The following is a 72,089-nucleotide window of genomic DNA, read 5'->3' as shown; positions in this document are numbered from 1 at the left end:
AAAAATGCATAGTGACAGAAGATCAGTGGTCACCTAAAAATGGGATAGGGTGATGTAGAGAGGGAGGCTAGAGTGGTAGATGGAAACATTACAAAGGTATACAAATTAGCTTTTTTTTTTTTTAATTTTCTTTTTTTTGAACGTTTATTTATTTTTGGGACAGAGAGAGACAGAGCATGAACGGGGGAGGGGCAGAGAGAGAGGGGGACACAGAATCTGAAACAGGCTCCAGGCTCTGAGCCATCAGCCCAGAGCCTGACGCAGGGCTCGAACTCACGGACCGCGAGATCGTGACCTGGCTGAAGTCGGATGCTTAACCGACTGCGCCACCCAGGCGCCCCACAAATTAGCTTTTTGAGGTGATGGATATCTTCCTTATCTTGACTGCAGAATTGGATTCACAAATGCATATAGATATAAAAACTTATTATATATATATATATATATATATATACAGTGTATTGTATGTCAACCACACCTCAGTGAAATATTTGGCATATATATATACATTCATAATTTTTTGATACATTTTAATCAGGTGAAAAACTCCCATGTACCTTCTTACAGTATTAACAGATTTACACTGTCTTATCAAAATGATCATTAGCAATGTAATTTATCCAAATATTAAAGAAATTTGATGTCTATTTCCTTAAGTACAGAAATAAAATATTATGTATTAGGAATAATTATAATGATATTTAAAAGTAACTGCTTATATTACTGAAAGAGGCTGAGTATCATAATAGGGCAAACTCTAGTGTAATAAATATTTTTTAATATATTAAAATCTAGTCACTGAAATTTTAAACTAACACATGAAAATTTTCTAATTCTTTAAAGAATTTCTTTATAAATTGGGGGAAAATCATGAGGACCAGGGAAGAATCTACATTACAATGTCAAATTGCTAAGAAGATGTAAAAACTGTACATTTCCACACCCATCTAGGAGATACATGTGATTTGCCAATTATTTATACAGCAAGAACAATTTAGGTTATACATTTCAAATGCATATTAAAGACCAATTTCCTTCTACAGCTGGACAATGTATTGCTTTTTAGCAAAAAGCCATCCCTAATATAGGCCCCATCAGCTACTACACACTATGTAGCTGCTGATGGATTGAAATTCCACCTGCTAAACCTATTCTCCCATGATGAGATCAAAGTAGCTCCTCTTCTTTTAGGCTAGTTTGTGAACCTCAAATGAGCTATTCCAAAATATGCTTTTATTCAGATATTTGAATACTCCTGTGACAGATGTTATTACATTAGAGATGTGAAGTGATGGGGTCTCTTGAGGACCGCTGCCCTTGAATCTAGAGTCGAAACTTCAGCAGCTATCAGGACACAGTGCTCAGAACCTGCATACTTCAGGCACCTGATATTAGCTCAGCCACTGGCATGAAGAGCTGCACACTGAGAGACAGAGCCAGCAATCACTACTACTTAACGGAATAACTTTGTACCCAGCACCATACCAGTCACTGGTTTAGTGACGCTGACACTGATTCAATTGGGTCACGGTGCTAACATGTTATAATGGAGTTCTCAAAAGGGCCTTTTTCTTCTCATTTCCTCATCTATCCCCTAACAACAACGTTGAAAAGGTGTAAGAAGTGGCCTGAATTCATACATTCATGATCCTGCAGTAACTACAGAGCCAGGAGCTTGCTCAAATATATCACTATTCTCAGCAATCCTGTGGGTGAAGCTTTCTCATCCCCATTTGACAGAGAGGGAAGCTGGGGCTCAGAGTCCTTACCTGTCTTCCCTCCTGTGCTCTTGCCTTTAGAGGAGAGCAGCTCCAGAACACCCTTGAAACAACCCAAACTCACTGAGGTAGGGCAGGACCCCAGCAGCTTTACCTACGACACAGCCTGTAACACATAATTGTTACAGCCCCGTTATCAAGCCCCTAAGTGGGAAACAGAGTTGGATCTGCATTGCTTTGTCTCTCCACACCCCAGGGCGGTTCAGCCCCAACTATGGTGACACACGACCTCAGCTAAGTCCCAAACACCTAAGGTCAGTTCTGATTTTCACGCTAGGGTATGTCTGTCTCTGACGACTGAAAAGTCGTCATGGTCGCCATACTGACGTCAGATTTCTATGGCATCCGCGAAGCCCCGGCAGGTTCCCCCACACCAGAAATGTGTTCCTTGAGCAATTCACCCCATGGCGTTTTGCCAAAAGCAAAACACTTTCATTGTTTAGGCTTTTGCGTGAGAAAGCCTTGCAATTAGAGGCACTAGACTGGGACCCATGCTATTGGCTGAACGCTGCCCAGGTTAATGGAACCAAGAATGTTCCTGTAATATGGAAGTTTGTTTGCTTTAAAGAGACAGTAGGGGAGTTTTATCAGAGCCCCAGGGAAGTATCCTAGGATTCTTGGAGATAAACTGGCCCCTGCAGGTGAAGGGCCAAGGCTATGGTATAAAACCAAGGCTATGGTAAGCAGTTAGTCAGCGGTCTGTGGCAGAATACTAAGGGATTATCTATAATCACGTGACTGAATGATCTAAATAGTACACACACAGTCATTTAAGACGTCTCAGAGTTATTTCAAGGAGGCAAGTCTAAAATATTACAAATTGTATATTTTCATTGTATTTTCTTATTTTTTTGTTTCTGCTATGTAATTTTTATAATGAAATAAAATACATCGCTCTTTCCCATGTTAAAAACAAAAACATAGAACCCCAAAATGGTGTTACTTGGACCGTGTTCCCAAACCTGGGCTTAATACATAATCTAATCACAGTTTCAGCCTCCCCCAGAAATGTAGGCTTAACCAGTCAATCAGGAATTTTCAGTCAGTGCTAATCAGTCTGCCACGTGGGCCCTCTCCATTCCCCCAAATAGTTGAAGCAATCAGCATAAGACCACTTGCTTTCCACCCTATAGAAAAGCCAACTTGACTGAAACAATCATTTTCTTTTGCTAATAACTTTCCTGCCCCACCTTCCTTCTATAAAACTTCCCATTTTTTACATCTCTTTGGAGGGACCCTCTATTTGTTTGACAGGATGCTGCCAGATTCATAAATCATTTAAAAAATCCAATTAGATCTTTACAATTTACTAGTTTAATTTTTGTTAATTCACTCCCTACCTGCTTCTGGATTGTTAGTCATAGCTTTCCTCCACCATCAGGTTATAGAGGAATTTCACTGCCTGTGCTTCTGTGGACAAGAAAAGGGTGGATCATACTAGGGTGTCACACATAAGAGGAACAATTGGGGAGGTGACCATCTTGTGAGAAATGTATGGAAACCATGTCACTAACTCAGGAGAATTAGATGTTGAGATCAGAGTCCTGGTCTTGGGCTTGTCTTTAAGAACTCAGTTTCTCCTCTTTACCCTGTGGCTCCTCCAGGCTCCTACAACTGGGAAACAAGGTCTTCAATGAAGCAAAAACTCCAAGTCACCTCAGATGGACCCCTCAGAGGACTAAATAGGAGGGATAAACTTCCTAGGATAAGAAAAACACAAAATCATTTCTGAAATCTACCACACAAACTGGCGATGGACTAAAGAGAAAGTAAAACCTCTGGTTTTCACCCACGGGAGATCCAAGACTGAAACCACACAAGTGTTACCTTGTCCTTTTTTCTATCTGGGAGTGAGGTCTCCTCAGGAGAGGGTAGTAGCCTCTGAGTGCTCTTCAAGACAATGGAGGTCTGGGTTACAAGTGGCTTCACATTCTCAAGGAACAATGTCCCCTCTGGACTGAATTATTTCCTGTTAAAATGCTGGGTTTCCAGGACTCATGGTCAGGCGTGATCAAAAATTGCTTAAAATGGAGTCTGGTTTAGGACAACCTCATTACTCCATGGAGTGGCCACTAACATCCATCTTCCCACCTGTGGACATTTCCAGTTACCCAGTCTAGAGATCAGGACAGGGAAGATATGGATGCAGATAAGGAATTGAAGTGACATTTTCTGGCACAGAGTGGACATTTAATTCACATTTAATAAACATGAGATGTAGATGTAGGCATCAATAGGATATAAATAAATTATCTATATGTTCTTCCAGTCTTTTTATTCACATGTGAATTTTTCAAAGAGCATTTGATCACAACGGTTATTGTTTCATAATCTGGTTTGAAGAAAACTTTTTATTTCTTTATCTAAAATTTTCATCTTTTCAGTAAGAAAAAATAAACTGTAGAAAATGAAAAAGATACTTCTAAATAGATGTGTGTGACCTGTTTTTCTTATATTCTAGGCATGTGGTGGATACAGAGGAATTGTTCCAGTTAAGTGAAAATCCATAAATCTGGCTGATCCCTTGAAGTCAAGCTCCCAAACTCTGTCTTTCCTCTTCCTTGTGGAGCCCCCTGGTCTTAGACTGTCATAGCTGTAATCCTACATCTCACCATTTGGTGACATCACACATTTGTCTCCATTTTTGCTGTTATTTCCTCATGAAAAATAGTATATTATGCAGAGAGTAAAAAGCATCATGAAATGTTTTACATGATATCAATTTTACCTGGAAAATTCATATGTATATTAAATAAGATACATTTTCTTTTGACCTCAAACTACATAGAGTTTATTGATTTGTCTCTTTCGTCATCACTGACAGCTAATGTGCAGTGTGGACTGTACATAGAGTCCTTACCAGAGAACAGGGTGTTCATCTTCCATTACACCAACATTTTCCAGGCTGACTAGATCTTCTCCCACCCCCTGTCTGTCATCCCTTATCCATGACACAGCTACCCACACCCCTCTCTGATGCCATATCCTCTCAGTTACCTTCCTCCTGTTATGACCTGCACTGTCCTTTCCAGTCAGGCCATGGACTGCCAAAGTGTGCCACTGACAACTGGTGTTTTATCATCTATAAGCGATGTAGTATGTTTTCCCAATCTTCTTTTACACATAACAGTTTTTCAGACAGAATTAGAGTCATTTTGTATAGATTCAAAGCCCAGGTTTTTGGACATCATTGTTATTTTTTTACTCCTTGTAGACACTTCTTAGTATAGAAGTTTGATGACAGTGGTACGTTGGTGTCATCTAGTGATAAAGCCTAAAACTGCATCTTGAATATTCCCTGGCAGGAAAATGGGAAGGAGGAGCTGTGACCCAAATCAACCAGAGTTTCTGGAAGTCAGGAGGGTAAGGGGGGAATTCCTGGGGTACAACATATTAATAAGCTCTCTCTGGATACTTCACATAAAAGCAATCATGCAGTACGTGTTCTTTTGCGTATTAGACTTCTCTTGGCTTAACATTTTCAAGTGTCATCCATATAGTAGCATGTTATCGGTACTTCATTCCTTTCTGTTGACATATAATACACCACATTTTATTTATGCATTCATTAAATGCTGAGAATTTAAGTTGTTTCCACTTTCCACTATTATGAATAATGATGTACATTTGCATAATATTTTTATGTAGACATATGTTGTCATTTTATGTAGACATATGTTGTCATTTTATGTAGACATATGTTGTCATTTCTTCTGGATCTGTACCTAGTAGTGGTATTCCTTAGTCATATAACTCTTTGTTGAACTGTTTGAGGAACTGCCAGACTGTTTGATAACCCAAACAATCATGAGGAGTGTAGGAATAGTTTGCTATTTTTTCTCCTGATTAGATTGTGGTTATGGGTTTTGGGAAAGAAAGTCAGAGTTGAAGTGCCCTTCTCTTTACCTCATATTTGCAAGAAGGTGATACCCATGTGACATCACTGGGTGACTAGAGATATTGGCCATCATCACAAGGTTAAGGTGATGTTTGTCTAGTTTCTCTAGTGTACAGTAACTATTTTCCATTCACCTACTTTATTCTTTAGACATGAATCATTAAATGTGCCCTGCATTCAGTGGTGGAGACAGAATTAAGGTACACATCATGGAGACAGGGTATCTACATCATATATTATTTATAATTATTTAAAACAACTTTTTCCATGGAACCAATCTGTTATTAATTCACTGTTTTATCAGTATGGATTCATACATATTCTTTGTAGGGCTTTTTAATAGATACATACCAAAAGAAAGACCAAGTACTAGCAGTAAAATTGAATCAGTAATTTAAAAACTACAAACAAGAGTCCAGTACCAGACACCTTCACAGGTGAATTCTACCAAATGTTTAAAGAGCTAATAGAGGAGGTTCAGGAAGATGGCGGCGTAGGAGGACGCTGGGCTCACCCCGCGTCCTGCTGATCACTTAGATTCCACATACACCTGCCTAACTAACCCAGAAAACCACCAGAAGACTAGCAGAACGGAGTCTCTGGAGCCAAGCATAGACGAGAGGCCCACGGAAGAGGGTAGGAAGGGCGGAGAGGTGGTGCGTGCTGCACGGACTGACGGGAGGGAACCGGGGCAGAGGGGCGGCCCGCCGCCAAGCAGAGCCCCGAGTCTGGCTTGCAAAAGCGGAGGGGCCGGATGGAGTGTGTTCCAACAGCAAGCGCGACTTAGCATCTGGGAGGTCATAAGTTAACAGCTCTGCTCGGAAAGCGGGAAGGCTGGAGGACAAAGGGAGGGAGAGTTGCTGAGCCCCAGGAAGACAGAGCTCAGTTTGTTGGGGAACAAAGGCGCTCACCAGTGCCATCTCCCTCGCCCATCCCCCAGCCAAAATCCCAAAGGGAACCAGTTCCTGCCAGGGAACTTGTTTGCTCCTCGCAAACACCCAACACTGTGCTTCTGCGGAGCCAACCCTCAGGCAACAGGTCTGAGTCCCTCCCGCTGCCACAGGGCCCCTCCTGAAGTGGATCACCTAAGGAGAAGTGAGCTAAGCCTGCCCCTCCTGCCCCCGTGCACCTTGCGTACCCACCCCAGCTAATACGCCAGATCCCCAGCACCACAAGCCTGGCAGTGTGCAGGTAGCCCAGATGGGCCACGCCACCCCACAGTGAATCCTGCCCCTCGGAGAGGGGAAGAGAAGGCACACACCAGTCTGACTGTGGCCCCATTGGTGGGCTGGGGGCAGACGTCAGGTCTGACTGTGGCTCTACCCACCAACTCCAGTTATACACCACAGCACAGGGGAAGTGCCCTGCAGGTCCACACCACTTCAGGGACTATCCAAAATGACCAAACGGAAGAATTCCCCTCAAAAGAATCTCCAGGAAATAACAAGAGCTAATGAACTGATCAAAAAAGATTTAAATAACATAACATAAAGTGAATTTAGAATAATAGTCATAAAATTAATCACTGGGCTTGAAAACAGTATAGAGGACAGCAGAGAATCTCTTGCTACAGCGATCAAGGGACTAAGGAACAGTCAGGAGGAGCTGAAAAATGCTTTAATCGAAATGCAAAACAAAATGGAAATGACGACGGCTCGGATTGAAGAGGCAGAGGAGAGAATAGGTGAACTAGGAGATAAAGTTATGGAAAAAGAGAAAGCTGAGAAAAAGAGAGGTAAAAAAATCCAGGAGTATGAGGGGAAAATTAGAGAACTAAGTGGTACACTAAAAAGAAATAATACACGCATAATTGGTATCCCAGAGGAGGAAAAGAGAGGGAAAGGTGCTGAAGGGGTACTTGAAGAAATAATAGCTGAGAACTTCCCTGAACTGGGGAAGGAAAAAGGCAATGAAATCCAAGAGACAGAGAGAACTCCCTTCAGACGTAACTTGACTCGATCTTCTGCACGACATATCATAGTGAAACTGGCAAAATACAAGGATGAAGAGAAAATTCTGAAAGCAGCAAGTGATAAACGTGCCCTATCATATAAAGGGAGACCTATAAGACTCGTGACTGTTGTCACTTCCGAAACTTGGCAGGCCAGAAAGGAATGGCAGGAGATCTTCAATGTGATGAAGAGAAAAAATGTGCAGCCAAGAATCCTTTCTCCAGCAAGTCTGTCATTTAGAATAGAAGGAGAGATAAAGGTCTTCCCAAACAAACAAAAACTGAAGGAATTTGTCACCACTAAACCAGCCCTACAAGAGATCCTAAGGGGGACCCTGTGAGACAAAGTCCCAGAGACATCGCTACAAGCATAAAACATACAGACATCACAATGACTCTAAACCCGTATCTTTCTATAATAACACAGAATGTAAATGGATTAAATGCGCCTACCAAAAGACATAGGGTATCAGAATGGATAAAAAAAACAAGACCCATCTATTTGCTGTCTACAAGAGACTCATTTTAGACCTGAGGACACCTTTAGATTGAGAGTGAGGGGATGGAGAACTATTTATCATGCTACTGGAAGCCAAAAGAAAACTGGAGTAGTAAATCAGAGAAACTAGATTTTAAATTAAAGGCTGTAACAAGATATGAAGAAGGGTATTATATAATAATTACAGGGTCTATCCACCAGGAAGAGCTAACAATTAAAATGACTATGCACCGAATACAGGAGCCCCCAAATATATAAAACAATTACTCATAAACATAAGCAACATTACTGATAAGAATGTGGTAATTGCAGAGGACTTTAACACACCACTTACAGAAATGGATAGATCATCTATACACATGGTCAATAAAGAAACAAGGGCCCTGAATGATACATTGGATCAGATGGACTTGACAGATATATTTAGAACTCTGCATCCCAAAGCAACAGAATATACTTTCTTCTCGAGTCTACATGGAACATTCTCCAAGATAGATCATGTACTGGGTCACAAAACAGCCCTTCATAAGTATACAAGAATTGAAATTATACCATGCATACTTTCAGACCACAATGCTTTGAAGCTTGACATCAACCACAGGAAAAAGTCTGGAAAACCTCCAAAAGTATGGAGGTTAAAGAACACCCTACTAACGAATGAGTGGGTCAACCAGGCAATTAGAGAAGAAATTAAAAAATATATGGAAACAAACGAAAATGAAAAGACAACAATCCAATCGCTTTGGGATGCAGCGAAGGCAGTCCTGAGAGGAAAATACATCGCAATCCAGGCCTATCTCAAGAAACAAGAAAAATCCCAAATACAACATCTAACAGCACACTTAAGGAACTAGAAGCAGAACAGCAAAGGCAGCCTAAACCCAGCAGAAGAAGAGAAATAATAAAGATCAGAGCAGAAATAAACAATATAGAATCTAAAAAAACTGTAGAGCATATCAACGAAACCAAGAGTTGGTTTTTTGAAAAAATAAACAAAATTGACAAACCTCTAGCCAGGCTTCTCAAAAAGAAAAGTGAGATGACCCAAATAGATAAAATCATGAATGAAAATGGAAGTATTACAACCAATCCCTCAGAGATACAAGCAATTATCAGGGAATACTATGAAAAATTATATACCAATAAATTGGACAACCTGGAAAAAATGGACAAATTCCTGAACACCCACACTCTTCCAAAACTCAATTAGGAGGAAATATAAAGCTTGAAGGGTCCCATAACCAGCGAAGAAATTGAATCAGTTATCAAAAATGTCCCAACAAATAAGAGTCCGGGACCAGATGGCTTCCCAGGGGAGTTCTACCAGACGTTTAAAGCAGAGATAATACCTATCCTTCTCAAGCTATTCCAAGAAATAGAAAGGGAAGGAAAACTGCCAGACTCATTCTATGAAGCCAGTCTTCCTTTGATTCCTAAACCAGACAGAGACCCAGCAAAAAAAGAGAACTACAGGCCAATATCCCTGATGAATATGGATGCAAAAATTCTCAATAAGATACTAGCAAGTCGAATTCAACAGCATATAAAAAGAATGATTCATCATGATCAAGTGGGATTCATTCCTGGGATGCAGGGCTGGTTCAACATTCGCAAATCAATCAACGTGATACATCACATTAATAAAAGAAAAGAGAAGAACCATATGATCCTGTCAATTGATGCAGAAAAGGCCTTTGACAAAATCCAGCACCCTTTCTTAATAAAAACCCTTGAGAAAGTCGGGATAGATGGAACATACTTAAACATCATCAAAGCCATTTATGAAAAGCCCACAACTAACATCATCCTCAATGGGGAAAAACTGAGAGCTTTTTCCCTGAGATCAGGAATGACAGGGATGCCCACTCTCACCGCTGTTGTTTAACATAGTGTTGGAAGTTCTAGAATCAGCAATCAGACAACAAAAGGAAATCAAAGGCATAAAAATCGGCAAAGATGAAGTCAAGCTTTTGCTTTTTGCAGATGACATGATATTATACATGGAAAATCCGATAGACTCCACCACAAGTTTGCTATAACTGATACATGAATTCAGCAAAGTTGCAGGATACAAAATCAATGTACAGAAATCAGTTGCATTCTGATACACTAACAATGAAGCAACAGAAAGACAAATAAAGAAACTGATCCCATTCACAATTGCACCAAGAAGCATAAAACACCTAGGGATAAATCTAACCAAAGATGTAAAAGACATATATGCTGAAAACTATAGAAAGCTTATGAAGGATATTGAAGAAGATATAAAGAAATGGAAAGACATTCCCTGCTCATGGATTGGAAGAATAAATATTGTCAAAATGTCAATACTACCCAAAGCTATCTACACATTCAATGCAATCCGAACCAAAATTGCACCAGCATTCTTCTCAAAACTAGAACAAGCAATCCTAAAATTCATATGGAACCATAAAAGGCCCCGAATAGCCAAAGTAATTTTGCAGAAGACCAAAGCAGGAAGCATCACAATCCCAGACTTTAGCCTCTACTACAAAGCTGTCATCATCAAAACAGCATGGTATTGGCACAAAAACAGATACAGAGACCAATGGAATAGAAGAGAAACCCCAGAACTAGACCCACAAATGTATGGCCAACTAATCTTTGACAAAATAGGAAAGAACATCCAATGGAAAAAAGACAGTCTCTTTAACAAATGGTGCTGGGAGAACTGGACAGCAACATACAGAAGGTTGAAACTAGACCACTTTCTCACACCATTCACAAAAATAAACTCAAAATGGATAAAGGACCTCAATGTGAGACAGGAAACCATCAAAACCCTAGAGGAGAAAGCAGGAAAAGACCTCTCTGACCTCAGCCGCAGCAATTTCTTAGTTGACATATCCCCAAAGGCAAGGGAATTAAAAGGAAAAATGAATTACTGGGACCTTATTAAGATAAAAAGCTTCTGCACAGCAAAGGAAACAATCAACAAAACTAAAAGGCAACCAATGGAATGGGAAAAGATATTTGCAAATGACATATCAGACAAAGGGTTAGTATCCAAAATCTATAAAGAGCTCACCAAACTCCACACCCGAAAAACAAATAACCCAGTGAAGAAATGGGCAGAAAACATGAATAGACACTTCTCTAAAGAAGACATCCGGATGGCCAACAGGCACATGAAAAGATGCTCAATGTCGCTCCTCATCAGGGAAATACAAATCAAAACCACACTCAGATATCACCTCACGCCTGTCAGAGTGGCCAAAATGAACAAATCAGGAGACTATAGATGCTGGTGAGGATGTGGAGAAACGGGAACCCTCTTGCACTGTTGGTGGGAATGCAAATTGGTGCAGCCACTCTGGAAAGCAGTGTGGAGTTTCCTCAGAAAATTAAAAATAGACCTACCCTGTGACCCAGCAATAGCACTGCTAGTAATTTACCCAAGGGATACAGGAGTACTGATGTATAGGGATACTTGTACCCCAATGTTTATAGCAGCACTCTCAACAATAGCCCAATTATGGAAAGAGCCTAAATGTCCATCAACTGATGAGTGGATAAAGAAATTGTGGTTTATATACACAATGGAGTACTACATGGCAATGAGAAAGCACAAAATATAGCCCTTTGTAGCAACGTGGATGGAACTGGAGAGTATGATGCTAAGTGAAATAAGCCATACAGAGAAAGACAGATACCATATGTTTTCACTCTTATGTGGATCCTGAGAAACTTAACAGAAACCCATGGAGGAGGGGAAGGAAAAAAAAGAAAAAAAAAGAGGTTAGAGTGGGAGAGAGCCAAAGCATAAGAGACTCTTAAAAACTGAGAACAAACTGCGGGTTGATGGGGGTGGGAGTGAGGGGAGGGTGGGTTATGGGTATTGAGGAGGGCACCTTTTGGGATGAGCACTGGGTGTTGTATGGAAACCAATTTGGCAATAAATTTCATATATTGAAAAAAAATAAAAAAATAAAGAAGAGCTAATACATATTCTTCTCAAACTATTCTAAAAAATAGAAGAGGAAATAAAGATTCCAAATTCATTCCATGAGGCCATCATTACCCTGACACTAAAAGCAGATAAAGACACTACAAAAAAGGAGAACTACAGGTCAATATCTCTGATGAACATAGATGCAAAAATCATCAACAAATTATTAGCAAACAGTATTCAATATTATATTTTAAAAGAACATTCACCACAATCAAGTGGGATTTATTCCTGGGATGCAAGAGTAATTCAGTATTTACAAATCAATCAGTGTGATACATAACATCAATAAGAGAAATGATAAAAACTATGTGATCATTTCAATAGATGCAGAAAAAGCATTTGAGAAAGTAATGCATCCATTCATGATAAAACCCTCAACAAAGTAGATCTAGAGGGAACATACCTGTGCACAAATAAAGGCCATATGTGAGAAACCCACAGCAAACATCATACTTAATGGGGAAAACTAAGAGCTTTTCCTCTAAGATCAGGAACAAGACAAGGATGTCCAGTCTCACCACTTTTTAGTTTTTTTTTTAATTTTTATTTTTTAATTTATTTTGATAAATAGAGTGGGGGAGGGGCAGAGAGAGGGGAAGAGAATCCCAAGTAGGCTCAGCACTGTCAGCACACAGCGTAATGCGGAGCTCAATCCCACAAACTGCAAGATCATGACCTGAGATGAAATCAAGAGTCAGATGCTCAATCAACTGAGCCACCCAGGGGCACCCACTCTCACCACTTTTATTCAACATAGTACTGGAATTCCTAGCCACAGAGATCAGATAATCAAAGAAATAAAAGGCATCCAAATTGGTAAGGAAGAAGTAAAATTTTCACTATTTGCAGATGACATGATACTATATATAGAAAACCCTAAAGACTCACCAAAAAACTACTAGAACTGATAAATGAATTCAGTAACGTCATAGGGTACAAAATCGATATACAGAAATCTGTTACATTTGTATATACTAATGAATTAGAAGAAAAATAAAGAAAATAATACCATTTACAATTGCACTAAAAATAATAAAATTCCTAAGATAACCTTAAGCAAGAAGGTGAGAGTCCTATGCTATGAAAAGCATAAAACACTGATGAAATAAATTCAAGATAATACAAATGGAAAGATATTCCATGATCATGGGTTTGAAAAAAAACATTGTGAAAATGTCCATACTACCAGAAGCAATGTACACAGTTAATGAAATATCTATCAAATTACCAACAGCATTTCTCATAGAACTAGAACAATCCTAAAATTTGTATGGAACCAAAAAAGACTCTTTTTTGGTCTTCAATCTTTTTCAAGATTGAAAAAGAAGAACAAAACTAGAGGTATCACAATCCCAGATTTCAAGATAAACTACAAAGCTGAAGTAATAATCAAAACAGTATGGTACTGGCAAGAAAAGAGACACATAGATCAATGGAACAGAATAGAGAGCCCAGAAATAACCCCAGGATTATATGGTCAAGTAATCTTTGATGAAGGATGCAATGGGAAAAAAAATTCTTCAACAAATGGTATTGGGAAAACTGGACAGCTACATGCGAAATAATAAAACAGGACCACTGTCTTACACCATTCAAAAAATAAACTCAAAGCGGATTAAAGACCTAAATGTGAGACCTGAAACCATAAAAATCCTAGAAGAGATCACAGGCAGCTTTCTGTGACATCAGCTGTAGCAGCATTTTTCTAGATTTGTCTCATGAGGCAAGGGAAACAAAAGCAAAATAAACTATTGGGGCTACATCAAAAAGCTTCTGCACAGCAAAGGAGACAATCAATAAAAAAGAAAAGACAACCTATTCAATGGAAGAAGATATTCACAAATGATATAACTGATAAGGTGTTAATATCATAAAGAACTTCTACAACTCAACACTACAAACAAAACAAAACAAAAGAATCTAATTTAAGTGGGCAGAGGACTTGAAAGGGCATTTTTCCAAAGAAGACATACAGATAGCCAACAGACACATGAAAAGATGTTCAGCACCACTAACCATCAGGAGAATGCAAATCAAAACCACAAACAGATATCACCTTACACCTGTCAGAATGGGTTGAATCAAAAATACAATAAATAACAAGTGTTGGCAAGGGTGTAGAGAAAAGGGAACCCTTGTGCCCTGTTGGTGAGAATGTAAATTGGTGCAGCCACGGTGGAAAATGGTATGGATATTGCTAAGAAAATTAAAAATACAAATACTTTATGATCTATTAATTCTACTAGGGGTTATTTACCCAAAGAAAATGAAATCACTAATTCGAAAAGATATATGTCATTCTATGTTTACTTCAGCATCATTTACAATAGCCAAGGCATGGAAGCAACCCAAGGGTTAATCCATAGATGACTAGATAAGGAAGATGTGATACAGATAAAAATAGAATATTATTTAGCAATAAGAAACCAATGATATCTTTTGTGACAACATGGGTGGGCCTAGGTGGTATTATGCTAAGTGAAGTAAGTCAGAGAGAGAAAAATACCATCTGATTTTACTTATAAGTGGAATCTAAAAAAAAAATAAACAAAAAGTTAAAACAAAACCATAAATACAGAGAACAAACTGTTTCCAAAGGGGGACTGGAGGAAGGGCAAAATGGGTGAAGGGGAGCAGGAGACACAGACTTTTAGTTGTGGAATGAATAAGTCACAGGGATGAAAGGTACAGCATAGGGACTACAATGAATGATAGTATAAGTGTTCTATGATGACAAATAGCTACACTGTGGTGAGCATAGCATAATGTATACATTTGGGCCATCACCATGCTGTATACCTGAAACTAATATAATACTGTGTGTCAACTTTTTTGGATAAAATAATCAATACTCAGGAATTTCATAATCATTGAAATTAACATTGTGTACTTCCATTTTTTTCTTAATGAATGTATGCACATGTATTATATATGCATTACATATACAATTCATATAACTATTCTTATACCATATGTGCAGATTAGATCCTGTGTTTTTGTTGGTTTTGGTTTTTCTTCTTTCTTAGCTTTTATCTAAAATACTAACAAGTAGATGAAGCCTCCTGATTAAGTGACAAGAATAAGATATGATTTAACTTTGCCTTTTAACAAACCCTTTACCATCTAACCAATTCTTATTCTTTATCAATGCATCTGATTGGAAATGCCATACCTGTACCTTATGAAATAATGTTATACGTGTGGGTCTGTTCATGAACTTTCTATAGAACTCCCTTTATCTGTATGTCATCCACTCTATCCACAATTTATAAAATTATAGGCTCATGGAACATTGTAATACCTGGCAATGTAGTCCTCACTCCTAAAGCTTATACTTTTTATGAGTGATATAAATACTATTATAATTAATATAGGTGATAAAAGATACCAAAGATTATAGGGAACATAGCAATTAAATTGATTGTGCCAGATCATGCAACCTGCATGCTTCCCCGTGTCAAATCCTCATCCTTCTGACCCCAAAGCCCACACCCCTTGCCACTGTTTCTATTGTGAGTATTCTGTGCTAGGCTGAAGGCCAACAAAAAAAAGGGGGGGAATCCATAAGGTTCTGTGGTCAGTTGAAGGTTCTGGCCACTGGGATATAGGTTTGATGACTACCATGTTATATATAGCTTACTCTTTATTATTCTTTGCTCTACTGAACTATTTCTTCTTCCTGAGGCTCAATAACAAATTTCTTCACCCATGTCAACCTACAAGGAAAGTAAGAGACCAGAAACTACGTGGAATGAAGGGAATGATTAAATAGGACCAAACTTCACCTCTTGCTGATACATTTGTACATGCATTCTGTTTCAAATATTCTACTTTATGGGACAGAAATATTTTCTCTTAGAATCAGGAATCTCTGTTCTAACAATCTACCCTAAGTTATCCTGTAAAAATAAAAGAAGTCATAAGCATAAAACCATTCCTAAGAGAACAAATCCTAACAGCAGACCAGAAATAAGATAGATGTCCAGCAATAAGGAACAGGTTGAATATTCTAAGGACATTTACATATTATATTACTACATACCTGCAAGAAGCAAGGAGGACTCCCTCCCTATATTACTATGGAGTTATCTCCAAGATATACTGTTCAGCTAAAAGCAAGGTACAGAAAAACGTGTAGCTGCTGTTGTCCAATACATAGGTACCAGACACACGTGGCTATTTACATTTATGTTAATTAAGTTTAGGTGAAATTAAAAATTCAGTTCTTCAGTCCCACTCAGCACATTTCAGGTGTTCCACAGCCACAGGTAGCTAGTGGCTATTGCATTGGACAATGAAGACTGACAAAACCAGAACAAAATCTTTAATCACTATGGGATGACTACAAAAGGTGTAACTTATATGTCATGGAAATTCTATAAAGGGAAGGAAGAAATAGAAGACATATTTGACACAACTGAGAATTTACCCAACTTAATGTCAGACAAAAACCACATACCCAAGAGGAGCAGAGAATACCAACCTGGATATATGTTCAAAAATTGTACGTTGGCACCTCATTTTCAAACTATGGAAAATCAAAGATAAAGTCCTTAAAGAAGCGGTGGGGGGGAGTCCCTTACCTATAGAGGATCAAAGATAAGAATCATATCTGACTTCTCAAAAAACATGGAAGCAAGAAGATAATAGAATAAAATATTTAAATATTTAAAGTGTTAAGAGAAAAAATGCACCAACCTTGAATTCTATACTTGTCAAACTATCCTTTATAAGAGACAGAGATATAAAGATATTCTCAGACAAACAACAAAAGTGAGGAAATGTGTTGACAGTCAATTTGCATTGTAATAAGCTCTTTAGGGAATGAGTGAAAGTATTTTTTCCTATTCTTTTAAAATCTAATTTATTGCCAAATTGGTTTCCATACAATACCCAGTGCTCATCCCAACAACGTTGCTGCAGATTGCCAAGTAGTATTCCATTGTATATATAAACCACATCTTTACCCATTCATCAGGATCAGATAACTGGAAAACTATGTTTTATATAATGGGCTTTCAAATGAAGGACACATTTTTTCTGATAGGCCTCATACTTTTTGCTTCACTGAAAATTATTCCTGGGCAACCCTTAACTATGTGTCTGCCAGCAACTGTCCTCTCTTCCTTCTCATATAGATATGTGACTCTCATCCAGAAATGAGGTCTTTTTTTTTTCAAATGAGTATACATACACAGTACAGCACCATTGATTTTTCAATAATTTTGATATATTTTGAATACCAGATAAAGACCTCACATTATTTAACCTTTCATGATCCTAAGGGCACTTGAGAACCTGGCAGTGTCTCAGAGTCACTGATTGTCACTAGACAGTATTAACTGACATAGAAGTTTTGCTAAGTCTGTGCTGCTCTAAGTATTCATTCTGAAAAGGGTTTATTGAATACAGTTTTGACACATTTATTCTTATGTTATTCTGTAGGTTCAAAATGAACAACACAGGGAGCTTCACTTTGCTCATCTATAGTTGCTACATTTTCAGTAATGAAAATGCATTATTTGGGTAAAGGAGTTATAAAAACACTAATAAAAATTAAAGGTAAAAGACAGGGCATTTGGATCTCAAGAAAACAAGAGTTTACCATAGTTAAAAGTAAGGTTGACTGCACATAGAATTTATGAATAATTGATAATGCTTTTTCCATAAACTAAAATTTTTCTAAGTTCTGTATATTATTAAGCCCCCATTTTTCTGATTTTCATTACTAGAGTCATAAGAAGGAGAATTTAAACTATTTTTTTAAATAGCAATTTCAGGTAAGTTACTCTGCACATAGTCCTCATATTTTTTTTTTCTAGATTCAAACATAAAGGGAATCCCAGCTCAAACAAGAACAATTTTTGATGCACACCCACCAAGTCATGCATCCTCATTTTCATTCTGGGAGGCTCCATCTCACATGAAACCTAAAATGTTAAGCACTATTCTGAACCTAGGAATTCAATGAGGCGGGTGGATTTGTTTGGGAATAACAGAAAATTCCACAATTAAATTCTAACCACACCAAAAAAAGTTGAAAGCTACTGAACTAGTTCATTTTAGTGACTGATTTTCTGAAGATAACATATAACATTTTCTATGGGACATTGTATGGCTTGAGATTATACATTGTCAATCACATCTAACAGCTAATAGAGAAATTTAGGCAAATAAATATCGTGATGATGTTTCCACTTGGCAGGGACATAGTACTCAGACATTTGATCAAACATTATTCTGGATGTTTCTGTGAGAATGTTTTTCAATGATATGTACATTAAAATAGGTAGATTTTGGGTAAAGCAATTAGTCCTCCATAAGGTTGGTTGGCCACATCTAATCAAGTGAAGACATGCATAGAACAAGGAACCATTTCCTCTTAGTGAGAGGGAATTCTTCCAGGAGACTGCCTTTGACTTCACTACAACATCAGTGCCTCAAGAAGAGCACCAAGTGGCCTCTGCCATCAGATTTTGCCAAGGCTCCCCACTCTCGTAAGTCAATTCCTTAAAATATTTGTCTATCCACATATCAACATCCTATTGGTTCTGTTCTTCTGGAGAACCCTGAATAACAGGTGTTAAGTTTCAAGTATCTTTTCTCACTTAGAATAACTTGTGCTTTCACCAAAAAGAATCCCCTGCAATATTTGGCTACTGATAGTTCAGTAAAAACTGTAATAAAAATACAGCCATTGACAATAGCAACAAAAAGTATGAACTATATACAGATAATATATGTAGCACATGTAGGTACACAGATGTGCAAGGCCTGTACTCTTAACACTGCAAAACATTGCTGTGAGAAATTCTCACACATATATATGCCATATCTTTATTCATCCATCAGTCGATGGACATTTGGGCTCTTCCCATAATTTGGCTATTGTTGATAGCGCTGCTATAAACATTGGGTTGCATGTGTCCCTTTGAAACAGCATACCTGTATCCCTTGGATAAATAAATACCTAGTAGTGCAATTGCTGGGTCACAGGGTGGTTGTTTTTTTTTTTTTTAATTTTTTGAGAAACCTCCATACTGTTTTCCAGAGTGGCTGCATCTGATCACATTCCCACCACCAGTGCAAAATGGTTCCTCTTTTTCTGCATCCTCGACAAATCTGTTGCTTCCTGAGTTGTTAATTTCAGCTATTCTGATAGGTGTGAGGTAGTATCTCATTGTAGTTTTGATTTGTATTTCCGTGATGATGAGTGATATTGAGAAGTTTTTCATGTGTCTGTTAGCCATCTGGATTTCGTCTTTGGAAAAGTGTCTATTCATGTATTCTGCCCATTTCTTAACTGGTTTGTTTGTTTTTTGGGAGTTGAGTTTGGGAGTTTTTGGGAGTTGAGTTTGGTTAAGTTATTTATAGATTTTGAATACTAACTCTTTATCTGATATGTCACTTGCAACTATCTTCTCCCATTCCATCAGTTGCACTTTAGTTCCGCTGATTGTTTCCATCGCTGTGTGGAAGCATTTTTTATATTTATTAGGTCCCAATAGTTCATTTTTGCTTTTATTTCCCTTGCCTCCAGAGACATTTCTAGGAAAAAGTTGCTGCGGCTGAGGTCAAAGAAGTTGCTGCCTGTTTTCTCCTGTAGGATTTTGATGTTTTCCTGTATTATATTTAGGTCTTTCATCCATTTTGAATTTATTTTTGTGTGTGGTGTAAGAAAGTTGTCCAGTTTCATTCTTCTGCATATTGCTGTCCAGTTCTCCCAGCACCATTGGCTAAAGAGAGTGTATTTTTCCATCGGATACTCTTTCCTGCTTTGTCAAAGATTAATTGGCCATACGTTTTTGGGTCCAATTCTGAGTTCTCTATTTTATTCCATTGGTCTATGTGTCTGTTTTTGTGCCAATATCATACTGTCTTGATGATTACAGCTTTGTAGTCCAGGTTAAAGTCTGAGATTGTGGTGTCCCAGCTTTGGTTTTCTTTTTCAACACTGTGGCTATTTAGGGTCTTTTGTGGTTCCATACAAATTTTAGAATTGTTTGTTCTAGCTTTGTGAGTAATACTGGTGTTATTTTGAGAGGGATTGCTTTGAATGTATAGATTGGATACTATAGACATTTTAACAATTTTTGTCCTTCCAATCCATGAGCACGGAATGTTTTTCCCATTCTTTGTGTCTTATTCAGTTTCTTTCCTAAGCTTTCTATAGTTTTCAGCATACAGATCTTTTACCTCTTTGGTTAGGTTTATTCCTAGGTATCTTCTGGTTTCTCGTGCAATTGTAAATGGGATCAATTTCTTTATTTCTCTTTATGTTTCTTCATTATTGGTGTATAGAATTGCAACTGATTTCTGTACATTGATTTTATATCCTGTGATTTTGCTGAATTCATGTATTGGTTCTGTTTTAGTGGAGTCTTTTGATTTTTTCCACATAGAGTATCATGCTGTCTGTGAAGAGTGAAAGTTTTATGTTTTCCTTTCCTTATGCTTTCTTTTCTTTTTGTTTTCTGATTGCTGATGCTAAGACTTCCAACACTATGTTGAACAACAGTGGTGAGAGTGGACATCCTTGTCATGTTCCTGACCTTAAGGGGAAAGCTCTCAGTTTTTCCCCATTGAGGATATTAGCTGTGTGTCTTTCATATATGGTCTTTATGATGTGTTGGTATGTTCCTTCTAACCCTACTTTTTTTAAGGGTTTTTATCAAGAAAGGATGCTGTATTTTTTCAAATGCTTTTTCTGCATCTATTGAGGGAATCATGTGGTTCTTTTCCTTTTTTTAATTAATGTGATGTATCAAATTTGTTGATTTGCAGATACTGAATCAGTCCTGTAGCCCAGGAATAAATCCCACTTGATTGTGGTGAATAATTCTTTAATGTATAGTTGGATTTGATTTGCTAGTATTTTGTTGAGAATTTTTGCATCCATGTTCATCAGGGAAATTGGTCTGTAATTCTCCTTTTTAGTGGGTATTTTGTCTGGTTTTGCAATCAAGGTAATGCTGGCATCCAAAAATGAGATTGGAAGTCTTCATTAAATTTCTGTTTTTTGAAACAGCTTCAAAAAATGGGTATTAACTCTTCCTAAGCGTTTGGTAGAATTCCCCTGGGAAGTCATCCAGCCCTGGACTCTTGTTTGTTTGGGAGCTTTTTATGATTCAAATTATTTACTGGTTATTGGTCTGTTAAAATTTTCTATTTCTTCCTGTTTCAGTTTTGGTATTTTATGTTTCTAGGAATTTATCCTTTTCTTCCATATTGCCCAATTTATTGGCATATAATTACTCATAATATTCTTTTATTATTGTTTGTATTTCTGCAGTGTTGGTTGTGATCTCTCCTCTGTCATTCGTGTTTTTATTTGGGTCCTTTTTCATTTTGATTACTCTCACTAGGAGTTTATCAATTTTGTTAATTCTTTAAAACACTCAGCTCCCAGTTTCGTTGATCTGTTGTGCTGTTGTTGTTTTTTTATATATATCTTTGATTTCTTCTCTAATCTTTATTATTTCTTTTCTTCTGCTGGTTTTTGGCTGTATTTCCTGTTCTTTTTCCACGTCCTTTAGGTGTAAGGTTATGTTGTGTATTGGAGACATTCCTTCCTTTTTTAGGAAGGTATTGATAGCTAAATACTTCACTCTTATGACTGCCTTTACTGCATTGCAAAAGTTTTGGACTGTCATGTTTTCATTTTCCTTGGTTCCCAAGTAATCTTTAATTTCCTCTTTAATTCTTAGTTAGCTCATTCATTCTTTAGTAGGATGTTCTTTAATCTCCATGTATTTGTAGTCTTTCCAATTTTTTTCTCGTGGTTGTCATCAAGTTTCATAGCATTGCTGTCTGACATATGCATTGTATGATCTCAATCTTTTTGCACCTGTTGAGTGCTGATATAATCAATACTTTATCTATTCTGGAGAATGTTCCATGTATACTGGAGAAGAATCTGTATTCTGCTGCTTTAGGATGAAATGGTCTGAATATATCTGTTAAGTCCATCTAGACCGCTGTGTCACTCAAAGCCATTGTTTCCTTGTTGATTTTCTCCTTAGATGATCTGTCTGTTGCTGTAAGTGTGGTGTTAAAGTCCTCTACTTTTATTGTATTATTATAAATGATATTCTTTATGTTTGATATTAATTTATTTATATATTTGGGTACTCTCATGTTGGGGGCATAAATATTTACAATTAGAGCTTCTTGATGGATAAACCACTTAATTATGATATAACGCCTTTCTTCATCTTTTGTTACAGTCTTTGTTTTAAAATCTCATTTGTCTGACATATATGGCTACTCCGGCTTTCTTTTAATGTCCATTTGCATGATAGGTGGTTTTCAATCCCCTTACTTATAATTTGCAGGTGTCTTTAGGTCTAAAATGAGTGTCTTATAGGCAGCATATAGATGGGTCTTATTTTCTTATCCATTCTGATACCCTATGTCTTTTGATTGGAGCATTTAGTCCATTAACATTTGAGATGAGTACTGAAAGATATAAATTTGTGCCATTGTGTTGCCACTAGAGTTGGTGTTTCTGGTCATGTTCTCTGATCCTTCTTAATCTTTGTTGTTTTAGGTCAGTTTTGTTTTGTTTTTTTCTACACTTAGAAAGTCCCCCTTAAAATTTCTACACTCAGAAAATTCCCCTTAAAATTTCTTGCAAGGCTGGTTTAATGGTCATGAACTCCTTTAGTTTTTGTTTGTATGGGGAAATCTTTATCTCTCCATCTATTCTGAATGACAGCCTTGGTGGATAAATAACTTTTCTTGCATATTTTTCAATTCAGCATGTTGAATATGTCCTGCCACTCCTTTATGGCCTGCCAAGTTTCTGTGAACAGATCTGCTGTGAACCTGATCTTTCTTCCCTTTTAGGTTGGGACTTTTTTTTCCTTGCTGCTTTCATGATTCTTTCCTTGTCTGTGTATTTTTGTTTTTAAATTTGACTATGATATGCCTTGGTAATGGCTGGGTTCTGTTGAATCTGATGGGAGTTCTCTGTGCTTCTTGGCTTCTAATGGCTGTGTCCTTCCAAAGATTAGGGAAGTTTGCAGCTATAATTTGCTCACATAAACCTTCCCCTTTTTCTTTCTTTTCATCTTCTTGGACTTCTATGATACGAATGTTATTCATCTTTAATAAGCTGCTGAGTTCTTTAATTCTTGCATCATGATATTTTGCCTTTGTTTCCCTCTTCTTTCTGCTTCATTATTTTTCATAATTTTATCCTCTATATTACTGATTCACTGCTCTCTTTCATCCGTCTTTACTGTCATGGCATCTGTTCAGGATTGCATCTCAGTTACAGCACTCTTATTTTACATAATTAAAGTGACTCTCCGGTGTCTTTTTTTTCAACCCCAAATAGTATTCTTATAATCATCGTTTTAAATTCTAGTTCAGACATCCTACTTATATCCGTGTTGGCTGTCATTTCTTTCTGTTCTTTCTTTTGGGGTGAATTCCCCCATCTTGTCATTTTTCAAGGAAAAAAATTATAGAATAAAAAAATCAAATAAAAGAAGCAAGATCCTATGTAGGTTTCACTGTGCTACTTGAGAGAAACTGGAAGATGTCTCCCTGAAATTATAGAAATTGTTACATTAATCCTCACAGCAATTTCCCAGGTGTTCAAAATTGTTTAATGCTGATGTAGGTGTGTTTTAGGGACTAGACAATCTCACTGTTCTGTTACTACTTTGCCATCTTAACTCCCAGGAACTTGGCAACATATTTGAAAAAATACCACACCTAGGACACCTGGGTGGCTCAGTCAGTTAATCGTCCAACTCTTGATTTTAAATCAGGCAATTATCTCACAGTTTGTAGGATCAGGGCCTAAAATTAGTCTCTTTGCTGACAGTGAATAACCTGCTTGGGATTCTCTCTCTCTTTCTCTCTCTGCTCCTCCTCCATTCACAATCTTTCTATAAAAATAAACTTAAGAAAATATACTACACCAAAATAGATATATACATGTTAAATAATCACATGAAAAGATGCAGACTATCATTAGTCATTAAAGAAATGTAATCCCACTACACTCCTCTGAGAATAGCTAAAATAAAAACACTGACAATACCAAATCTGGTGGGTTTGTATATAATGGAACTCTCATACACTCACTGTTGGTGGCAACATAAAATGGTGCAACCATTTTGGAAAAAGTTTGAGCACTTTCTTATAAGGTTAATTTTATAACTCTTCTGAGTATAAAGAATTCGAAAAAGAAACAATATGTCCAAGCAAAAACTTATACCTAAATGTTCATAGTAGCTTTATTTACAAGATCCCCAAATTGGAAACAACCCAAATATCTATCACCAGATGAATGGAAAAAATAAATTGTGGTATATACACATAACGGAATATTAATCAATGATAAAAAAGGAAATATTATTACATGTAACAAATGTATATATCTAGAAATAATTAGGTTGAACAAAAGAAGATGGACAAACAAGAACACATTGTAGGATTCCATTCACATAAAATTATAAGAAAACTTACCCATAGTGACAAAAGATCAGTGATTACTTAATAAGGAGGTAAGGTGACATAGACAGGTACATTAGAAAGAGGCAGATGGGGATATTATAAAGAGGTTGAAGAAGCTTTTTGAGGTGACTGATACATTCATTATCTTGATGGTAGTACTAAATTCATAGATATATATACATATATATACATATGTGTATATGTACACATGCATATATAAACTTATTAAAGCATATATACTTTAAATATTTACAGTGTATTACATGTCAACCATATGGTATAAATTATTTGACGTATATTTCTATATCCATAATTCTTTGATGGATTTAAATCAATTGTGTAAAACTTCACACAATTGTGTTCTACTATTAACAAACCCACACTACTTCCAATAAAACTGGTCCACACTACATATAACCAAAGTAGAAACATTCATTTGCAATGAAATTTATCCAAATTTTTGGAGAAAATTGATTCCCAATTCCTTCCGAAGTGCTGAAATAATATTTATTAGGAAAATAAATCAAAGATATTTAAGAGAACTGGATATTTTATGGAAACAGGTTGAATATCATTATACTAGAGCAAACTCTGGGGAAATAGGTTTTTTTAATATTAAATTTCAAAAAGGCATGGGAGGTATAGGCTTCCATTGATGGAATAAATGTCATGAGGATGAAAGAACATAGGGAATATAGTCCATGGTATTATAATAGGGTTGCATGGTGGCAGAAAGTAGCTATACTTGTGGTAAATATGGTATAACTTACAGACTTGTGGAAACCCTATGCTGTACATTTGAAACTAATGGAATGTTGTTTGTTGACTACACCTCAATTAAAAATAAATTCTTGTCAGTGACATTTCAAACTAACATTTGGTAAATTATCTCGTTCTTTAAAAAACGTATTATATAATGGAAAAAAACTGCACTGGGGAAGAATCTATGTTACAATGTCAAATTTCCAGGATGATCTAACAACTACACATGCACACTCATCTATGAGATATATGGAAATTGCTGATTATTATTTATACTGCAAGAACAATTTAGGTATATTTCTTGTAAATGAATATTAAAGACCAACTTCATTCACAATCTAGACAATTTATTGCTTTTCAGTACAAATAGGTATCTCTAAGATGGGGCATATGTTTTTCTTCATATCTATGAACTCACTTGAGCCAGGATTAATATTCCACCAGGGATGTGAAATATTGGTATCTCCTGAGGATTACTGTCATTGAATCTGGAATAGAAGCTTCAGCAGCCATCAGGACACAGATCCTCAGAACCTCCTTCAGACACATGATATGAGCTCACCTACCAGCATGAAGACCTTCACAGGCAGCGACAGATCCATGAATCACTATGCTTTCCTTACACATATCTGCCTGGAACCATGCTAAGCACTAGGTTAGTAACAATGACAGTGGATACTATTGTGTCCTGGTTATAATGACATGTTACAATGGACTTCTCACAGGGATTTTTCTCCTCCTTACCTCCTTTATCCCTTGACGACAAGGAAAAGTTGTAAATAGCCTGAATTCATACAGACATTCATGATCCCACAGTAACCACAGGTTCATGGGCTTGCTCATGTGCATCACTGAATGTTCTGAGAGATCTTGTGGGTGAAGCATTCTCATCCTATTACTGAGGGGGAAGCTGGGGCTCAGAGTCGTTACCTGTCTTACCTCCTGCAAAGCTGCCTTTAGAGAACAGCAGCTACAAGACACGCCCCTGGAGCAGGACCCATACTCACCAGGGCTGGGGGAGGGACCTCAATGGCTTTACCTATGAGACAGGTGGGGCACCAAACCGCAAATTAGGAAAGAGGTGACCTGGATCTGGATCCTTTGTCTCCTCAAACCCAGAATGGTTCAGCTCCCACCGCGGGGACGCACACCCTTAGGTGAGTTCCAAACACCTGAAAACGGGACCCTGAAATCCCCCCCAAGTCATCTGTGCCTCTGTGGATGGAACTGGAGAGTGTTATGCAAAGTGAAATAAGCCATACAGAGAAAGATACCATATGTTTTCACTCTATGTGGATCCTGAGAAACTTAACACGAACCCATGGGGGAGGGGAAGGAAAAAAAAAAAGAGAGGTTAGAGTGGGAGAGAGCCAAAACATAAGAGACTCTTAAAAACTGAGAACAGAGGGTTGATGGGGGGTGGGAGGGAGGGGAGGGTGGGTGATGGGTATTGAAGAGGGCATCTTTTGGGATGAGCACTGGGTGTTGTATGGAAACCAATTTGACAACATATTTCATATATTTAAAAAAAAAGTTGTCACAATCACCCTGTTAACCTCCGGTTTCTATGGCAACCGGGACGCTTAAGGTGGTCCTCTATCCTGGAAATGCCAGAGCATAGTCATCCACCCCCTGCCTTTCCCCTAAAAGCAAAACACCTTTGCCCTTTAGGCTACCCATGAGAAAGCATAGTTATTAGAGGTTCAAGACTCAAACCTGATAATTGATGGAATTCTGCTCTTGTTGATGGAACAATGTCCCAGTGGTCAAAAATTCTCTTTGCCTTAAAGAGACAGTATTAAAGGGATATAAACAGCATGAAGCTGCCTTGGAGCCTCCAACTAACCTAGTAGTCTAAACTTTAGCAAACATATTTAGCGCATGTGTGGTGATTAACCTTCCTTTGTGTATCTATAGATCATGCATTCTTTCCTAAAAAGAACAGAGCACTCCTTCACATCAGGAAATAGGAACCCAACCCCCTTGCACAACTTCCTGGCACTGAGGATGCACCATTGAGTCTGCACATAATCAAGAAATGTTATGGGCCACAGGTTCCTGGGTGGCTCAGTTGGATAGGCCTCTGACTCTTGACATTGGCTCAGGTCATGCATTATCTCACCATTTGTGGGTTCAAGCCCCATATTGGGCTCTGCGGTGACAACATGGAACCTGCTTGGGATTCTCTCTCTCTTTCCCCCTCTCTCTCTGCTCCACCCCCCTCTTATGCTCTCTCTCTCTCTCAAAATAAATAAACATTAAAAAAAAGAAATGTTATGGACCACTGTACTCCCCTTACTGATCAACTATTCTAAACTCCTTTAAAAATTATTGGGACAGACAAAAACTTCAGATTTGGACTTTGGACAAGAGTCTGCTTTTTCCCCAGGCAGCTAGCCTCCTGAATAAAGCTCATATCCTTTCCAATCAAAACTTGTCTCTTGAGTATTGGCTTTTCCAGTAATGGGTGGCAGAACTTGGGATTTTGTTACCAAGCACAAAGAGCCCCAGAGAGATATCTTAGGTTTCTTGGAGGTGAGCTAACCCTCCGAGGGTGAATATGTGAAATCAAGGCCATGTTAAGCAGTTAGCCATGTGTGGCAGAAAACAAAGATAATCATGTGACAAACATCTGGATATATACACAGAAAATGTCATTTAAGACGTCTCAGAATTATTTCAGGGATGCAAGCCTAAACTATAGCCCTGGGTTCCAAGTATTTTTCAATATTCACAAATCAATCAACATACTACATCACATCAATAAGAGAAAGGATAAAAACCATATGATAATTTAAATAGATGCAGAAAAAGCATTTGACAAAGTACAACATCCATTCATGATAAAAACCTTTTGCAAAATAGGTCTGGGGGAACATACCTCAACACAATAAAAGCCTTATATGAAAAGCCCACAGCCATCATCATGAGAGTTTTTCCATAAGATCAGTAACAAGACAAGGATGTCTACTCTCACCACTTTTATTCAACATACTACTGTAAGTCCTAGCCACAGCAATTAGACAACATAAAAAAATAAAGTACATCTAAATTCATAAAGAAAAAATAAAACTCTCACTATTTGCAGATTCCACATAGATAACCCTAAAGATTCCACCAAAAAACTACTAGAATTTATAAACAAATTTAGTGAAGTTGCAGGATACAAAATCAATGTACAGAAATCTGTTGTATCCTTATACACTAACAATGAACAGTAGAAATAAAAAAATTAAGAAACCAATGCCATTTACAATTGCACCAAAAATAATAAAATACATAGGAATAAGCCTAACCAAAAAGGTAAGAGACCTATACTCTGAAAACTATAAAACTCTGATAAAAGAAATTGAAGAGGACACAAACAAATGGAAAAACATTCCATGCTCATGGATTAGAAGAACAAATATTGTTAAAATGCCTATGCTACACAAAGCAATCCACACATTTAATGCAATTGTTATCAAAATGCCACCAGCATTTTTCACAGAACTAGAACAAATAATCCTAAAATCTGTATGGAACTGCAAAAGACCCCAAATAGCAAAAGCAACCTTGAAAAAGAAAACCAAAACTGGAGACATCACAATTCCAGACCTCAAGTTATATTACAAAACCATTACGTAATAAAATGGTATGCTACTAGAATAAAATAGACACATAGATCAACAGGATAAAATAGACAATCCCAGAATAAATCCATAACCATATGGTCAACCTTAAACAAAAGAGGAATGAATATACAATGGGAAAAATATGGTCTGTTCAACAAATAGTGTTGGGAAAACTGGACAACTACATGCAAAAGAATGAAAATGAGCCACTTTCTTACACCATACACAAAAATAAACTCAAATTGGATTAAAGACCTAAGTGTGAGACCTAAAACAATAAAAATCCTTGGAGAGAACACAGATAGTAATTTCCCTGGCATGGGCTCATGCCACATTTTTCTAGTTATATCCTCTGAGGCAAGGGAAATAAAAGTAAAAAATAAACAACTGGGACTACTTCAAAATAAAAAGTTACCACACAGGGAAGGAAACAACCAACAAAACTAAAAGGCAACCTACTGAATGAGAGAAGATATTTGGAAATGATATATCTGATAATGGGTTAGTGTTTAAGTATATAAAAAACTGATACAACTCAACACCCAAAAAACAATCTAATTAAAAAATAGGCAGAATACATAAACAGACATTTCTCCAAAGAAGACATCCAGGTGGCCATCAGACACATGAAAAGATGGTCAACATCACTCATCATCAGGGAAAGGCAAATCAAAACTACAATGAGACATCACCTCACACCTGTCAGAATGGCTAAAATCAGTAATACAAGAAATGACAAGTGTTGGGGAGGATGTGGAGAGAAAGGAACACTCTTGCACTGCTAGTGGGAATGCAAACTGATGCAGCCACTATGGAAAGCAGTATGGAGGTTCCTCAAAAAATTAAAAATAGAACTACCCTATGATCCAGTAATTGCACTACTATTTTTACCCAAAAAAACATAAAAGCACTAATTCAATGGGCTACATGCACCCTTAATGTTTATTGCATCATTATTTATAATACACAAACTTTGGAAAGAGCCCAAGTGTCGATCAATATATGAATGGATAAAGAAGATGTGGCATGTATATATAATACAATGGAATATTATTCAGTCAGAGAAAAATAATGAAATCTTGCCTTTTGCAATGATATGGATAGAGCTACAGAGTATAATGCTAAGCGAATTAAGTCAGTCAGAGACAGACAAATACCATATAATCTCACTTATATGTGGAATTTAAGAAACAAAACAAATAAACAAAGGAAAAAGAGAGAGAAAAACAACCCAAGAAACAGACTCTTAACTATAGACAACAAACTGATGGTGACCTGTTGGGGGATGGGTGAAATAGGTAATTGGGATTAAAGAGTAAAGTTATGATGAGAAAAATGAAAATAATATAATTTTTTATTTAAAGAAAATTGTTTAAACTTCTCTTTTTTCACTCGTATGATAGCCCCAGATATTTATTTGCAGCCCTTTATGTTTTTAATGTGACATATTTTTAAAAGTATAATTAGCATGTATATTGCTTGTTATATGACTTATCTTCCCATATCATTGACCATTTCTCTATTCATTAGTAGGAGTTCATTCCATACAAGGATATTAAGTAAGGTATTTAAAGATTAGTATAAAAGCACCAGTAGAACAAAACCACTACTATTCTAAATACTAAATAAAAAGACATGGGAAATGAAACACATTGTCTATTGTAATAGTTTATTATTTCATGAGTTTGTAAACAATGTGACAGAACTGAACACATATGATAAAACAAATTGATCAGGTCAGTAAGAGTAAATGTGCTTAACTCCCCTAGTAAAAGTGTTTCCAAATTGCCTATTATAGAAAAATCAAAAACTATACTTTTTTTCAGAAATATAACTAACATAAGGGCATTCAGCTAGGTTAAAAATTATATAATAAGGAAAGTTATACCAGGTAATTGCCAATAAGAAATGAGGGGTTATAATCTTACTATCAGAGACAGTTGAATTGAGATAAAAATAGATTTACAAAGACAAAAAAAAAGCAGTTTCTAAAGCTGAAGGCAAAAATTCACAAGGAACATGTGTGATATTAATACTTATACACCCAATCACACACCAAAAATATTCACAGAACAAAACTACAGTAAGTTCAAGGGGAAAAAAGAAGAAAATCACTAATAATAGATGATTCTAACACATTTCCCTTGATCCAAAAATGTTCAAGTAGAGACATATGTAGTTATTGTAAAGAAGACATAAAAAACAATCCCAAAAGTGATGTTATAAAGATATTCTGAATTGTAATTCTTAATAGACAAGACACTTATTTTTCAGGAGAATATGGAACATTCATGACAATTGATTCTATCAGAGGCTGTTAAAAAAATCTTGAGCCCAAATGGAAATACAGATTAAAATTGCCAAATTTTATGAAGATAATGATAATGAAAACACAACATATCAGAATCTACCTAAAGCAACAGTCAGGGGATATTTTGAAGCATTAAATATCTATACGAGGGGTGGGAAGTAGGCAAAATGGCTGAAGAGAGTCAAAAAGTACACATTTCCATTTGTAAAATAAATAATTCATAAGGATATAATGTTGAGAATAGTGACTAAAATCAATAATCCTGTGTTGCATATTGAAAGTTACTAAGAGAGTAGAGCTTAAAATTCTCATCACAAAACCAATTTCGTACCTATGTATGGTGACAGCTGTTAATTAGACATACTGTGGTGGTCATTTCACAAAATAAATATAGAATCATTATGGTGTCCACATGAAACCAACATACTATTAAATATCAATTATATCTCAATAAAGAAGAAAGAAATGGGTAGACATGGTCAAAATTTATAAACTAATTATAAGATAAATCAGTTCTGGAAATGTAACGTATAGCATGGTGACTATAGCTAACAATAGCGTATTATGTATTTGAAAGTAGCTAAGAGAGTAGATCTTAAAAGTTCCTATCACAAGGAACAAAATAGTAACTATGTGAATTACTATGCTAATATTAGCAAAACTTTTGCTCTGTATATCAAATCATTATGTTGTGCTCCTTAAACTTTTACATTGTTACATGTCAATTATATCTTAATAAAACTAGAAAAATAAATCAAAAAAACATTTATAATTAGAAATGCAAATAAAGGAATTGAACATCCCATTAAAAAAGCATGACCAAATGAAGGAATTTAACATTCCATTAAACAAGCATGATAGTCACAAACTAAACTATAGTAAGGAGATGAAAATAATAAAGGTAAAAACAGAAATTATTGGATTAAGAAACAATATCCCTGTTAAATCTCCATTTATATAAAGAGCCCAGAGAGACCCCATTAATATGCAGTACCCAAGGAATCCCCCATTTCCATTCTGACCTCCAGAAAGCTCTATCTGGAGGGTTTGGTCACAGCCTCTCCCTCTGAGTTCCCTTCCTTGTGATATTGAAGCTGCAGTTCATGCTTTTTTCAAAAGCATGTCAACATACCACCATCATCAAACTTCTCTCCTAGGAAGTGTCAACAAGGCATGAAAACATAACAATAATCTCTCTCAAACAGAGGAATCGAACCTCTACAGAATGGTGCTAATTCTGTCTGAAAAACTTATAGGTATAAAATAAGACTGTGAAATCACATACTCCAAGGCCAACAGACAAAAATCTGGTTGCAGTGGTCCACTTTGGCAGTCATTGGTGGGTTTGCAAAAGGCAGTGCAGGGCTGAACAGGGGGTAGGTTACTGGGAGAAAATGAGGCACACAGTGGGAGGGAGGTGAGAAAAGGTTTAGGTAACCTATAAAAGGGTGGGATAATGGAGGGTGAATGCACTGTTCTCTAGTAGGGACTGTCTATACAATCCACACTGCACATTAGCTGACAGTGATGAGGGAAAAGATAAGTCAATGAACATAATGTAGTTTAAGGTCAACAAATAATGGATCTGCTTTAATATACATATGAATTTTCCAAGCAGAATTGGTACAAGAGTAAGCAAAGCTTTTCTTGATATTGTTTACCCTTTGCACAATGTCCTTTTCACTAAAAAAATTAACAAAATAAAAAATGGAGATAAATGTGATATCACCTGGAGGTTAAATCCAAGATGGCAGCTCTGAGAGTTTCAGACCAGTGGGCTCCACAAGAGGGAGAGAAGATGGAGGTTGGGAGCTTGACCTCATGGGATCAGCCAGCTTTCTGGATTTTCACTTAACTGGAGAAAATCTTTTGTATCCATCACTTTTCTAAGATATTAAAAAACACATTTTCTGGGATATCTTAACCTGAGATTGGAAGTCCAGCTCCAGTCTCAAATGACAGTGAAGGTATATCTATGATCACATATTGGAGGTGGTAGAGCTGAAATGGACAGAGAAACACACACGCACACACGCACACACACACACACACACACATTAACACAACAAACACACATACACAGAGTAATCTCAGATTTAAAAAAAAAGCAAATCAGGATGGTTTTATAGAGTCAAGTGTCTTTTCTTTCTTGATTACAGGAATCAACAGGAAAATTAGTATCAACCTTTGGTATGAAAACAGCACCCTACCACTTCCTTGGGACAGTTGATCCAGATGGAATTATTCCTGGTCATCCCTTAACTATGTGTCTGCCAATAATTGCCCTCTCTTATTCATAATAACTGGGAAATTGGTCATATAATTCAACTGAGAAGCCATATACAGTACAACACAACATTTTGCCAATGGATTTGATATATTCTGAACCCCAGATCATAAACTCACATGATTTAACCTGTCTTTGATGATCCCAAAGGCACCTGAGAATCTAGCGGTGTCTCAGAGTCACTGATTATTGCTAGACAATACTAGGAGATACAGCAGGTTTGGTAAGTCTATCCTGGATCTGGGTATTCACTCTGAAAATACTTTATTTGAATAAGACTTACAACATATTTGCTCTGCATGTCATTCTGCAAACACAAAATGAACAATACAGGGAGCTTCACTTTGTTCATCCATAGTTACTACATTTTTGATAATGAAAATGCATTATTTGTATAAATGAAGTTATAAAAACACTAACAAAAAATTAAAGGTAAAATTCAGGGTGTTTGTATCCAAAGAAAACAAGAGTTTACTGTGGTGAGAAATCAGCAAAACTTCCCATAATAGTGAGGAATAGTTAACATGTATAGCTCATGTATCCTCCTTTTTATTCTGAGAGGTTCCAGCTCACATGATAGCTACAGGGTTATGCAGTACTCCAAGTTTCTGACAAAGTTGATCCCTTTGGCCTTCAAAAAGTATAAGTCTGTAATTCCTTTCTGAATATGGCTTCAAAGTGGATGTCTTGGCCATGAGCTCCTCTTCAACATTATCTAGTGCCCACTGGTGATCCATAGATTCCCATTCCATCTTGAAAGCTTTGTTGGTGTCTGTGAACATGTCTATGGTGGCTCCACACTTCTGCTCCTGCAACATTCACTAACCATTCAGTCAGTGGCATTATCCTGGCCCAGAATCAGAGCAAATACTCTGAGGCCTGAAGACATTGAGGAAGTACCAGGATGAATAACTCACCTAGGATTCATCTAATGTGAATAAATTCCTTGCTGTAGCATAGGCTTAAAGAGAGAAACAGTGGATCTTGTTTCTGATGAAGCCTGAAGTGACATGTTGATCCATTTACAAATAAGAAACATACAAAGCAGATGGGGTGTGTATGTGTGTGTGTGAGTGTGTGTGTGTGTGTGTAGAATATGGAATATTACTCAGCCATAAAAAACGAGATCTTATCATTGTGACAACATGGAGGGACCTGGGGGTATAATGGTAATTGAAATATCTCAGACAGAAAGATGAATACCAGGGGCGCCTGGTTAAGCGTCCAACTTCGGCCCAGGTCATGACCTCGCAGTCCATGAGTTTGAGCCCCACGTTGAGCTCCGTGCTGACGGCTTGGAGCCTGGAGCCTGCTTTGGGTTCTGTGTCTCCCTCTCTCTCTGCCTCTCCTGAGCTCATGCTCGCACTCTGTCTCTGTCAAAAATAAAGAAACTTAAACAAAATTAAAAAAACAAAAGAAAGATGAATACCATATGATTTCAGTCATGTTTAGAATCTTAAAAATAAACAAAACAAAGGAACAAGCAAAAATCAGACTCAATATAGAGGAGAAACGGTGATTGCCAGAGGGGAAGTGGGTGGAGAAATGGGAAAAACAGATAAAAGGGATTAAGAGGAACAAGCTTCCAGTTATAAAAAAAAAATAGATCACAGAGATGGAAAACACAGCATAGGGAATATTGTCAATAATATTGCATTAATGTCATATGGTGGCTACACTTACCCTGGTGAACATTGAGTAATGCATAGAATTGTCAAATCAATATGTTGCACATATGAATGTAATATAACATTGTATGATAATTATACTTCAATTTAAAAATAAGGGGCGCCTGGGTGGCGCAGTCGGTTAAGCGTCCGACATCAGCCAGGTCACGATCTCGCGGTCCGTGAGTTCAAGCCCCGCGTCAGGCTCTGGGCTGATGGCTCGAGCCTGGAGCCTGTTTCCGATTCTGTGTCTCCCTCTCTCTCTGCCCCTCCCCTGTTCATGCTCTGTCTCTCTCTGTCCCAAAAATAAATAAAAACGTTGAAAAAAAATTTAAAAAAAAATAAATAAATACATAAGAAAGAAAGAATCATAGAGAGGCTGTCTGTAACATTACATTTCATCATGTCTGTGAGCATTGTGGGATGAGTCAGAGAAGAAGTAAGGTACTACATTCCTTTTAGATTTTTTTTGAAAAATCAACTTCCAGTTTGTTGAAGAAATATTTTCTGACTGGTTAAGTGGGAAAAATAATCACTGTACCTGTTATTTAGTTGTACTGCCAAAAGTACGTTCAAGTTTTAAACCCAGATACCTATGAATGAGGACTTGGAAAGAGGGTCTTTGAAGATGTAATCAGGTAAAGTAAAATGAGGTCATTAGTGCAGGCCCTAATCCAATACAATTTATGGCATTATAAGGAACCGGAAATGCCATTGAAGACAAGAATATGTGGGCAGAACATGTGATGACAAAAGCAAAGTCTACAGTGACATTGCTGCAAGCAAGGAACATCAGGGATTGATGGTCACAAGCCAGGAAGAGGCACGGATTCTCCCTAGTGTACCAATGTGCAAGGCCTTACTGGCACCTTGATTTCAAACTTTTATCACCCAGAACTGTGAGAAACTCAATTTCTGTTATGTTAAGCTACTAGCTTGTATATTTTATTGCATATGGAAACTAATAGAGAACCTTAGTTTTTGTTTCTTTTTTGGATTTGTTGCTTTGCTGTGATTAACAATAAGGCTCTATCTTATGACAGGAGCAGCAGTAGCAGTAGCATTTACTGGTTACATGCACTTACTAAGAAGCTACACAGCGTCAGTTCACATCTAAACCTTAAAACTTATCAGCGCTATCAACAATAGCCAAATTATGGACAGGGCATAAATGTCCATCAGCTGATGAATGCATAAAGAAGACGTGGTTTTATATACAATGGAATTCAACTTGCTAATGAGAAAGAATGAAATGATGCCATTTGCAGCAACATAGATAGAACTGGAAGGTATTATGCTAAGTGAAATAAGTCAGTCATAGAAGGACATATATGTTTTCACTCATATGTGGAAGTTGAGAAACTTAGCAGAAGACCATGGAGGAAGGAGGGGTAAAAATAGTTACAGAGAGGGAGGGAGGCAAACCATAAGAGACCCTTAAATACAGAAAACAAACTGAGGGTTGATGAGGGGCAGGTAGGGGAGAGGGGAAAATGGGTGATGGGCATTGAGGAGGGCACTTGTTGGGATGAGCACTGGGTGTTGTGTGTGAGCAATGAATCACGGTAGTCTAACCCCGAAACCAGGAGTACAATGTACACACTGTATGTTAGCCAACTTGACGATAAATTATATTATAAAAAAAGTAAAGGGGCGCCTGGGTGGCGCAGTCGGTTAAGCGTCCGACTTCAGCCAGGTCACGATCTCGCGGTCCGTGAGTTCGAGCCCCGCGTCGGGCTCTGGGCTGATGGCTCGGAGCCTGGAGCCTGTTTCCGATTCTGTGTCTCCCTCTCTCTCTGCCCCTCCCCCATTCATGCTCTGTCTCTCTCTGTCCCAAAAATAAATAAACGTTGAAAAAAAAATTAAAAAAAAAAAAGTAAAGTGAAAAAATAACTTGCCAGCCCTGCCTGTGCTGTACCTCAGTTCCCAGATTTTGAAAGTTGGGCAAAAAAAAAAAAATAGTTGTTCCTCATAAATTGTTGTGAAGCTTAATGAGTAAGTATAGCTTTAGCACTAATGCCAGTTTTGGGCAAGGAAAAAGCAACAATAAATGTAAATCATGCTATCATTAATACCACATCAGAATGGACAATTAAAGTTTGACTGCCATTTTTATTATTGTGTGCATTTATGTTGTATGGCATGGATTGACCTTCATAATATAACATTTATGATAAAAAATGTTTACAAGGCTGTAGGTAAGATATATGTATGTTCTTTTGCAGAACTTCTAACATGGTAACACCATTTTCTCACTTTACATGCTGTAGGAAGCACTCATATAATCAGCAGATACTATGTTCAGTCACTTTTTTATCATCTGTGTTCAGTCTTAGAGTTCCCAGGCTCCACCAACCCAAAACAGTGTTTCAGTGTTTCTTGACTATGAAACATCTTCCCTTTGGGAATAGTTTTCTGGCTTTCATTCACAATGTTACTCATCTAGGCCTAAATATCCAGACCCTAATCTGGACCATCCTGGTAAGATAAGGCAGTGATTGTAGGAAGTGCCATTTTCTGTGTCTAGACTAACACCCAAAACCTTAGATCGGTTTAAAGATGCCTCCTAATTTGAACTTGAGCTGATTACTATTAAAAGTGCTGTGCATGTAAATATTTTCCTTTCCTTTTACTATTTTGGTTGCACAAGTAAGATACTTTAAATTAATATTTTAATTCACCTGTGTTGGTTGCTCTAGGTCCTGGGCTAAAGAAGTCTGTGACTAAACTTCCCCCTGAATCCTGCTGTTAAAGCATCCCCCGTCTAGAAGCTGTGGGCTGAGTCCTGGGCCATCTCAGGCACTTGCCTCCCATTCCCTCCTCTGTGGGTTCCCTGCTTGACTAACTGGGAGGTTAAACCCATGAACCTGATTATTTGAAGAGAACAGAAAGAATCATGTTGTGAAAGTACTTTTGTCTTATGACCTTCACTAAACCCTGGGGAGTGGAGACATCCTAGGACTGAGGCATGTAAGGTTTATTTGAGAGACATAATTATTCTTCCTTAGACATCTGTAGTGTCCCTGAAGCCACTCACTGGAACTGTTATGTCATAGATTCATAACTTAATGCTGTGGCTACTGTATTACCTAATTCCTTGCTTTAGGAATATTCTATATCTGACCTCATTCTTATTGGCATGGATGGGAATATTTATTTTTTTCTTGTTATTTTTTGCTTCTAAACCCAAGTGCTTTTATTACAAATAAAAATGGAAAAGATAGGGGAGGAAAAAAATCATTAGAACCCTTAATGTCTATTACTTACGGATAAGCATTTTTCATTGCAAATTTTTTTTAGAAATTTTACTATGTAAATGTAATTATATTTGATTACGGTAATGAAGAAATATCCTACTGACAGTTTTGTAAACGGCTTTTTATGGTGAGGAAAACAGGCCCCATCTTCAGATGTTTGGGACTCAGCTAAGAATGTGGGTCCCCGTGAAGGGGGCTGAACTACCCTGGGCTGTTGGGAGACTAAGGGATCCAGATTCAAGTCACTTCTTTCCTGTTGTGGGGCTCAATGACCCACCTATCTCATAAGTCAAACCATTGGCATCAGTCTGGCCACAATGAGCATGGGTCCTGCTTGAAGAGTGTCGTGGAGCTGCTTTCCTCTAAAGGCAGGGGTGCAGGAGTGAAGGCAAGTAAAAACTCTTGAGTCCCAGCCTCTCCCTCTGTAAAATGGGGGTGATAATGCTTCACAAACAGGATCACTAAGAACAGTCAGTGATACACATGAGCAAGCCCGTGGCCCTGTGGTTACTGCAGGATTGTGAATGTCTATATGAATTCAGGCCACTTCTTTTTCCTTTTCAACTTTGTTGTTAAGGTGTAGGTGAGGACAGGAAGAGAAAAAGGCCCTGGTGGTCCCATGACATGTGGCCCTGGTGGTCCCAGGTCCATTATGACATGCAGCTGTTATAATCACTACTTAATTGTATCAATGTCATTGTCACTAACCTAGTGCCTGGCACATCAGGGAAATACAGTTACACCAGGAAAACGTAGTGATAGCTGGATTTATCACCCCTTGTTCAGCTCTTCATGCTGATAGCCAAACTCATATCAGGTGCTTGATGGAGGCTGATTCTGAGGATCTGTGTCCTGATGGCTGCTGAAGCTTCTACTCCAGATTCAAGGGCAACAGTCCTTGGGAGAACCCAACCCTTCACATACCTGGTGGGATATGAATCCTAGCTCAAGTGAGTTCATAGATATGAATAAAAGTATGCTCTGGAACAGCTCCTTTGAGTTTCATTAACTAGCCTAAAAGTAGAGAAGCTACCTTGATCTCATCATGCGAAAAGAGGTTTAGCAGTTGGAATATCATTCCTCAGCAGCTACATGGTTTGTAGTAGCCCTTAAGGCTCATCTCAGAGAGGTCTGCCATTGTCTAAAAGCAATGAATGGCTTCCCCCTGCAAGAAATATTCAACAGGACTCTTTGAGTGTAAAGAAAAGACCAAAAGTGATGGTATGAAAGTAGGAATCACAAAGCAGTAAAAATAAATATTTTATAAAATAATTAGTTAAGGAAGTACCAAAATAAAAGGATGCAAAATATCACACCATATACCTAAAATGTGGGAAGGAAAGGATTAAGAGTGGGGTAAAGCTAAAATGACCATCAATTTAATATATACTTTATGTAGAAGAGGTTATATACAAACCTAATAGTGACCACAAATCAAAACCACTAGTATATATGCAAAGAATGAAAAGAAAGAAATCCAAATATATCACTAAAGAAAACCAGCAAACCCTGAAACAAAGAAAGAGAATAAAGGATCAGAGAAAGAGAAGAAACAACCACAACACAGGTGATCAAATGGCAATAAATATGTATCTATCAATAATTACTTTGAATGTAAATGGAATAAATGCTCCAATAAAAAACATAAAGTGAAAGAATGGATTAAAAAAAACAAGACTTATCTATATGCTGCCTATAGGAGACTAATTTTAGACCTAGAGACAGCTAAAGATTGAAATTTATCATGCAAATGGATGTCAAAAGAAATGCTGAATAGCAATACTTATATTAGACAAAAGAGATTTTAAAACAAAGACTATAACAAGAGACAAAGAAGGACATTGTATAATAAAAAAGAGGACAACCCAACAAGAGAATATAACAATTGTAAATATTTATGCATTGAACATGGAGCACCCAAATACATAAAACAGTTAATAATATGCATAAAGTAACTAATCCATAGTAATATAATAATAATAGGGGACTTTAACATTCCAATTACAACAATGGACAAATCATCCAAACAGAATATCAAAAAGGAAACTATGGCTTTGAATGACACACTGGACCAGATGGATTTATTTAGAACATTCCATCCTAAAACAGCAGAATACACATTCTTTTCAAGTGCACAAGGAACATTCTCCAGAATAGATTACATATTAGGCCACAAAACATGTCTCAACAATTTTAAAAAGATCCAAGTTATATAGGACATGGATCTTTTCTGCCACAATGCTATGAAACTAGAAATCAACCATATGAAAAAATCTGGAAAGAACACAAACACATGGAGGTTAAATAACATGCTACTAAACAATGAATGGGTCAAGCAGTAAATCAAAGAAGAAATCCAAAAGTACATGGAAAAGAATGAAAATACAATAGTCCAAAACATTTAGGATGCAGCAAAAGTGGTTCTAAAAAGGATAGTTTATCACAATACTTTGCCCACCTCAAAAAGCAGGAAAAATATCAAATAAACAACCTAAATTTACACCTTAAGGAGCTAGAAAGAGAACAACAAAGCCCAAAAACAGCAGAAGGAAGGGAAGGAAATAATAAAGATTAGAGCATAAATAAATTATATAGAAACAAACAAACCAAACAGAACGGATCAATGAAATCAGGAGTTGGTTCTTTGAAAAGATCAACAACATTAATAAACCTCTAGTCAGACTCATTAAGAAACAAAGAGAAAGATCTCAAATAAATAAAATTACATGCAAAAGAGGATAAATAACAACCTAGACCATGGAAATACAAACAATTAAAACAGAATATTATAAAAACCTATATGCCAACAAACTGGACAACCTAGAGGAAATGGATAAATTCCTAGAAACATATAACCGACCAAAACTAAAGCAGGAAAAAATAGAAATTTGAATAGACAAATTACAGGCAGAGAGATTGAATCAATATTCAAAAACCTTCCAACGAACAAAAGTCCAGGACCAGAAAGCTTCAGAGGCAAATTCTAGCAAACATTCAAAGAAGAGTTAATACCTATTCTTCTCAAACTATTTCAAAAAAATAGAAAAGGAAGGCAAACTTCCAATTTCATTATATGAGGCCAGCATTACACTGATACCAAAACGAGATAAAGACACCACAAAGAAAGAGAACTACAGGCCAATATCTTTGATGTACATAGATGCAAAAATCCTCAATGAAATACTAGCAAACCAAAGTCAACAATATATTTTAAAAAATCATTCACCACAATCAAGTGGGATTTATTCCTGGTATGTCAGGGTGGCTCAATATTCACAAATCAATCAACGTTATACATCACATGATTAAGAAAAAGGATGAAACCCATATGATCATTTCAATAGATGCAAAGTACAACATTTGACAAAGCATGGACAAAGTACAACATCAACTCATTATAAAAGCCCTCAACAAAGTAGGTTTAGAGGAACGTACCTCAACATAAAAAAGGCCATATATGAAAAACCCACAGCCATCATCACACTCAATGGGGAAAAACTGAGAGCTTTCCCCATAAGGTTAGGAGCAAGACAAGAATGTCCACTTTCACCATAAGAAACAAGTGTTGGAGAGGATGTGGGGAAAAAGGAACCCTCCTCCACTGTTGAGAATGCAAACTGATGCAGCTACTGCATAAAACAGTATGGAGTTTCCTCAAAAGGTTAAAAATAGGACTACTGTATGATCCAGTAATTGCATTTCTGGATATCTATCTCCAAAATACAAAACACTAATTCAAAGTGATACATGCACCCCTATGTTTATAGAGGCATTATTTACAATAGCCAAATTATTGAAGCAGTCCAAGTGTCCATTGATAGGAATGGATAAAGATGTGGTATATATACACAATGGAATATTATTCAGCCATAAAAAGAATGAAAACTTGCCATTTGCAAGGACATGGATGGAGCTAGTGAGTACAATGCTAAGTGAAATGTCAGACAGAGAAAGAAAAATACTATATGATTTCACTCATATGTGGCATTTAAGAAACAAAACAAATGAGCAGAGAGAGAGAAACCAAGAAACTTAACTATAGACAACAAACTGATGTTTACCAGAGGGGAAGTGGGAGGGAAAATGGGTGAAATAGGTGATGGGGATTAAGGAGTACACTTGTTGTGATGAGCACTGGGTGACGTTTGGAATTGTTGAATTATGATACACCTGAAACTAATATAACACTGTATGTTAATTAAATAAATTAAATAAAATTAAACTTTTAAACCAGGAATGACGTACTGATTATGTTTGAACCTTGAAAATGTCAAGCCAAGAGAAAGAAGCTGAATATTGAAAAGATAGCATATTGTATGATTCCATTTATATGAAATGCCTAGAGAATTCCATCAATATGCCCAATATACCCAAGGAATTCCACCCTTTCCATCCAGACTTCTAGAAAGCTCAGTCTGAGGTGTTTAGGTCACAGCCCCTCCCTCCCACTTTCCTTCCTTGAGATGTTCAAGCTGCAGTTCAGACTTTTATCACAAGGTGGCACCAAAGCACCATTACCATCAAATATTTCCTTGGTGTCTGCAAGTAGTAATACTAAACACAATAATCTCCCCAAACTCCAGGCTTTGAACCTACACAATATGATTCTACTTCTGTCTGAAATAAACTGGTAGGTGTAAAATAAAATTATGAAAGCATATATTTCAGGGCCTGGCTACATTGAAAAGCTTGATGGCAGTGATGTGATTTGCCCCACTGTGGCAGGTATTCCAGGGGTGGTGCAGTAAGAGGGGGTAGGTGATGAAAGAGAATGGGGCATAAGATTGGGGTCTGGGCAGCCGTCTCTTGTGTCATTGACAGAGGATGAAAGACAGAGAGCAGGAAGAAGGTATGTGCAGCCTATATAAGGGTGGGGTAATAGAGGGTGAACATGCCATTCTCTGGTAAGGACCCTCTGTACAGTCCACACTGTACCTCAGCAGAAAGTGATGAAGAAAGAAGGAAATCAATGAACACCATGTAGTCTTGGGTCAACAGCAAATGGATCTGCTAATATATTTATGAATTTTCCTTGTAAAATTGGTATCACAGTATACAAACTTTCATATTTTCATAGTCTTTGCAAAATGTACTCTTCATTAGAAGAGAGCTACAGAAATGGAAATAAGTGTGATGTTACTCAGTGTTGAGATCCAGGATGGCAACTCTGAAAGTCTCAGCAAAGGAGACTCTGCAAGGGGAGGGAGGATGGAGGTTGGGAGCTTAACTTCATGGAATCAGGCAGCTCTTTGGAATTTCACTCAACTCAAACAATCCCTCTGTATCTATCACTTTTCTGATACTAAAAAAATACCCACATTTTATGGGATATCTAATCCTGATATTGGAGGTCCAGCTCTGGTCTGAACTGACAGTAAGCTATAACTGTAAGCGTGTTTTGGAGGTGGTAGAGCTGTAGGGGACAAAGAAAGACACACAGTCAATTAAAAAAAATTAAAACGAACACAGTATTGTTTAATTTGTAGAGTCAACAGTTGTTTGTTCTTGATTACAGCATTCAACAGGGAAATTACATTCACCTCTTGGTACATAAATGGCATCTGCTACTCCCTTGGGACAGTTGATCCAAAAGGCATTATTCCTGGGAAAGCCTTAACTATATGTTTGCCAGTTTGCTCTCTCTCCCTTCTCACTTAGATATGGAAACTCTCTTACAAAAAATAAAATCATATCTTCAACCAAGTAGATATATACAGTACAGCACCACTGACTTGTCAATGGATTTGATATATTCTGAACTCCAGATGAAGATCTTGCATTGTTGAATGTTTCTTTGATGATTCCCAAAGCACTTGAAATGTGGCATGTCTCAGGGTCACTGATTTTCACTGAACATTGTTAAACAATATAGCTTTACTAAGTCTGTGCCGACTCGGGGTATTTACTCTGGAAAGAACTTATTTGAAAAAGGTTTTGACACATTTGCTCTGTATGTCATTCTGTAGGCTCAAAATGAACAACATAGGGAGCTTCAATTTGTTCATCCATAACTGCTACATTTTCAGCAATGAAATGCATCATTTGTCTAAAGAAAGAATTAAAAACACTAACAAAAAATTAAAGGTTAAATGCGTGTTTTGATCCCAAGGAAAGAAAAGAGTTTTTTGTGTTTAGAAGGCAGGCCAAAAGTACATAATAATTAGATATAATTGGCAAGGCTTTTTCCACCAATGGAGTTTTTGCTAAGTTTTGTATATTTTCCCTAGCTTTGGGTTTCCCCTTTCTCTTATTTTCACTACTGGACTCACCAGTCTTCATCCATGAGCTCATCTTTGATATCATTTAGTACCCACTAGTGATGTGTCAGTTCTGAAACTTCCTACTCTGTCTTGAAACCTGTGTTGGTGCCTGGGCATGGCCATGGTGGCTCCAGATATCTGTTCCTGCATCATTTGTGATTGGTCAGCAGCATTATCCTGACCCAGAATAAGAGTAAATGCTCTGAAACCCAAAGATACTGAGGAAGTAACAGGATGGAGAACTCACCCAGGGTGCCTCTAATGTAAGTGGTTGAATTCCTTCTTGTCACATAGTCTTAAAAGACAGTTTCTGGGGAAACAGTACCTTGCTTGCGACAAAGCCTGAAAATATCATATTGATCCATTTACCAATAAGATTCATAGTGAGTATATGTGGTATATACATAAAATGTAATATTACTCAGCCATAACAAAGGTGAGATCTTGCTATTTGTGAGAACATGAATGGACCTAAAGGGAATTATGTTAAGGGAAATAAGTCAGACAGAGAAAGATAAATACCACATGATTTCAATTATATGAATTATATGTGAAAACTAGAAGAACAAATGAACAAGCAAAGAAACAATAACAACAAAAAGTAGACTCTTAAGTACCAAGTATAAACTGGTGGTTGCCAGAGGGGGTGGGGTAGGTGAGAGGATAGGTGAAATACGTAAAAGGAATGAAGAGTTACCAACTTCCAGTTAAAAAATGAATAAGTCATGGAGAAGAAAAGAACAGCATAAAGAATATAATCAACAATGTTGTAATAATGTGGTATGGTGACTATATTCACCAGGGTGAGCATTGTGTCATGTATAGAATTGTCTAATCAATATGTTGTAAAACTGAAACTAATATAACATTCTATGTCAAATATACTTAAATAAAACAAATAAATAAAATTAATTAATAAAAGAATCATAAGAAGGACCTTTCCTACATTGTCTTTCATCATGTCTATGAGCATAATGGGATGAGTCAGAGGAGAATAGGTACTCTTAGTTTGTTTTTTTTTTTTAATCCCATCCTCTGGTTATTGAAATAATATTTTCTGCCTAGTTAGATGGGAAAAATCATTGTACCTGCTATATTATTGTATTTGCTCACAAAAGTTGCTGAGGTTCTAAAACTTATGAATAAGACCCTATTTGGAAATAGTGTCCTTGCAAATGCATCAGGTTAACGTGAGTTCATTCGGTCAGGCCCAATCCAACATGACTTATGGCATTATAAGAAGGTGAAAATGCCATTGAAGAACAAGAATGGGACACACAGGGAAAACATGCAATAACAGAGGTAGAGGTTGGAATATTATTGCCGCAAGCAATGAACATCAAGGACTAATGTTCACCACGAGAGGCCAGAAAGAGGCAAGGAGGATTGTCTCTAATGTCTCAATGTGCAAGACCCCACTGACACTGGATTTCAGACTTTCAGCTTTCAGAACTGCAAGAAAGTCAATTTCTGTTGTTTTAAGTCACCAGTCTGTATACTTTATTACAGAAGTCCATGTAAACTAATACAGTACCTTAGTTTTGTTTCTTTATTTCTGGATTTGTTGCCTTGGTGTGATTAAAATAAGGTGGTATCTTATGATATGAGCAGCAATATCATATACTGATAAGACGTATTTACTCAGGAGCCACACAGCCTGTTTTTGAATTTATGTCTTGAATCTTACCAGGCCTGCTCTTACTGTGCTTCAGTTCCTTGATATTTAAAGTCAGGCAACAATAGCTCCTCCTGATAGGTTGTAGTAAGAATTAATGAGTAAGTATAGGTTTAGCATTTACAGCAGTATTGGACAGGGGACAGCAACAATGAATATTAATCATATTAGTAATATCATTTCAGAATGGACCATTAAAGTTTCAACTGCCATTTTTATTATGTGCATTCACATTGTATGGCATTCATTGACTTTCATAATATAATATTTATCATAAAAATCAGTTTACAAAACTGTAGGTAGAATATTATCTCATTTATTTTCTTAAGTATAGTTATATTTGCATAGTAAAATCTCTGAAAAATATATATATGCAAATGGAAACGGTGCTTATCCCTGAGTAATAGACTTTTAAGGGTTTCCAATGATTTATTTTTCCTCATGTCCTGTATTTTACATTTTTATTTACAACAAAAGCACTTGGGTTTAGAAGCGAAAAAATAAGAGAAAAATAAATATCCTCAGCCATTCCCACTGGAGAGTGAGTCTGCATCAGATGTAGAAAATCTCTAAAGCAAGGGTATAGTGTAATAAGGTGTCATAAAATTAATTTTTGAATCTACCACATGACAGTCTTAATTAGGTGGCTTTAGGGACACAACAGATGCCTAAGGGAAAGGCAAGCATATCTTTCAAATAAACCCTTACATTTCACAGTCCTATGATGTTTCCACTTCCCAGGATTTAGTGAAGGTTATGAGAGAAAATTACTATCAAAATGCTTCTTTCTGTTCTCTACAAATAAAAGTCCCTTGAACTAAAAGCAGGCTCATAGGTTTAAACTTCCAGTTAGCCAATCAGGGAACCCACAGAGGAGGGAAAGGGGGAGGGTGCATGATGGCCCAGCTTCCAGAGGGGAGATGCTTCAACATAGAGATTCAGGGAGAAGTCTGAACAAAAGCTCCGTTAGCCCAGGGTGCAAGTAAGCAAACACACATAGATTGAAACACCTCTGAAGTACCCTCATTGTGTAACTAAAATAGTAAACATAAATTAAAATATTAATGTGCCCAGCAGTTGTAATACAAATCAGCTCAAAACCAAAATGGTATGCATCCCTAAACCAAACTAAGGATTTGGGCGTTAGTCTGGACACAGGAAAATTAACTCCCTACAATCACTGTCCAACCTCACCAGGATATTCCAGAGTAGCTCCACATGTACAGGCCTAGGTAAGTAACAGTGTGAATGAAAGCCAGAAAATTCGGTCTGAACAAATGAAGATGTTTCAGGTTCAGGAAACGTTGAGACACAATTTGGGGCTAGCTGGAGCTTGGGAACTCTAAGTGTGAACACAGGTGATTTAAGTGAGTGAACATAGTATCTGCTCATTCTGTAAGTGTTCCCTACAGCATGTAAAGTGAGAAAATGGGTGTGTCCATGTTAGAAGCTCTGAAAGAGAACACATGTGTCAAGGAGGCAGAAATGGAGATCACTTTTTTGAGATGTGAATTTGTTCTTTTTATATTTCTTCCTTCCTCCTTTTCGATTAAATAGCCAGGCATCTATAAATAACACTTGTAATAAAACAATGTAATATTTCATTCACTGAAGGAGAAATGATAAAGATTTCAAGAACAAAATCCCCAATTATTGGAACTGGTCATATCTGGGACATCATAGAAGAAGGCAAAGTGAGTGTCACTTCTGTATGTAGTGTTTACTTATGAATATTAGGGCAGAGAAGTCTGATATACTTTTTTTTCTATAACTATCTTAAATCTGTAATATTTCAAAACAACCATGGTTTCAATTCTGATTTTGAAAAATCATCTATAGTAATTTAGAGAAAGTGAAAACTATAGCTAATTCCAGGTAAAAATAAATAAACTGCAACCCCACCACTCATTAATTTTTTTTAAGTATCATATTTGTGCATTTCCTTCCTTTATTAGTTTGCTAGGGCTTTCATAACAAAATTACACAGATTACTGGCTAACTTAAACCATAGAAATAAATGTTCTCAAAATTGTGAAAGCTAAAAGTCCAACGTCAAAGTGTCAGCAAATTTGGTTTCTTCTGAGGCTTTTCTTCTTGGCTTGTAGATGGTTGCCTATTCACTGTATCCTCACATAGATACCACTAAATCTGTCTTTCTGTGACCTATTCTCCTTTTTATAAAGGCACCATTTATATTGGTATAGGGCCCACCCATACAATTTCATTTTATCTTAATTTCCCTTTGAATGTCTTGTCTCCAAAAACTATCACATTTTACGGTACTGGGTGTTAGGATTTCAATGCATGAATTTTGTGTGGACACAATTCAGTCCATTACATACCCATAATATTTTCCATGTATGCAAATGTAATGCATATACATTACATGTATGTCTCATATATCTGAAGACTCAAAATTTGCTAAAGATTATGAAACCAGTAATTAAATGTGCCCAATTTTCTCCCACTCTAACCATTGGGATATGCAGTCTTTCTCTGTAAGGCCTGAGGCCAGCACAGCGGAAGTCACTACCCACAGACCTGTAGGTAAGGACCAATCCAGTATTTGAGACTCATGTCTCCATTTTTCAGTCTGTTGTACAGCAGACCCATCTTCACACTCTGTTATTCTGTATGGTCTCCTTTCCGGCAGTCAATGGGAGACTGCTATTGCAATTTCAAAATGGAAATTAAAAAAGAAGACCAGAAATAAAATCAAATAGCTATAATATCTGATAAGAGGTTTATACCCAAATATATATACAAATGCATGCAACTCAATAGCAAAAAGGAAAAAACAAACAAACAAACAATGCAATCTACAAATGGACATTAGGTCTGAATAGGCAGTATTCCAAGGAGACATTAAGATGGTAAACAATACATAAAAATATCTCACATCACTAATCATCAGAGAAATGCAAAACAAAACCACAATGAGATTTATCTCTCCCATGTTTAGAATGGCTATCATGAAAACAAAAACAGATAACAAGTGTTGAATAATGTGAGGAAAATGGCACCCTTGTGTCCTGTTACTAGAAATGGAAACTGGTGTAACCACTATAAAATACCATTATAGAAGTTCATCAAAAAACAAAACAAAAACAAAAACAAAAATAGAACTACCATATGATCCAGCAATTCTACTTCTGGGTACTTATCTGATGAAAACAAAAACACTAACTTGAAAAGATATATGCACCCTCCACGTTAATTGCAGCATTATTAACAATAGCCATGATATAGAAACAACCTAAGTGTCAATAGACGAGAATGGATTAAAAAAATGTGCTTTATATATACACAAAAGAGTATTATTCAGCCATAAAAAAAGAATAAAATCTTGCCATTTGTGGCAACATGGATGGACTTCCAGCCTAGTGTATTAAATGAGGTAAGTCAGGCAACCACAAATACCATATGACCTCAGGTACAGAATCTAAACAAACAAACTAAAAACCTGAGCATATAGATATAGAAGAGACATTGCTGGTTTCCTGAAGCCATGGCTGAGGGGTGGGCAAAATGGGTGAGGTGGGTCAAAGGGTACAAACTTCTATTCATACAATAAACAACCCATGAGGACGTCATGTACAGCATGGTGATATAATTAATAATATTTGTATTGCATATTTGAAAGTTGTCAAAATACTAGATCTAAAAAGTCCTCATCACACACACAAAAATCTGTAACTATGTAAGGTGATAAATATTAACAACACTTACTGTGATGATCATTCCATGATATAGATACAAATAAATTATTATGTTGTGTACACACACACACACACACACACACACACACACACCAGTAATGAGGGGGTGATTTGCTTCCTCATTACCCTAATCAGGTAACTCATCTACAAAGAAATGGCACTAAAGCTAATCCAATGTATAAATATGTGTACATTTCCTTTTCTGCTGTGTCAAAGCCCAATGAAATCTATGAGTTGCTTATGGTTAAGTCATCTCTTTTGTTGAGGGGAGAACACAGGAGACACCATACATATGTGTGTGGAAGTTTTACAGTATTATGTTTCAAATATGTCCTATTAGTTATTCATTTCTTCTCACAACTCTGTGAGGTAAGTATCAACCTACCCATTTTACAGATGACCTACCACAGGGTCCACAAATCTACATAGACACATCATTTTCAATTTCTATAGGTTATCTATTCTAATGAAAAGACATAATTTTTAGAAATGGAAACAAAAAGTTTTCTTCAAACCAGATTATTAAACAATAACTGCTATGTGATCCCAATGTTCCTTGAAAAATTCATATGTGTATTAAAATAATGAAAGAACATATACACACTTTCAGATCCTACTTATCTATATCTTCATATCATGCTTATTAAATGTGAATTAAATGTTTACTATGTGCCAGGCAAAGTCATTCCAATTCTACATCTGCATCCACATCTTCCTTCTCTTAGCATCTAGACTGGATAACTAGAAACGTCTACAAGCAGCAAGATGGTTGTTAGTGCCCACCCCGTGGGGTGGTGGTGAGGTTTAACCTCAAAAAGACTCCATTCCAAGCAACATTCATCCAAGCTTGACCCTGAGTCCTGGAAACATGGCATCTAAACAGGAAACAATGTGATTGTAAGGGGAGAGGTTGTACTTGGGAAACTGAGCCAACTTGGAACCCATACCTCCATCCTCTTCAATAGCACTAAGAGGCTACAACCGTCTCCTGAGGAGAACTTACTGCCAGATAGAGAGTGAAGGACAAGGTAACACTTGTATGGTTTCAGTCTTTGTTCTTTCATGGGTACAAACTAGAGGTTTTACTTTCACATTAGTGCAAAGACTGATGGTGTGGTAGATTTTGGAAATGATTTTGTCCCTATCTTATCCCCTCCTCTTCAGTTATGTGAGGGGACCTATGGCATGGCATGGAGTTTCTATTTCATTGAAGAGCTCATGTCCCACTTGTGGAAACCTGAATCCACATCCACAGGGGAAAGAGGAGAGACTGAATTTTCAAAGATAAGCAGAAGATCAAGACCCTAATCTCAACATCAAATTCTTCTGACTTGGTGACATGGTTTTCACAGATTGCTCACAACATGGTCACATCTCCACTGTTCTTCTTATTCCTAACACCCCAAAATGATCCATCTCTTTCTCATCTCTCTCCTGTCCACAGAAGTACATATAGTAAAATTCCTCTATAACTTGGTGGTATAGGAAACTTTTCCAACTATGACTAAAATTCCAGAAGCATTTAGAGAAAACAGTGATGCATTTAATTTTATTTAAAAATTGCATGGCAAAAGCAAAAAAAAAACATAAGCACAGTAAAATGAAAGGTTACAAATTGGGGAAAATATTTACAACTTACATCACAAAGGTTGTATTCCTGATATATCAAGAATCATGAAAAAGTAAAGGGAACAACACCAGGGAAGAAAAAGGGGTGATGAATACAAACAGGTATTTTATCAGAAAAAAAAGACTCTAAAACATGTAAAAATTGCTCAACCTAACTCATGATAAGACATGCCAAGAAAAAAAAATTACTTCTTCTTAATTAGGTATTCTGTGAAGAAATGGGAATTTCCATGCATCACTGGAGGAAATGTAAATTGGTAGAAACCCAGTGGATGGGATTTGATGGCTGTCTAGTAAAATCACATATCTGTTTCCTCTTGGAACCAGTAACCTCTCTTTTAAGACTCTATTCCAAAGAAGCAATGCAAAAAATAAAATAGCCAAAGTGTAAAGATATTCATTTATAGAAAAATTCATAACAGCAGAAGACTAGAAAAAAGACAGCTGTCTACTAATAAGGGCCTAAATTAAGAAGCTATGACACATCTATGTCTTGGTGTACCACTCAGCTAGAAAACCAATGAAGACTTCACCTCTGTACTGCTATGGAATGATATCCAGGATAATTGTTTGGGAAAAAAGCAAAGTGCAGAAAAATGTGTGGAGCTGCTGTCATCCAATAGCATACCCTCTAGTCATACAGGGCTATTTAAATTTCAGTGAAATTAAACATTAGTTTCTCAGTGGTAGTAGCCATATTTTAGAACCTTAACACCCATGGTAGCTAGTGGATACCATATTCAGCAGCATGGACACAGAATATTTTCATTTCTGCAGAAATGTCTATTTTACAACACTGGTGTAGAATATGCCACCTTTTACCTATGAACAGGGGATAAAACTAAAATACATATTGTATTTTATTATATTTTCTTAACTGGAGGGTTAAAACAAAAACTGAGAAAAATGATTACCTATAACATCACAGAGGAGCAGATCAGGGTTGACAAGGATGAGATGTATTTTCATAAAAATTATAATTCATATCTACTGGCTCCAACGCAAGAAACAGTGACCAAACAAATAGCAATGAGCATTTTTAGTTTCCAGATTGAATCCTCTAAAAACATTTCCCTCTAGATGGAACCAGGATTTCTTGGAGAAATGCCTGATTGCAGAGCTGGATAGGGATTGTACCAAGTGAATCTGGACCAAACTCTCATACCAGAAAGCATGTGAAAGACATAAAAGCCAACCCAAAGGAACTCCCACAGGCCAAAGACAGGAAAGTTTAAATATCAAAACTTTTAATGTCTGCAATAAGTTAATTACAATCTCAAATATATAAGCATTTAAATCTCATTATGACACTATAAAAGAACAACAAAAAGCATAAAACAAACTCACTGTTTACCTTTGAAGTATTCTGGAAAAACAACACATTGTTTTGAAAAGTGGAAATACTGCAAAAGAAGTAAGCATTCATCCTTCCCTTCTATATGGACTATTCTTCAGTATAACCATGTAGTCGCTGAGGGGTACTTTGTTTCACAGAAGAATTCTACCTAATATAAGTGCAGATGAAATTAAAAAATTAAAACATTACTCTTTGTATATGTTAATGAAATGTAGATCTAGGCAACAATCTTTAAGAAGCTACAAAAAACCTGAGTTAAAAAGTGAATGGGAAATTTCATAATGGATTAATCAGGCTGACAAAATCTGAACCCAATGATAAATCTCAACAACACAGGAGGAGAGATAACCAGACATGACAAAGCTCCTGATTTAACACTACAGGAAGTACAACACCATATCTGAGGTACTCTTTCCTAAAAAACAAAATCTGAACAAGACTCTATATCTTACTACCAATTTAAAAGACCTAAGAGGGGCCAAAGGACCAGAATAAACAACACACTAGAGATACAATCACATCATTCAGAATGGAAAACCATGGGACAAAGATCCAGTTTGTGAATCTAGTCAATGGAACATGAAAGCAATAGGACATTTGAATGAAAAAAAAAAAACTTAAGAGTTCACAGAAAGTAACTTAAAACCATAATGAGATACCACCACAAGCCTAGAAGAACAAAGTGAACAAAGATAAAAAATAGTAAGTTGTCTAGTATGTAGTAACTGTGAGGATTATTGCATTTTGGTTGTTATAATTATCTTTTCATTTTTATTAAACAATACCCTCTTTATATGGATAAATGTGTACTAAAGCATAGTTTCCACTGTAAATATCAAAAATTTGACTGAGTAAATCCATATATGTAATTGGATTTTTAAAGTAATTTATGAATCTGATAGCATCCCATCTAACAAGTAGAGAGAGGCTCCAGACAGGGCTAGAGGAAAGAAAAAGATTTTAAAGGAGGACAAGGAAGTCTTTAACAGAAAATAGGATTATTTCAGGAGAGGTCACCTTCATTTTGGTACAAACAGGTTTAATAGGTGGATTACCTCTTCTTCCTTTGGGGGATCCAGAGGCCCATGTGATGGATTATTTTATTGGTTTAGACCAGAATCGTCCTGACTGGCGAGTCAAGATGAAATTTTGGGGGAGGTTAAAAATGTAATTAGGTTAGGTATTAAGCCCAAGTTTAGTGACTTGGCCTAGCATAAGTGACTCCATTTTGACCTGTAGTTTTCTTTTTGACACTACCGAAAGAGATATGGGTCTGGTCTAACATCACCCACCATGGGCTGCCACAGTTCAACAAATGTCTCTTCTTTGTAACTGAACTGGTCAGGAGTATGGACTCTGGAGACAGACTGGTTATAAACCATAGTCCTCTGCTTACAGATGATGTGAGTTTGATTACTTTTACTTCACGTTAGAGTCACTCAATTGCCTGACTTGCAAAATTGCAATTATACAATACTTACCGAAGAATAAAAAAGCTTAAAACAAAAATATATCCTCATGTTTTGCTTTTTACAAGAATAAATAATCATAAATCATATCATTTAAGAACTTCTACTGCAGAGACATTGGGAAATCTAGCTTTCTCTGAACCCTGGGAGAGTGAAAGAAACTCTCTGTGCCTCAGTTTCCTCTTCTGTAAATGAGGAAACAATCTGCCCTTCCTCAAGAATTGTCATTGTAATGACTTAATACGTGAACACAATTAGAGTGAGACACACAGTAACAGTTCAATAAATGTTATAATTTTTATAAATATATGCAAGTACAGATTCTAACAGTTTTGGTAGCTTTATAAAAACTTTTCATGTGTTTTTAATGAAGGTCAATAAACTTAAAACTGAATCCTATCAACTGGTATATGTGTTTTAAATCACTAAATTTCACTATAACCACTATTGGGTGCCTAAATAATTATCATGATAACATCTAAAAAGGGCTTGTAGGGGCACCTGGGTGGCGCAGTCGGTTAAGCGTCGGACTTCAGCCAGGTCACAATCTCGCGGTCCGTGAGTTCGAGCCCCGCGTCAGGCTCTGGGCTGATGGCTCAGAGCCTGGAGCCTGTTTCTGATTCTGTGTCTCCCTCTCTCTCTGCCCCTCCCCCGTTCATGCTCTATCTCTCTCTGTCCCAAAAATAAATAAACGTTGAAAAAAAATTAAAAAAAAATTAAAAAAATAAATAAAAAGAGCTTGTAGTAACTGATCTCAGGAAACAGTACCACCATTTCTGCACAAATCTGAACAAATAGTCACAGGCTCATCAAAGATCCTGGATTATCCTTGTATACCCTCACCCACAGCCACTACAGGTCCCAAGTGTCCTACCCCCAACATGCCCTGCCCACAGCCACCCTTGCCCCCTGCACACTGCAGCACCATTGGACCAAGCTACCCTCATCCCTCTGCTGGATAGCTGCAAGATTCTCTTAATGATAATCCCCACAGACATCTTGTCCCTGTCAAGAACATTCTCATCACAATAGGAGAGCCACCTTGTGACTCATATGTTGTTGAGCACATGAATCAGATTATGTCATTCTAATACTGTAACTCTCCATTCCCAGAATGACTCCAAATTCCTTACATGACCCAACCACTCTCAGAATGACTCCAAACTCCTTACATGGCCCAAATGATGTAGCTCCTTTCTGCCCTTTTACCTCATGTCCTACCACCCACACTTTGTCTGCCAGGCTCCATGCACTTGAGCTTGTTGTTTGCTCCTGAAACAGCTGGTGCCACACATATCACAAACCAAAAGGCCAGCCCCATCCTGGTTTCCTCTTGTTTTTCAGGACTCAGCTCAAATATCACTTTCTGAGATAGTTTCATGAATCACCCCATCTATAATAATCCCTGTCCAATCATTTTTTTGAGGAAAATATTTTATTTTATTTTATTTTATTTTATTTATTTTATCTTATCTTATTTTACTTCACTTTATTTTATATTATTTTCTTTTCTTTTCTTTTCTTTTTAGAACGTAAAGTGTCTATTTTATTTTAGAGTTCAGTTCTAGACATGTAATCCATTATAAGTTTTAAAACATTATCCACTTTGGCTTATCATATTCAACAGTCATAAAAAGACTCTTTAATTTTTAAATTTGAACAATTTTGCCTCATTAATAAGCATTCTGAATTTACAAGAGATAATACTATTCCACCCCATCCATCACGTAATCCCTCACTACAGCTTATAATGTCAAAAATGCTACTTCCTCTAAACTCTTCCATAGATTTCTTTCTTTCTTTCTTTCTTTCTTTCTTTCTTTCTTAATATGAAATTTATTGCCAGATTGGTTTCCATGCAACACCCAGTGCTCATCCCAACAGGTGTCCTCCTCAATACCCATCACCCATCCTCCCCTCCCTCCCACCCCCCATCAGCCCTCAGTTTATTCTAAGTTTTTAAGAGTCTCTTATGGTTTGCCTCCCTCCCTCTCTAACTTTTTTTTCATTTTTTTTTTTAATTTTTTTTTTCAACGTTTATTTATTTTTGGGACAGAGAGAGACAGAGCATGAATGGGGGAGGGGCAGAGAGAGAGGGAGACACAGAATCTGAAACAGGCTCCAGGCTCTGAGCCGTCAGCCCAGAGCCCGACGTGGGGCTCGAACTCCCGGACCGCGAGATCGTGACCTGGCTGAAGTCGGACGCTTAACCGACTGCGCCACCCAGGCGCCCCTTTTTTTTCATTTTCTATTCAAAAAAATGTTTTTGAAACATTCTCTTTTTGAAACCGTTAATTCCAATATGAAATTGTCGTGCTTATTCATTTCCTTTCCTGCTTATTACAAGTTTTTTCAAGCTACATACAAAGCACTAGGGACACTCATTCATCTTGTTTGGTGTGTTGCATTCACAGCAGTGCCTGATATGGGGTTGAGGTGTGTCACCACAAAAAAAGATATGTTGAAATCTTAACACTCAGTACCTCAATGTAACCATATTTGAAGTATGGTTGTTGTAGATATAATTAGTTGAGATGAGATCATACTAGAATATAGTCTGTCCCCAAATCAATCAATGTGATCAGAATCTTTATAAGAAGACACCCATATGAAGACAGAACAGGGATAATACCATGAAAGCAGAGTTTGGAGTCATACAACTGCAAGCCAAAATATGCAGTTTGCCAACAAACCACGAAAAGATATAAAGAGGCATGGGTAGAGTCCCCAAAAGGACGTTGAGGGAACCTGGCTCTGGGAACACCTTCATTACAGGCTTTAGCCCCCAGAAGTATGAAACTATAAATTTCTATAATTTAAGCCATTCAGTTTGTGGTACTTTGTTATGGTACCCTTAGGAAACTACTGTAGCCTCCCTCACATGAAACATTGAATAAGAATGACTGAAGATAAAAAAAACTGTTCCTTTTTAATACACTGGGAGCAGACACAGATACAAAAAGCTCTGTTGCAGGACAAATCTATACTAAAATAAGACATGAAAGGATTCAAAATTTTAAGAACACCTTGTTGCAATTCACAGTAGTGACTTTCTAACTTGGATAAATACCACAATATACAAAAGAAGCTATTTAAAATTTAGACACCTCCCAACCCACCTTACTCGTTTGGGTACAACAGACCTAGGGTGGACCTATTTACCGGCTCTTTTAGCAATCACCTGTTCCAATTTTGATGGACAATACTTGGAAAACTCCTGACATAAACATCTGACGTTTGTGTATCATTAGTTTAATGCTGAGTTCTGTGATATGTGGGATGTCTCTGTTAATAGAATTACTCAAAAGGGCACCAGTTTTTCCCTTACAACTATGACCACACATTCCTTTCCTACATGGGTTCACACTTAATAATACTCCTGGATGGCTGGGAACATTGAATACTGTTACCTTTGTACAGAAGACACTGCAGGAAGGGCAGTGACTTACCTAAAATGTCTCAGTGATGGGATCCTGTTCTCTTCACTCTTGCTCCAGGAAATTGTCAAGCACACTGAACATCCTATTTGGTTTTTCTCTTTCAACTCTTCTTTCTGGGGTCAGAGTCCACACACTGCTTTGATGTTCAACTAGAAGGGACAGTCAGGGGATCAGATAGCACATGGAATAGAGAGGAAAGGGAGAGGAAGAGAGAGCACATGAAAGGCAAGGGAAATGGGACAGGATGTGGTGGCCAGTCCCTACTCAGGTCCCTGGAAGCTTTGAAATGATGCTGTGCTTCTTCCCCAGCTCCATCCCCTAGACCCCTCCCTCACATAGCAGTGACCCTGAAGCTCTCACATCATGGAAATGTTGGCCCATTCCTGCTTGCTGCTCTCTGTCCAAGTATTCTTTCTAGTAGTCATATTATGATGTTCATATCCAAAGCATCACTTCAACAGAATGAAATAAGCATTGCTAAACTTTTTGTCTTTAAATCCTCAGAGGATTGCTCTGAGGTGAAATATTACTTTCTTATTTTAGGGGCGTCTGGGTGGCTCAGTCAGTTGAGTGTTTGACTTCAGTTCAGGTCATGATATCGCAGTTTGTGAGTTCAAGCCCGGCGTCAGGTTCTATGCTGACAGCTAAGAGCCTGGAGCCTGCTTGGGGATCTGTGTCTCCCTCCTTTCTGCCCCTCACCTGCTTGCTTGCTCGCTCTTTCTCTCTCTCTCTCTCTCTCTCTCAAAAATAAATAAAACTTCAAAAATTTAAAAAATAAACAATAAAAATTAATTTAAAAATAAAGTTTATTTGTTTTTTTAACATTTTTTATTTGTTTTGAGTGAGAGAGAGAGAGAGAGAGCACAAGTGGGAGAGGGACAGTGAGAGGGAGAAAGAGAGAGAATCCCAAGTAGGCTCTACACTGTCAGTACAGAGCCCAATGTGGGGCTCAAACCAACAAAGCATGAGATCATGACCTGAACCATAATCAAGAGTTGGACACTTAACCAACTAAGTCACCCAGGCACCCCTAAAAACATTATAGTAAAACCTTGGTTTGTGAGCATAATTTGTTCTGGAAACATGTTTATAATCCAAAGCATTTGTATATCAAAGTGAATTCCCCCATAAGAAATAATGGAAACTCTGATAATTCATTACAAAACCCAAAAATATTCACATAAAAATTATTACAAGACTGTAACATAATACAAAATAATAAAGAAAATACAAAATATAAAGAAAAATAAACAAATTAACCTGCACTTACCTTTGAAAACCTTCGTGGCTGGTGTGAGGGAGACAAGAGAGGAGGGTCATTGTGTAGGACAATTTTCACTATCACTAATGAAATCACTGCTATCTCTTGGCTCAATAGAATCTTTTTATTCATGGGGGCCATTGTATACACTCATACAGATGTTGACTACAGTACAGTATTGATAAACTCTTGTCATATACTGGATTTAATGTAACTGGCAATAAGGCAGCAGAGGTAAAGGTCTATACATACAGGCAGCCTAACCTAGAATGAAGCAAAGCATTCCTAAGCTTACTCTTGTGTGGAAAAGAAAAGGACTGTCCATGGGTGCTTTGAAGTGACAAAAAATACACTAGTACCAGTTGTGGGCACCTTCCAACATTCTGAAAACTCACTGATTTCTGCCAAACACCGCGGCCTGAGCCTGAGCATCCGAGCATGGGAGACGATCACCCACAATCCTGCAGACAGAGAGAGAAAGAGAGAGAGAGAACCATTGGCTCAGTTGTGATCATGTGACATTTGGCTTCACATACTACTCATATTGAAGACATCACTCATTTATCAAGTTAAAATTTATTAGAAATGTTTGCACATCTTGTGGAACACTCACAGAACAAGTTACTAGCAATCCAAGGTTTTAGTGTACTTTCTTTCTACAGATTGGGAGATAATCAGACTCACAGAGCAAAGCTCATGTTCAGAGAATTCACAGGAGGCAGCAAGTGGACACAGAAGCCAATTTGAACGGGCTAGCACTGCCCAATTGTGTGACAGTGTGACACTCAAAATACATAATTATAATGTCAAAGGGTAACTATTTGAGTAAAATACAAAAATATGATTCATACTAATAAAATAAATACATGACTAAATAGGTCAATGATAGGGGAAAAGGGAAAAGCTCTATCTAAATTTTGAATGTCAATTTCTAAATCTACAAGAAATTACAACATTATAAAAGTGACAGTTAACAAATATCATAGTGATGAGTGCTTTAAGCAAAAATCATAAATGCATTTCAGTCTGTACAAAACCCAACAGCAGTTACTGGATCACCATGGTAACCAAGCTGGCCAAAGAGAACTAGGAAAAAACAAACAGCAACCAACCTGACTTGACTCCTAACATGTGCTAGGAACTGAGGAAGATTGACATAACCCACAGTAATTCGTCTCACCCATTCCTCACATTAAATATTCCTCACAGCTTCAAAAATACACACACACACACACACACACACACACACACATACACACACACACACACACGCACACACACTCATACATGATCTCTCCCTGTTTTTTACCACCCAAGAAACCAGGAATTCATCAAGGTGAAACCCCAAGAAACTCCATAATTCAATTTGAACCACACAAATAAAGTTGAAAAACACTAAACTATTTTATTTTAGTGAATGATTTTCTGATGAACTGTAGTTTTTTTATAGGGGGCATTTTACTCCCTAGGTTCAGTACATTGCTAATCACATCTCAAATCTAATATGGAAATCTAGGCAAATTAATAATTGTGATGATAGATTGTATGTATCAATTTGGTGGAGCCACAGTGCCCAGATATTTGATCAAACATTATTCTGGATATTTCTGTGAAAGTGTTTTGAATAATATTTACATTTAAGGGGTAGAATTTGAATAAGGCAGTTAGCTTCCCATTAGGTGAATGGGCCTCATCTAGTCAGGTGAAGGACTGAATAGGACAAAGGGCTGATCTTCCCTGAGCCAGAAGGAGTTTTGCTAGAAAATTCCCCTTGACTTCATTAAAACATCAGTACCTCATGTTTCTCTAGTAGACTCCTTTCAGATTCCAACTGTAACTCTTTCCTGCTGAAACTTCCTTCTATAAAAACTTTCCCTCTTGTGTATCTCCTAAGACCACCTTCCCATTTCTTTGATGGGTTTGTGTATCTCCTAAGACCACCTTTCTATTTCTTTGATGGGATGCTTCCATAATAATGAATCATTTTAAAAATCCAACTAGATCTTTACAGTTTACACAGCTTATTGAGTTTTTGTTATTTCACTCCCTGATTGTTTCTGGGTTGTTAGTTATAGCTGGAAAAATTTCCTTCACCACTGGTTTATTGAGGAATTTCACTCGGTGTACTTCTGTAGACAGGAGAAAGAGGTGAGTTATACTGGTGTGTCAGGCATAAGTGGAACAGTTGTGGAGGTGACTATGTTGTAACCAAACCCATGTCTGTATACCTAAAGCACAGGAAAGCCAATCACTGAGACATCAGGTATGCAGCAGGGAAGAGTTTATTTGAGAGGCAGACAAATGAAGAGATGGGAAGACAAGCCTCAAGCCAGCCTCCACAAAGGGATGAGTATTTTATAATCACAGGAGTTGAGATTACATATATTTTGATGGGAAGGATGAGGAAAAATGACTATTCATGAGGAAAGATGGAGCATGTGCATCAAGCAAACATATATGTAACATATATCCAATTTTCACTTCTTAATGGAGACTTAACATCAAAATGAGGCAAAATTCAGACCCTGGCATCAGAAGGTTATCTTAGGACAAGATGAAGGAGCTGTGGACATGCTTTGAGAGCCAGTATAAACTTGATAGTGTCTTGGCCTTTTTATCTCTGGTAAAGAATTCAGTCCTGCTTGTTCCTAGGCTGGAGCCATATCAGTTGACATTGAGTCCAGGCTTCTGTAGACACAGCTAATGCGTTTGTTAGTGGAGTCTAAGAAGACACAATAGCTGATTACAGAGAAATGGTTCCCTGATACACAAGCTTTAAATTTTGTGCGAGTTTCAGCCTCATTAACCCTATGAAACATGGTTTCAACTCCCCCCGAGTTAAGATAATTCCACAATCTTGAGGAATTGAGATGATTACTACTCTTGCTACTTACTTATCTCCTTGGGTGAGGTAGGTTTTGAATAAAGAGTGGTTTTTGTGAATCTTAGCTGCAAGCAAAATTCCTTCAATTACTAACATGCCTACATGCAGGGCTAAGCAGAAATTTCTAACCTATAGGTCACAGCAGCAAGGGAAATAGAAGGAATAGGAAGTCAGACATGTTAAGTTTCTCTTTGTTATATTGTGAGAGACATATGAAAACTGTGTCACCAAGTCAGGAGATTTAGATGTTGATATCAGGGCTCCAGTCTTATGCTCCAGTCTTTGAGAACTCTATCTCTCCTCTTCCTCCTGTGGATCTGGTCCCACAACTAGGAGACAAGGTCTTAAATGAAGTGGAAACTCCATGTCACCTCAGATGGACCCTCCCCCCATAGGGCTGAATGGGAGGGGCCACCATCCTAGGGATAAGGCAGACACAAACTCATTTCTGAAATCTACCACACAACCTGGCCATGGACTAAAGAGAAAGTAAAACCTCTAGTTTGCACCCATGAGAGATCTAGGACTGAAACCACACAAGTGTTTGCACTCATGAGAGGTCTAGGACTGAAACCACACAAGTGTTACCTCATCCTTCACTCTCCATCTGGGTGTGAGTCTCCATAGGAGAAGACTGTAGCCTCTCAATGCCAGTTTCCCAGGTACTACCTCCCTCCTCAACCAAATTATTTCCTGTTGAGATACTGGGTTTCCAAGACACAGTGTCAAGCTTTGATAAAATTTGCTTGGAATGGAGTCCATTTGAGGTCAAACCTCAGCACACCATGGGATGGGCACTAACATCCACCGTGCTGCCTATGGAAATTTCCAGTTATCCAGTCTCACTATCAAGACAGGGAAGATATGGATATAGATATAGAATTGGACTGACAGTGACTTACAGCTGACATCTAATTTACATTTAATAAACATGAGATAAAGATGTAGGTATATGTAAGACATAAACTATGTTTTATACGTTTTTTTTTTTTCAGAGATACCTGACTACCTACTGGAAAGGAGGAAGGAAGAAACATAAGGAAAACATATCCACATTCACATCTCAACAGATTATCTGTCATTTATTTCTCCTTGCCATGTGTACTCTCTTTCAGAGCTTCTGACATGGACATGCCCATTTTCTCACTTTACATGCTTTAGGAGCACTAACAGAATCAGCAGATGTGATACTGTTTTCAGTCATGTTATTAATCAGCTATGTTATGTCTTACAGTTAGTTCCCAGGTTCCAGTCATAATAAATTATTGTCAGGTACATCCTGAACATGAAACATCTTCCTTTCCCCCAGGCCTAATTTTCTGGCTTTCATTCACACTGTTATTCATCTGGACCTATACCTCCAGAACCTAATCTGAGCCAAACTGGTGAAAGATAACAGTAATTACAGGGAGTTCATTTTCCAGTGTCCAGACTAACACTCAAATCCCTAGGATGGGTAAGGCATGCATCTGGTTTTAAACTTGAACTTCTTTGTATGGTATGTGCTGGGCATATATATATATATTTTTTCCTTTCATTTTACTATTTTAGTTGCACAAGGAAGGTGCTTCAAACCTGTTTTAATCCCCATGTGTTGGTTGCCCTGGGCCCTGGGCTGAGGGAGCCTGTGACTGAAGTTCCCCTTGAATCTCACTGTTGAAGCATCTGCCCTCTGGAAGCTCTGGGGCTAAGCTCTGGGCAGTGTCCTGCAGTCTCCCTCTTTGCCTCCCTTGCGGGTTGCCTGTTTGGCTAACTGGAAGGTTAAACCCATGAGACTGCTTTCGGTTCAAAGGGCTTTATTTGGAAACAAGAGAAAAGTGTTTTCCTCTCATGACCTTCACTAATTCCTGGGAAGTAGAGATACCAGAGGTTTTCTTAATGTAATATTTATTTGTGGGACTTGCTTTCACTTTCCCTGAGTATCTGTATTGACCCTGAGCCACCCAAGTAGGGTTGTCATGAGTAGATTCTAACATTAATATTGTAACCACCTTATTACCTTATACCCTTTCTTTAGGGATATTCTGCATCTGATGCAGACTCACTATCCTACAAGAATGGTGGAGGATATTTATTTTTTCTTGTTCTTTTTTCACTTCTAAACCCATGTACTTTTGTTGTAAAGAGAAATGGAAAATACAGGGCAGGAAAAAAATCATTGGAAACCCTTAAAAGTCTTTTACTCAGGGATAAGCACTGTTTCCATTTGCATATTTTTTTCCAGAAATTTTACTTTGAAAATGTAACTATATTTAAGAAAAGAAATGATAAAATCTACTTTCAGCTTTGTAAGCTGCTTTTTATGATAAATATTATATTGTGAAAGTCGATGCAAACCATATAATATAAATGCACATAATACAAATGGCAGTTGAAAATTAATGGTCCATTCTGTCATGATATTAATAGTAACATGATTAATATTTATTGTTGCCCAATACTGTTTTTTTAGAGACAGAGAGCTGAGGAGAGGGGCAGAGGGAGGCAGAGAGAGAGAGAGAGAGAGAGAGAGAATCTCAAGGAGGCTCCATGCTGAGCAACTAGGATCATGACCCAAGCCAAAATCAAGAGTCAGACACTTAATGTACTGAGCCACCCAAGCACCCTGGTGATGTGAGGGCTAAATCTATCCTTACTCATTAATCCTCACCACAACTTATGAGAAGGAACAGTTTCAATATCAGGAAACTGAGGCACAGCAAGGACAGGGTTAGGACATTTCAAGGCTTATATTTGAACACAAAGTGTGGCTCCTGTGTAAAATCATCTAACCAGCACGTGCTACTGCTGCTCACATCATAAGATACCACCTTATTGTTAATCACACCAGTGCAACAAATCTAAGAGAAAGAAACAAAACTAAAGTGCTATATTAGTTTCCATGGACTGTTATAATAAAATACACAAACTAGTAGCTTTACATAACAGAAATTGAGTTTCTCATAGTTTTGGATTCTGAAAGTCTGAAACCAAGGTGTCAGTAGGGCCTTGTACCTTAAGACACTAGGAAGAATCCTCCTTGTTCTTCCTGGCCTCTGGTGGTGACCATCAGTCCTTGGTGTTCACTGCTTGCAGCAACATTAGTCTCTGCCTCTGTCAATCACATGTTTTCCCTTAGTGTCCTTGCCTTCAGTGGCATTTTCACCTTCTTATAATGCCATAAATTATATAGATTAGGAGCCACTCTAACGACCTAATCTTAATTTGATTGTGTTTGAAAAGACCCTATTTCTGAATAAAGCCCCATTCATAGGTACCTGGAGTTAGAACCTCAACATGCTTTCAGAGAACATTACAATCAAATAATAGGCACAATATTTTTTTACAATTAACAATACAGAAAATATTACTTCAACAACATGAGAATGGATTATTTAAAAAAAAAGTAAAATGAAGGTCTCATCCCAGTATCCTCATAGACACAATGAACCAAATGCCCTCCCTATGATTCTTATTGGTTAATGGATCAGCATTATATTTTCAGGCTCTATCACAAGGCAAGATCTCTTTTTCACTGACCCATCATTTTAAATCTAGACTACAGCAATGAATCAAGCTATTTTCATTAGATGCATTCTGGATTAGTTCTGCATCCTGGTATTTCCCCAATGTATTTGGGCGTCAGAGCATTTACTCTGATTTTGGGCCAAGATGCTGCTGCTGGCCAATCACATTTGACTCAGCAGCAGAAAACTAGAGCCACCAAGAACATGCACACAGACAACAACAAAGCTTTCAAGACAGAGTAGGAACCTATAGAACTGGCACATCACCAGCAGGCACTAGATAATGTTGAAGAGGAGCTCATGACCAAAGACCTCCACTTTGAAGGCATGTTCAAAAAGGAATCATAGACCTCTATTTTTGAAGAAAAGGAGTGATTAGTTATATTAGAAACTTGGAGAAATATTTGCCTTGTAATTTTCATGTAAACTGGAGCCTTTCAGAATAAAGAGGAGGATGCATGTGCTGGTGGCTGTATGGCAAAGATCCTTCTTGTCTGAGCTGAGATCTCTTTCATATTTGAAACCAGAGGAAATATAAGGAGTGTGTGCTGGGAAATAGCTGTTACTTGGAATAGTGTTACTTGGAAATAGCTGTTTTTGAGATGTTTTAAATTTTCCTCATAGTGATGGTAGTAATGAAAATCAGAGAAAAGGGGAAAACTTAAGCTACTGAAAATATACAAACTTGGCAAAAAAAATCTGTGGAAAAGGCATTGTCAATTATACCTAATTATTATGTGCAGTCAGCCTGACTTCTGCCAGAGGAAACTCTTGTTTTCTTGGGATCCAATACCCTGTATTTTACTTTTAATTTTTGGTTAGGGTTTTATAGCTTTCTTTACTCAAATAATGCATTTTCATTACCAAAAATGTAAACCCTAGATGAGCAAATTTAAACTCCTGTGTTTTTTTTTTATTTTAAGCCTACAAAATGACATACAGAGCAAATGTTCAAAACCTTATTCAAATAAACTGTGTTCAAAGTAAATACCCAGAGCCAGCAGAAAATTAGCAAACCCTTTCCATGGCTTAATAACTCTTCAGTGAAAATTGGTGACACTGAGACCCTGCTGGATTCTAAACTTCCCTTTGGATCATAAAAGACAAGGTTAAATAATGTGAGATCTTGATCTGGGGTTCATAACATATCAAATCCATTGACAAATCCGTGGTGCTCTACTGTATATGGCTATTGAATTGAAGAAAATACATTTACCAGGAATTCTTTTTTAAAAACTTTTTTTTCAACGTTTATTTATTTTTGGGACAGAGAGAGACAGAGCATGAACGGGGGAGGGGCAGAGAGAGAGGGAGACACAGAATCGGAAGCAGGCTCCAGGCTCTGAGCCATCAGCCCAGAGCCCAACGCGGGGCTCGAACTCACGGACCGCAAGATCGTGACCTGGCTGAAGTCGGACGCTTAACCGACTGCGCCACCCAGGCGCCCCGACGAATTCTTGATAAGAGAGAGTTTACATGTCTATTCAAGGGACAGAGGGAAATTTCTGGCAGACACATAGGTAAGTGTTGGCCAGGAATAATTCTATCTGGATCAACTGTCTCAAGGAAGTGGCAGGGTACCACTTATGTACCAAGATGTGAATGTGATTTACCTGTTGAATGCTGTAATCAAGAACAAACAACTGTTGACTCCACAAATTAAACCATTCAATTTCCTCTTAAAAAATTGAATTGTAGGGTGCCTGGATGGCTCAGTTCATTAAGGATCCAACTGTTGATATTGGCTCAGTTCGTGATCTCACAGTTGTGAGGTGGAGTCCAGAGTTGGTCTGAGCATGGAGGCTGTTTGGGATTCTTTTTCTCCCTCTCTCTCTGCCTCTCCCCTACTCACATGCTTTATCTCTCAAAATAAATAAATAAACTTAAAAAATGAATTTATTCTGTGTGTGCGTGTATGTTTCTATATCCCCTCTAGCTCTATCACCTCCATATACTCTCACAGTTGTGGCTTTCCTTTCTACTCAGACGAGATGGATCTCCAATCTCAGGTACGGATATTCCAGAAAATCTATTTTTTTTTATATCCTAGAAAAGCGATGGATACAGACAGAGTGTTCCAGGTAGGTGAAAATCCAGAAATATGGCTGATCCCATGAAGTCAAGCTCCCAACCTCCATCCTCCCTCCCCTTTGTGGAGCCCCCTGGTCTCACTCTCAGAGCTGTCATCCTGGATATGACTTCCAAAGACATCACATTTATTTTTATTAATTAAAATGAGTACATTTTACATACAGTAAAAAATATGAAATGGTTGTGTTTACTATGATTTCAATTCTACTTATAAAATTCACATGTATATTAAAGCAAATCCATTCACTGCAGACCCCAAACTTCAACTTGTTCATTGATCTGTCTCTTCCACATCACTATCTGCTGATGTACAGTGTGGACTGTACAGAGGGTCCCTACTAGAGAACAAGGTGCTCACCCTCCATTGCTCCATTGTTGCGCAGGCTGCCCAGATCTTCTCCCACCTGGTTTGTCATCCTTTTTCCATAACACAGGGCACTGCTGCCCACTCTTCATTCTGATGCTCATTCTCTGTCAGTCACAGCCCTTCTGTTCTGACTTGTACTGAGCTTGCACACAGGCCAGACTGCCAATGTGTGCTAGTGTCACCTGGTGTTTTATCATCTGCAGACACAAGACTACATATTTTCACAATCTTATTTTATACCTATCAATTTCATCAGACAGGATTAGAACCATTCTTTATATGTTCAAAGCCAGGGTGTTCCAGAGATTTTTTTTTTTTTTTCTCTTTGCAGACCATTCTCAGTAGAGAACTTTGATGATGCTGGTAAGTTGGTGTCATCTAGTGACAAAAACCTGAACTGCAGCTTGAACATTATGGGTCAGGAAAGTGGGTGGGGCTGTTACCCAAATCCACCAGAAAGAGCTTTCAGCAAGTCAGAATGTAAAGAACAGAATGGTTCTCTCTGGACACTTCATGTAAAAGGAACCATATAACATGTGGTCTTTTACATATTAGACTTCTTTCACTAGGCTTAACATTTTCAAGGTTCATCCATATTGTGGTATGTATTCATTCCTACATCATTCCTTTTAATTGCCAAATATTATATGACAATTTATATTATATGACAATTTATCCATGTATTAACTGATGGACATTTGAGTTGTTTCCACTTTTGACTTTATGAATGATGCTATGTACATTCATGTACAACTTTTTATGTTGACATATGTTGGTATTTCTCCTGGCTGTGTACCTAGGAGTGGAATATCTGGGTCACATGGTAACTCTATGGGGAACATTTTGAGGAAGTACCAGATTGTTTTCATGACCTGATGGTGTTGAAGAGTGCAGGCATACTCTGTTATTTTTATGATTAGTCTGTGGAATAAATTTTGGGAAAGAAAGCCTTTCCCCAATGGTCAGGAACAAGACAAAGATGTCCACTCTCATCATTACTATTTGACATAGCACTGGAAGTCTTAGCCTCAAAAATCAGACAGCAAAAAAAGATAAAAGGCGTCCAAATTGGAAAGGAAGAAGTTAAGCTTCCACTATTTGTAAATGACACAATACTCTATATAGAAAACCCAAAAGACTCAAGCAAAAAATTTCCTAGCACTAATACATGAATTCAGCAAAGTCACAGAATTCAAAATCAATATGCAGAAATCTGTTGCAATTACAAAATAACCAAGCAGCAAAGAAATCAAGTAATCAATCCCATTTGCAATTGCATCAAAAACAATAAGATATCTAGGAATAAACCTAACCAAAGATGTAAAAGACCTGTACTCTGAAAACTATAGAACACTTATGAAAGAAATGTTATGAAAGAAACACTTATGAAAGAAATATATATAATGGAATATTACTCAGCCATCAAAAAGCATGAAATCTTGCCATTTGCAATGATGTGGATGGAGCTAGAGTGTACTTTGTATTCACTCATATGTGGAATTTAAGAAACAGATGATAACATGGGAAGGGGAAAAAAAGAGAAAGGGAAACAAACCATGAGAAATTCTTAAAGTTAGAGAACAAACTGAGGGCTCATGGAGGGAGTGAGGTGGGGTACGGGCTAGATGAGTGATGGGCACTTAGGAGGGCATTTGTTATGATGAGCAATGGGTGATATATGTATGTGATGAATTACTGAATTCTAATCCTAAAACCAGTATTGTGCTGTATGTTAACTAACTGGAATTTAGATAAAAATTTGAAAAAAAAAGGGCTTTACTTCAAGCAGTGGACTTTGAGGTATTATGATTTCCCTTTCCATGTCATCTACTTTTAATTGTAATAAACACCCATTGCTCTTGCAATTACACAAAATATTGAAACGGCTGAAAAACATAAGTATTTTCTGCCCCAACCACAGGTAAGCCATTCACTTTAGAATCAGAATATCCCTCGGTCCGAGGAAAGGAGACAAGATACTGGAGGAGGATTTTCCATGGTATAAGACGATACCATTTTCCAAATTCCAAGCCACACTAATGATCAATATTTTAAATGTTTTCCTAGTTAACTGAAAAAAAAAACATAGGACCTTAATTAGTTTTCTTTTGCTGTACCCTGTCAACAGTAAGTTTGAGGGTCTTATAAAATGAAAAGGAGCAGTGGACACTGGCTAAATGTAGGTGCTTAGCAGCCCCAAAAAATCTGTTGAAATCTTAATTTTGTGACTTTCTAGCCCTGACTTCACTGTGCCTCAGTTCCCTGCTGTGTAAATTTGAGCAACAACAGCTCCTTGTCATAGGTTGAAATGAGTAGGTATGGATTTAGCACTTACAACAGTGTGGGACATGGGGAAATCAGCAATAATATTAACTTTTCTTATCATTATTATCATACCAGACCATTAGTGTTTCTACTACCATTTTTATTATACGGGCTTATATTAAATGGCATGGATTGACCTTCATAGTATGTTTGTTGTAAAAAAGTTTACAAAGTTGTAAGTAGGATATCATTTCATTGCTATTAAATATACATGGCTATATTTTCATGGTAAATTTATGAAAATTACAAATTTATTCAACTGTTAGTACCTATCCATAAGTAATAGACTTTTAAACATTTGTAATGAGTTTTATTTTGTTTTCATGTATTTTCTGTTTTTATCTACAATGAAAGTGCCTTGGATTTGAAACTTTAAAAAAGTAATCAGAAAACTTAAATATCCCCAGCCTTTCCTATAGGAAATGGGCTCAGTGTTAGAATGGGGACATCCCTAAATCAAAGAAATTAGATAATAGGATGGTTCCAGAACTAATTTATGAATCTACCACATGACAGTCTTAACTCAGCAGCTACAGGGACATACAAATGCCTAGGGGAAGGACAAGCATATCTCTCAAATAAACCTTATATTCTGTAGTGCTATGATTTCTCTACTTCCTAGGATTTAGTGAAGGTTATGAGACAAAAGTATTTTCACAATATGCTTTTTTTTGTTCTCTCCAAATAAATGTACCTTGACCTTTAACTGAAAGCAGGCTTATGGGTTTAACCTCCCAGTTAGCCAAGCAGAGACCCATCTGAGAGAGAAAGGTAAAAGCTGCATGAGGTTGCCCAGCACTCAGCCCACAGCAGCCAGAGGGGAAAATGCTTCAACGCTTGGATTCAGGGAGAACTTCAGTCACAGGCTCCTTCAGACCAGGGCCCAGGGTAATCAACACACGTGGATTAAAACAACTTTGAAGTATTTTCCTTGTACAACTAAAATAGTAAAAGGAAAGGAAAATATACATGTGCAGAGTACTTATAATACAAATCAGCTAACAATAACATGGATGGACCTTGAAGGCATTATCCTAAATTAAATAAGACAGAAAAAGACAAATACTGTATGATTTCATTTATATACAGAATCTAAACAAATAAACAAAATAAAACCTACAGAAAAAGAGATCAGATTTTTGGTTACCAAGGATGGAGGCTACGGGGAGGGGGAACTGGATAAAATTACAAACTTCCAGTTATAAGATAGGGAAGTAGTGGTGACAGATGGTAGCTATACTTCTGGTCAGTACAGCATAATATATACAATTTTGAATCACTATGTTCTATACCTGAAACTAATGTTACATTGTATATCAACTATACACAAATTAAAAAAAAATAGATTAAGTGGGGCATCTGGGGTGGCTTAGTCTGTTAAGCATCAGACTCTTGACCTCGGCTCAGGTCATGATCTCACCGTTCATGGGTTTGAGCCCCACACGGAGCTGTGTGTTGATGGTGTGGAGTCTGCTTGGGATTCTGTCTCTCCTTCTCTCTGCCCCTCCCCTGTTTGTGTGCTCTCACTCTCTTGCTCTCTCTCTCTCTCTCTCACTCTATTTTTCTCTGTCAAAATAAATAAACTTAAAAAAACTAAAAATAGATAAGTAGTAGGGATGTAATGTACAAAATGATGAC

General features: G+C 37.3%; 1 pseudogene; it reads right to left on the bottom strand.

The window, feature by feature from the left end:
* Window positions 1–34,177: 34,177 nt before the first annotated feature.
* On the bottom strand, window positions 34,178–68,175 carry LOC125157021 (ER membrane protein complex subunit 3-like; annotated as a pseudogene).
* Window positions 68,176–72,089: the final 3,914 nt, after the last annotated feature.

Source organism: Prionailurus viverrinus, chromosome X (assembly GCF_022837055.1).
Source record: "Prionailurus viverrinus isolate Anna chromosome X, UM_Priviv_1.0, whole genome shotgun sequence".
NCBI lineage: Eukaryota > Metazoa > Chordata > Mammalia > Carnivora > Felidae > Prionailurus > Prionailurus viverrinus.
This window is presented reverse-complemented; position numbering and strand designations above follow the sequence as displayed.